This window comes from Apium graveolens, unplaced genomic scaffold (genome assembly GCF_009905375.1).
Source record: "Apium graveolens cultivar Ventura unplaced genomic scaffold, ASM990537v1 ctg840, whole genome shotgun sequence".
NCBI classification, from domain to species: Eukaryota; Viridiplantae; Streptophyta; class Magnoliopsida; order Apiales; family Apiaceae; genus Apium; species Apium graveolens.
The window spans coordinates 47,657-119,745 of NW_027421146.1; positions in this window are offsets into that span (position 1 = coordinate 47,657).

The window sequence follows — 72,089 nt, forward strand, 5'->3', positions numbered from 1 at the left end:
CATCGAAAATGCTCGGAATATTGCAATTGGGTTAGAAAGGAGTTCTCGGAAGAGTTTCGGGTTAAAAAATGTAAAAACGGGTGAAGTCGGCTGGTTCCCAGTTAAATTAAATAGTTTATAAATACTCGGAAAAAGAATTTATAAAATCCATAAATTTCCTATATAATCATAAATCAACATAAAAATAAATAGGAAGATATGACAATTATCTATATATTTTTTGGACATATAAAAATTAAAATACTCAATTTATATTATTTTTAAACATCCAAACACATGTACCACTTAACAAACAATTCACAGAATAAATACTGAACATGCATAATATTTATTTATTTGTAAAATAATTACACGATATATCCCAGATATTACATCCTTCCCCCTTAAAAGGATTATGTCCTCAGAATCTCTTAAGAAAACAAATGAGGGTACTTTTCTATCATATCACTTTCTACCTCCCAGGTTGACTCTTCAACCTTTGGGTTTCTCCACAGTACTCTTACTAACTTAACCACTTTATTTCTTAACACGTTCTCTCTTTCTTCTAGAATCTCTATCGGACTCTCTACATATGATAAATCTGTTTAAATTTCTACTGGCTCATATTCGATTACATGCCTAGAGTCTGGATTATACTTCTTAAGCATTGATATGTGAAAAATATTATGAATGTGCTCCACGTGCGGAGGTAACACCAACTCATAAGCTACTTTGCCAATACGTTTTAGAATTTCAAAAGGTCCAACATATCTAGGGCTCAGTTTTCCTTTCTTTCCAAATCTTTTCAATCCTTTCCATGGCGATACTTTTAGTAATACCAGATTTCCTTCTTTGAATTCCATATATTTCCTTGATTGATCTGCATACTTCTTTTGACGGTCTTGTGCTGCTATCAATCTCTTCTGGATAACATCAACAACTTCCTTCGTCTGTTGCACTAATTCAGGTCCAAGTATTTTGCGTTCTCCTACTTCGTCCCAATATACAGGAGATCGACATTTGCGTCCATAAAGAGCTTCCTAGGGTGGCATCCCAATACTGGCATGATATCTGTTGTTGTAAGCAAATTCTACTAAGGGTAAATGCTCGTCCCAACTTCCTTTGAAATCAATAGCATAAACACATAACATGTCTTCGATTGTCTGGATTGTTCTTTCACTCTGGCCATCCGTCTTTGGATGGTAAGTCGTACTCATATTCAGTCTCATTCCCAAACATTCTTGAAAACTTTTCCAAAACCTCGAATTAAATCTCGGATCTCGATCGGATATGATAGACACAAAAACTCCATGACGAACTACGATTTCTTTCAGGTACATATGGACTAACTTTTCTAGTGAAAATCTTTCATTTATAGGCAGAAAATGAGCTGACTTGGTAAGTCTATCCACTATAACCCAAATAGCATCATGATTAGCTTTCATCCTTGGTAATCCAATTATGAAATCCATGGCAATATGCTCCCACTTCCACTCTGGAATCTCTAATGGCTGCAACAATCCACTTGGTCTCTGATGCTCTACTTTAACTCTCTGACATGTATAACATCTGTTAACCCATTCCGCAATCTCCCTTTTCATAGCTGGCCACCAATAATTTTCTTTTAAATCTCTGTACATCTTGGTACTCCCTGGATGGATTGAATATCTTGAATTATGAGCTTTCTGTAAAATTTCATTCTTCAACTCCGTCACTGGTGGAATCCAAATTCTAGAAGAAAACCTAAGAATACCTTGATCGTCCTTTTGCGTGCACAATTCCTCACCTACCAAACGGTTAATGTCCTGATTTATTACCTCCTCTTGACACTTCCTTATCTTCTCTAATAACTCCGGCTGGAAAGTAATACTATACACTTTTGCTTCATCAGGCTTGCAAACTCTAATCTCCAATTCCAGTTTCTGAAATTCCTTATATATCTCCTCGGGTACTGATAACACATTCAACTTTTCTTTCCGACTTAACGCGTCCGCCACAACGTTTGCTTTACCGGGATGATACTTAATCGTGCAGTCGTAATCCTTAATCAACTCTAACCATCTTCTTTATCTCATATTAAGCTCCTTTTGTGTGAATATGTACTTCAATCTTTTGTGATCCGTATAAATCTCGCATTTTTCTCCATATAGATAATGTCTCCAAATCTTCAAAGTGAATACTATAGCTGCTAGCTCCAAATCATGAGTAGGATACTTCTGTTTGTGTGGTTTCAATTGCCTCGACGCATACGCAATAAACTTATCGTGTTGCATTAGAACACATTTGAGTCCTTTATGGGAAGCATCGCTATAGATTACAAAATTTCCTTAATCGTCTGGAAGTGACAAAACAGGTGCTGTGATTAATCTTCGCTTCAATTCCTGAAAACTTTCTTCACATTTATCGTTCCATATAAACTTTTCATTCTTCCGTGTAAGCTTTGTTAATGGTGTTACAATCCTTGAGAAATTTTGAACAAATCGGCGATAATATCCCGCTAATCCTAAGAAACTTCTTACCTCTGTCGGTGTTCTCGGCCTTTCCCAATTTGTAATCGCTTCAATCTTCGCTGGGTCCACTTTGATCCCTTCATTACTGACTATGTGTCCTAAGAACTGAACTTCCTGTAACCAAAATTCACACTTTGAAAATTTAGCGTATAACTTTTTCTTTCTCAAAATCTCCAAAGTTGTCCTCAAATGTTCCGCATGATCCTCTTCTGTCTTTGAATAAATCAAAATATCATCTATAAACACAATAACAAACTTGTCCAAGTATTCCTTCAAAAATTCTGTTCATCAGGTTCATGAATGATGCCGGGGCATGGTTAATCCAAAAGACATCACTAAAAATTCATAATGTCCATACCTTGTCCTGAAAGCTGTCTTTGGTATATCCTCTTGCTTGATCTTTAGTTGGTGATATCTCGATCTCAAATCGATCTTGGAGAAGTACTTGGCTCCTTTTAATTGGTCGAATAAATCATTAATCCTTGGCAACAGATACTTATTCTTGATTGTAAGCTTGTTAAGCTCTCGATAGTCGATACACAGTCTCATGCTCCCATCCTTCTTTTTGACAAATAGTACCGGTGCACCCCACGGAGATATACTGGGTCTGATTACTCCTTTCTCTAACAACTCTTGCAATTGCTTTTCTAGTTCCTTCATCTCAACGGGCGCCATTCTCTACGGGGCCTTGGATATTGGTTCCGTTCCAGGTGCTAAGTCGATCGCAAACTCAATTTCTCTGTCTGGAGGAAGTCCTGGTAATTCATCAGGAAATACGTCTGGAAATTCATTGACTACTAGAATATCTTCAAGTTTTGCTGGTTCCTGACTTCTATCAATCACATACGCAACGAAATGCTCGCATTCATGTCGTAGTAACCTTTTGGCTTGAATCATTGTTAAAAACTTCTTTACTTGCTTATGGCCCTTAAACGTTACTATCCTTTCGTCTGGCGTCTTCACCATGACTTTCTTATTTCGACAATCTATCTAGGCATCGTGCTTAGATAACCAATCCATTTCTAAGATAACGTCAAACTCTCCTAGCTTAAATGGTCTCAAGTCCACACAAAACTTATTACCAGAAATCTCAATCTCACAATTCCCACAAACTTGATTAACATATATACGTTCTTGATTGGCTAATTCCACAGTCATTATTTCATTTAAATACTCAATTGGAAAATTTAACTTATTAACAAAATCTTGTGAAATAAACGATCGAGACGCCCCCGAATCTATTAACACTTTGGTACATAAAGAATTCACATTAAGCGTACCTGCCATGACATCAGTATCCTGGATAGCATCCTTCACAGACATATCAAAAACTCTAGCCCTTGGAGTCTCATTTACTGCTGGAGTAGATCCCATAATCCTCAATGCATTACTGACTGGGGCTGGTGTCTTGCAATTTCTGGCTATATGTTCTGGCTTCCCACATTTAAAGCATGTAAATCCAATAGCTGGAACCTTAACTGCTGGATTCTAGGTAGAATGATCCTTTTTCACTGGCTCTCTTGCTGGCTGATTGCGGCACTCCCTCGAATAGTGCCCTTTCTGATTACACTTGAAACAAACTACGTTCAACTTATTACAAACTCCTCCGTGCTTCTTCCCACATACCTGACAATCGGGAAAAGTTAACCTCAACTGATTCGGCTGATTCACATTGACTGGACGGTTGCCCTGGCCTCCGTCGCCTGCATTTTTCTTTTTGAAATTAAAATTTCTCCCTGGCTGAAACTTGCCCTTCTTAATATTTGGAAACTTCCCTGGTTGTGACTGTCCTTCATTTCCTTCAAACTTCCTCTTCTTACTTTCCTTTTCTTTCTGTGATATCTCAATCTCAGTTTCTGCAATCATGGCCTTCTGTACAACTCCTGTATAGGTATCCAATTCAAATATGGCTACCTTCCCTCTAATTCATGGCTTCAGACCTTGCTGGAATCTCTTGGCCTTCTTCCTATCAGTATCTACATATGATGGCACATACCTTGACAATTCTTCAAACTTACTCTCATAATCAGCTACCGACATATTTCCTTGCTTTAATTCTAAAAACTTCAGCTCCATCTGATCCTGAACAAACTGGGGAAAATACTTTTCTAAAAACAATTCTTTGAACCTCTCCCAAGTAATAACATCTGTACCGTCTTCACAGTCTCTTACCAATAGGTGGCCTCATTCTTCAAATAATAACTTACAAACTCCACCTTTTGTTCTTCCTTCACTTTAACTAAAGCAAATGACTTCTCTATTTCCTTTAATAAAACATTCACTTCAATTGGATCTAAGGAACCCTTGAATACTGGTGTGTTTACCGCCTGAAAAGTTTTGAAAGTTACATGGGGATTGGTTTGCCTTTGTTGTTGTTGAGTCAGGTGAACTGTTTGTTGAGCCAAGATTTGAAGAATCTGGGCTATTGCTGGGTCTATGGGTCCTGGGTTTGCATTCTGGTTGGTATCATCTTGGTTGTTATTGTTGTTATTGGTTTCTTCATTCTGGGTGTTGGTGCGAGTATTTCTTCTGGGAGGCATTTTATGTAAAGAATCAAACAACTTATTTAGCCTTTAAATCAAATCCTTTGCATAAAAGAAAAGTTTTGTAAAACAAAAATATCTCTTTTTGAAAACAGTTGTAACAGTTGAACTAAGTAAATTGCATGCTTCTTTACAGAATATAAACAATTAAGAGAATAGGGTATATGGTATCACAGAGGTATAACTGGTGCAATAAATAAGGTAAAGTAAAACAGGTGCAGTAATGTAAATGACAATGCTGGAAAGGAAAAGGTATTGATATATATAGATTAAAAGTTTTAGGTAGTACAAGTGTTAAAATGCTTCGGAAGTAAAAGCAAAAGGGTACAACAAACCTACTCACTAGTCAGCAGATCTAGTCTATAAATACAACCCAAAAGTCTACTGATACATACTACACACTATTGTACATACTAAACAACCACAACAGCACTGCTCAACATCTCCATCTCTGTGTCTCTGGCTCTAAGTCCAAGGAAACTTTGGTCCGCCCAGCCTCTCAAGGTCCTCCATCACCTCACTAGCCCATCCCATAAATGCATCAGGGCCTCGGCCAGGTAATGCAGCTCCATGCAACCTACCCTCAAGAACCCTCCGTGTAACATAAATCTCCTCTTGAAGCTCCCTCACACCACGATCAACATCTGTAGTCCGGATGATATGCTGCAGTTCTTGGATGTGGGCCAATAAGGAATCACGCTCCAGTAGAAGAGCCTCATACCGGTAATAAGGAACAGGACGCAATGTAGACTGGAATGGGGCACCCGTAACTGAATGCCCAGTGGAATCGGAATAAGCTGGTGGGGGTCCTCTGATAGGTGGTCTCATGCCTGGGGGTGGAATAGCCTGTAGTGCTACGGGCTACAACACAGGTGGAGGTAAAATAGCCAACACTGGTTGAACAACAGGACGTGGATTTGAAGATGGTCCTCCAATTTGAGGGCTCTGAGTGATCAGCTGGTACGGGGATGAGAGAGTCGGTCATCGCTGCTATCTGAAATCATATCGCAATATAAGAATCTCGAACCACAACGCGAATTATACTAATACCTGTTATACGGTCGCACTCAACCTCTCAATGTTCTATTTTTTCTACTTCTTACTTCTAATCCTAACCTCTACCCATTCTCGTCAACCTAGGCTTATATCAGTGACTTTTAACCTGTAGCTCTTATACCAAACCTGTGGCGCCCTCCAAACTCGGGTCAGAAGTTTGGGGTCCACACACACACCTTATTTATAACCTGCCTTTAACATTAATAAAGATAATAATAATATGCAGTGACCCTACTTACCAACTACTACGGACCTCAACAGGTTAAAGTATGCACACAAGCCACACACACACACTTATATTACAAACGCCCAAATCCCAACTATTCAAACTTACAACTGAATATTAAACATTATTACAAACTTCATAAACTTAAACTATTCCAAAATCTGTCAGCTAGCTTAACTTGATCAACCTGGACCCCTAGCTCTCGCACTGGATTGGGGATCCTTGCTACCAACAGGTTCCTTCTTAGCTGGAAAAGAACATAAACAACATCGCTCAAATGAGCTAACTAGCTCAGCAAGTCACATTGACAAGACTGAGAATACTGATCAATAAGTGAAAAGAGTTATGGTATCAACTGAACAATGAATAATGATTTAGAATTGAATATTATATTTTTATTTTAAAAAACCAAGGTTAGGCTGCTGATCAGTCACGCACTAATCCCGAGCAAGGCACACAACTCTGCTCTAATTACTGGATCCAAGGCACACATTGGCCTAACTTGACCACCAATCTGGTCTGACCACGAATCTGGTCCATAATTTTATAAAATAATCCAATTCTAACATAATAATAGAATAAATAATGTAAAGTAGTAAACAAAATCACAAGCAACATTGGATTTCCAATAATGAGATGGTTCCAATCTTCACAAATGAAATATTGCTATCAAATGGTGAAAGAAATGGATAACAAAAGAATTAAAATTTCAAGGTTATAAGGATTTGATCTTTCAGAGCGTAAGGTACAATGGTTGGAATATGTAAGCAATCTGATTCAGTGTTTGGTATTTAGTTTGCATGTATTTGTGGAGTAGTATCGTATATCTGTGGTTCGTATTCGGGGATTTAACGATCAATGGTTCAGAAAGAATAAGGTTTACGACTCCAAGATCAATAGCTGGAATCAAGATTTAGGGTTCATTGCTTCAAAGAACTTGCAATATAAAACAGGACTATCAATAATCTACAATATATCTCGAGAAAGTTCAGAATACTTGCCTGGTACTAGCTTGCTATACTTCACCAATTTTAAATCACAATCTCCTACTCTTCGACTATCTGTTTCCCTTTCCTACGTCTTGCCTCTTCTGCTCACATAACATAAGTATCTATCAATACTCAACTCATACGATTTTATTCAGTATACACTTCTATCTACCTTTCGTTTTACCCAAATCCGACTAACGGATTGAAAGTTATGCTAAAAACAAGTAAACACTGAACATATAGACCGATAGTCAAACAAACAAGTCACATATAGCACATAGCATGTCAGAAAACCAATGAAATTTCATTTATAAAGAAGTCTCGGGTCATAAACAGTCTTTCGGGTATCTATTATGATTTTTAAAACATTTTTCGGAGTCAAAACGGGTCGTTGGATCAATTTTAAAGCAATAGCCAGGGTTCGGTTCGCCACATCTGGCTTCAAAATAATTTTCTAATAATTATCGAGCCTTGAAAATAATTTAAAATAATATTTTTAAGCTCGAAACTATTTTTCGGAATTTTTAAATCATTAATAAATAATTAAATCTAATAAAATAATTAATTAAAATCAATTAATAATTAATTAAATCAATAAATAATTAATTAAATCAATTAATCAATTAATTTTTGAATTGATTGACCAATTAACTAATTTATTATTAACTAAAATTAATTAACTAATTAATTCAGATTTATTTTTGAAATATAAATAATTTTTGGAATTAAAATAATAATTTAGAAACAGAAATCCTATTTTTGCAAAATTTACAAACTACAGGAACCAAACTGTATCGTTCTTAAAAGTATGGGTACTAAATTGTAATTTTACAGGGTTCGCCGGAAAACACCCCTGTCTCGCCGGAAAAGACGGTCCCGGGATGCTCAGGCCACCATCACCTCCATATCACATCTACACAACACTAGGAACATAAGCATTCCATCAATTCATTCTAATAATCCTTGAGTTGGCCGGAAATTGGCCGAGAAGTTCGTCGGTTTCCGACGAACTCGACGTAAACTTCAAATGACAACTCCCTCCTCTATAGACCTCGTCGATTTGCAAGACTTATACGAATCGATTGCAAATTTCTTAAGGAACACAACCCACCCCTCTAGAACATCTATCTATCCCGAAATAAGAAACCCCCAAATTCAATCAAGAACATTCAAACGAATTATAAACCCTATTTTCAAAATTCGAAAATCAAACTAAATTTTGAACATGTTATTGAACTCCAAATCAGTCATATGACATATCAAAATCATCAGGAAAACAAGCTCTATAACATGCAAGCATCAAATCATTCAAACAATCATCCGAACAAAAATTCATATTTTTAATCAAAATAATTCAAAAATAAATAAAAATATACAAAATCAAGCTTTGATTCTACAGTAAAACGAGTTCTGGAATCTGGTAGAACACTTCAAAACCTCTGTTTTGGTTACTAGAGCTTCCCGAGCAGATTTCAATAACACCTTGAATTTGCGGTTTGATTCTCAGAAAGGTTTATGAATATATCTATTTTCTCTGTAAAATTATATAATTACTGTTTGCAAATGATTTTCGGTACGGAATAAAATACGGTAAAGGCTATTTATAATTACGGAAAATTAGTATCCCGTTGGATCATTCTGGATATAAAATAGTACGTTTATTTATAAAAACGGATCCAAACGGTATCGGTTTTCGGGATAATTATCCAAATCTGTACAATTTGTATTGCGGTCTTGGTCTCAGCGCCTGGTTACACGTATTACGAGGTGATAATTATAATAGTTTAAGAAAAAGATCTCGTTTATCGAAAATACGAGTTTTATTGATTTACCGAAACGAATATTGTATCCAAAATATTGCACCGGGACCCGCACAGGACAAACCGTATACCGGATCGAAAAAGTCGAAACATGGAAAATACTCGGAATATTGCAATTAGGTTAGGAAAGAGTTCTCGGAAGAGTTTCGGGTTATAAAAATGTAAAAATGGGTGAAGTCGGCTGGTTCCCGATTAAATTAAATAGTTTATAAATACTCGGAAAAAGAATTTATAAAATCCATGAATTTCCTATAAAATCATAAATTAACATAAAAATAAATAGGAAGATATGACAATTATCTATAATTTTTTTGGATATATAAAAATTAAATTACTCAATTTATATTATTTTTAAACATCCAAACACATGTACCACTTAACAAATAATTCACAGAATAAATACTGAACATGCATAATATTTATTTATTTGCTAAATAATTACACGATATATCCCAGATATTACACAAATCCCCTCCAATTCAATTGGAGGTTCCCACACCTAGTGAGGAACAACAACTAGCCATAACCACAGAGCAATCTGTGAGTAAAACTGTGACTCCATTCACAGGTGTTTCTGAACCATCTACTTCACAACCTCACATTCTCTCTCAGTGGCTGCAAGAATCTGGCTCTCAACCAACTTCTGTAGATGATCTACTAGTAGATCAGATTTTTAGACTAGCCAACATATCTCAATATCTACTCAATTCTAATATGAGCAATCAAGACTATCAGGCCATCCTGCTCACCTACAATGAAGATGTTGAAAAACAGAAGGAGAAGATTGTGAATGATGAAGAATGGGATGGTAATGTGGATGCATGGCTATCCAAAGATTTTGTATTGGAGATGGATCAAGTCTTGGCCAGATTCAGGGAAGAGTATGTTATAATCCTTAGAAGCAATGCAAAGGCCTTGACTCCACAAGAAGTGTATGATGCAGTCACAGAAGTGCACAAAGCTCAGCTCAAGGCTTTCACCTTTTTGGTAAAGCTCTTGAAGTCAAAATGATTGGTCATGAGGATAAAATCAGGAAGCTGGTAAAGGATAAGATGGATGAAATTATACCATCTCAAGTACAGATCACCTCAAAGTTCAAGCATTTTGCTGATCAGATGTCAAGGATGGATCTTACTACACTAGAGAAGGAAGTCAAAAATCTCAAACAATCTTTCATCAATCTCCATACAATGGTCTAGTAGCAAATCACTCATTTTAATGACACTAAGGTCAAGCTGGATCAACTTCACCAGAGTAGATATGAGCCTTCATCTTTGCTAATGGAAGGAATCAAACAGGCCGTAGAAGAAAACTTTTGCACATCTAACAGCTCTTATTAGCCTGGATCCACTTTAACAAATCTGCAAATTCAGTCTATACAGACTCAAGTCTCAGCACTACAAGACTCCAACTCTTCTCTCACTACACAAGTTCAAGCCCTGACATCTCTTGTCAAGAGCCAACAAACAGACATCCAAATCCTGGTGGACTCTCATAAGCATCTTCAAATGCAGAATTCTATAGTTTTGGGAGCCATCATGGGCAAACTCAACATACCACTGCCTTCTCTACCTGAACAGGTTAGGCCTGAAATCCCTACTCCCATCCTCATGTCTGCCAACAAGACTAAGGGGGAGATAGAGGCTAGGCAGGCACAATCAAGATCATCTCAACAGGTCCAGGGTTTTGAAAAGAAATTAAATAAAGAAGTAGATCTTGACATGGAGAGACTTATTAGGGCAGCTGAAGGACCTAGTCTGAGCAGAGAATTTGATGAACTACTCAAGGCCCTAAAAGCTTCTCTCAATAATAATCACTTCAGATACACAAAGGCCCTGGACAAGACAATTAATTTCATAACAGTGATCATGGTCAATCAGGATAACTTTTTGCAAAAAAAGACAGTGATCAATGCAAATGACTCAGGGATAGACAGATGTATGCAGGTGCCCCTCAATTATCTTGTCTCAAGGAGGGCATCTGAGTTGGATATCTTCATCAACAAAGTCAAAGTTATAACTCATGAAGATACCTTACTATTAACTGAATTGAGAAATGCTCAAGTGGCTGCTTTTTCTGAAGCATATCTACAGCCAAGCAAGGGTATAGCATACATTTGTCCAAACACCAAAAACTTCAAACATTTTCAGATCCCTAAGCAGTGTGTCATGAGCAACAAGAAGCTTATCATGATCCTAGAAACTGGCTTAAAAACCAAGAAGAACAAGAACTTTGATGACATGGAGATGATAAAGCTATTGGGGAGATACTTGAATAATGTAGAAGCCAACTTTCCCAAAATTCAAATCAACAAGGATGATTTGGATGATGATGAGCAGAAGAAAGATTATCAAAATCCTTCTGGTTAAAATCCAAGTCAATCCACTAAAACATCTGACAGCAAGGCCGGTGAGAAGAAGAAGGAGGATGATAAGAACAATGAGGAAAAGAAAAGAGGAAGTGAAAGGAGAACCAAAAAGGCTCATGATGGCTCAGAACCTCACCAATCCCTAAAAAGCCAAACACAATTATCTCAAACCTCAGCTCAACCTATAACATCAATTATCTCAAACATCAAACCAGCTTCAATCTCAAAGCCAAAATTTCTGTACAAACAAACAGCCAACACTTTCCTAAAAATTCCCATCACCTCAAGCCAAACTAATCTCAAGAAAATCTCAACCCTACCTTTAACCAAGCCTTCACTAAAAGTCAATCTTAAATCTTTTGGGAGGAAAACTAAGAAAGTCAAGTCTTCTGAAAAAGTTGAAGTCACTGAAAGGGCCATATAGAACTGTTTCAAGCAATCTGACTTCCTACCTTTAAATTGGTTCATCTCAAATGAAGATCACTTTCAACAACTTGATGAGGAAATAGTCAGTGTCTGGGTTGTATCTCTTAGGGAAGTTAGAATTTTCTATAAAGATGGTTCCTCCACCTTTCTTGGCAGTGATCTAATGGACTCTCTCTCCCACGAAAATTAAGAGAATAATAAATTTGTTCAAGGACAGGGATATTGTCATAAGGGCATGGAGATCAGTTATAGTTGAGTGGTTGATTGAAAGGGAAGAAACAAGAAAAAGAAATGAAGTTGAAGCTGAAGAGAGAAGGACGAAGTATGATGAAGAAATTGAGATGTTTATAAAAAGGTCAGAAGAGTTCAAGGAAAAAGGAATGAGCAGAATCTCTAAAGATGGGAAATTTCTAAACATTAAAGCTGGTGGATTCTCAAGATTTAGAATAGATTTTCTAGAAACTGGTTATCCCAAGGTAGTAAGACAAAAACTTGTAGAAGCTCTAAGTGGAACACCTATTATAGAAGAACTGGAAATTCTTGATCACTTGAAGGATGTTCTTAGGGAAGAAGCAGATACAAAAATTGTCTTTACCTGATACTTTTTACCATTGAACTTTGTAAATCTTATGTTGTACAGAAGTTGTAATTATATCAAGCTTTGTGTATTAATTTTATTTTCCATCATTTTAAACTTGGGGTTAGTCTTATTAACAGGCATGAATTTATTTTAAGTAATCTTCTCATAAATTGGGGGAGATTGTTGTGCAAGACATGCTTGTACTTTGACAAGACTAAGACAATTTGTCAACCCTAAGTAAGTTGTATTGTTTTCTTAATTTGTATTTTGTACTTGTAACACTTAAATTCTCTAAAAATGTCAAAGGAGCAGACTGGAGTCTTTTTCTATAAACAGTGTCAAGCCTAAGAATTCTATCTGGAAGAAGATCAAGAAGATCATGCCTCAGATGAATTATGAAGAAGCTTGGAGTTGAATAAATCTATTTTAGGAAAAATATTCTAAGTCAAGATCTCTACAAGTCACAGATTTAGTGTTATAGAGAAGTCATTCGAGAACTCCAGAATGACTTATAGAGAACTCAGGAAAGCTTATAGAGAACTCAGAGTATTAACAAGCCAATTTGAAGACATGAAGATTGGAGACATCGACAAGTCATTTCTTCACTAGAGAACTCAGAGTTATCGACAAGTCAAAATTCATTAGAGAACTCTGAGTTATCGATAAGTCAAATTCTACTAGAGAACTCAGATATATCAATAAGTCAAATTCCACTAGAGAACTTAGAGATATCGATAAGTCAAAATTCATTAGAGAACTCTGAGTTATCAATAAGTCAAAATTCATTAGAGAACTCTGAGATATCGAAAAGTCAAACTTGACTAGAGAACTCTGAGATATCGACAAGTCAAAAATTCACTAGAAAACTCATAGATATCGATAAGTCAAAGTGAAGATATGAAGACTAGAGATCTCGACAAGCCAAAATTCTCTTATAGAGAACTAGATACCTCTACAAGCCAAATTAACTATAAAGTAATAGAGATCTCGATAAACCATATACTTATCGAGATGTCAAGTTCTCTATAGATCAAACTGAAGATCTCGAGGTAAAATATCAAAGTACAAAATTGCAGATCAGTTCAATATCCAAGATTAACAATCAACATACAATCAAACAGCTGGATTGACAAGTCTACAAAAAGCAGCTTGAAGGATGTGCAAGATCAATGGTAAAGATTAACTGACAAAGGAAGATCAAAATAATCACAGAATGTTGAAGATATGTTAAGCCAGAAATAGAAGATTCATTTTTCCTAAAATGAAAATGACAAGTGACAGTTTAATAAAGGTTACTAGCATGTCTTATTGTACACTGTGTAAACCAGCAGTTAACTGAGTTATAAAGTTAACACTGGTCTTTAGTCAAATGTAACAATTTTGATAGAAAATCTTGTAACACTCTCAAGAAGAAGCTAAGCTCTTTATCAACAAAGAGCCTAGAAATTCTGTAGCAAAACATTCTTAATTTTAATATAAAATTAAGTGAGTTTTGAAAACCTGTGTTCTTTATTCTTGCAAGTTTAATTTCTGCATGAACACACTTTTACTATAAGATTTAATTTACTTTGTTCGACCATAAAAGATTCAAGAAAAGCTTAAAAATAGAAAAACACATTCACCCCCCCTATGTGTAATTCATTACCTAACAGTATCATTCGCAGGGAAGGACTAATATCTATACCAATCTCAAGTCTCTTATTTCTCATAATTCAGAAGTTTAGAGAATAATTTATGGATGTGTGTAGTTAACAACTAAATTAATCTAATAAACTATTTATATATTAAAAACGCAAACCATAAGTTTAAGAATCCATGCACAAAGAATACAACCTAAATGTTCCTTTGGAATCTGGATGAATCCCTTCACTCCTTCCAATCTCCCTCTAAAGTTGCTTCTCTCCCTTCTCCCAAGTACGGATATTTATCGTCCTCTCTTATTTAAACTCTAATACATATGTTTATATATACTTGGATGGGCTTTTAAAAGTCATATAAGGTAACTAAAAGAGAATTGAAAACAAGTTGGGAAAGCTATCCAAGAGTCAGGGTTCATCAATGGCTATCATGAATGTCTAATTTGTGCTCTTGTCAGCTAAAAAAATCCTTCTTATGTTCATAAAATCCTCTCCCATGGTAGATTATAGTGCCTACAAGTTAACATTGAATGTCACTCCCATGGTCATATAAAGTATAATTATAGATTATTCAAAGCCAAGGATTATAAGTATCACAATTCTCAAATCAATCTCCCAATCTAATACTCAAATTGTATCCACAAATTATTCTCTAAACTTTCAAGAATCAGGGTTCTTCAATGGCTATTTTGAATGTCTAATTTGTGTCTCTTGTCAGCTAAAAACAATCCTTCTTAAGTTTATAAAATCCTCTCCCAAGGTAGATTATAGTGCCTACAAGTATCCATTGAATGTCACTCCCATGGTCATATAAAGTATAATTATAGACTATTAAAAGCCAAGGATTATAAGTTTCACAATTCTCATATCAATCTCCCGATCTAATACTTAAATTGTGTATATCATATCATGTACTAGAATTACAACTCCTCTCCCGATTCGTTATAACTCCTAAAGATTCAGTTAGAAGTTAGCTACTCCTCTAACTGTATAAAGTGCTCAATCACAGATTAACAATAATAAGAAAATCATAATATAATCAAACAAACATATTAAGCAAATTGAATAGTACCCACTCTTGGATAAAGGAATTAGATACTCATAATAAGATAAACAAAATACATATTAAGAACACAAACCATAAGTTTAAGAATTGATGCACAGAGAATAAAACTTTAAAGTTCCTTTGGAATCTGGATGAATCCCTTCACTTCTTCTTCCAATCTCCCTCTCAAGCTGCTTCTCTCTCTTCTCCCAAGTACGGTTATCTATCATCCTCTCTTATTAAAACCCTAATACATATGTTTATATATACTTGGATGGGTTTTTAAAAGTCATATAAGGTAACTAAAAGAAAATTCAAAATAAGTTGGGAAAGCTATTTGATTACAATTTTTGTCAGGTTCAAGCCTTGAACCTCAACTTCAGGTCCTGAGCTTTATCAAATTTTCGCCATTGCTCTGCTCAAGCCCTAAGCCTCCAAGCTCAGGTCCTGAGGTATATGCTTTTTTGCCACTAATTTCTTCAGGCCCTGAGCCTTTCAGCTCAGGTGCTGAACTCCTTTAAATTCTTCGTTTATCATATACTCTTCTCTTTTGCACCTTGTTCTTCCATAATTTCCCATAAATGTAGAAAACTAAGACTTAGCATCAATCTAAGTTAAATAACAAATTATTCTAAATATTTAGGACTAAAGCATCACAAAACAAGGTTAAAAGAAGCATAACATGATATAAAATATCTATAAATTGGTCATGTATCAAAAATCCCCAAACTTAACCTTTGCTCATCCTCGAGTAAAATTATAATTATATACTACTACTAGTACCACTTCCGTAAGGTGATCACGGTTTCATTTGGCATATGCAACAAGCCCTTTAAACCCCAAGGTAGCCCTAGTGGACGAGTAAGGTCTCGTGAGGGCCTATAGTGAATGTACCCACAAAATCCATCTAACTCATAGAATATGCAACTACATGAATGCAATTAAATGGCCTAAAATGCAAAGATCTCAAATATAATAGTGTATGCCAAGTCAGCAATAACCTTCAGCTCATGCACCAAATTTAGATATATCAAGCTCACACACAATATCACCATATAGTACACACAAGTACAAAATGTGCGTCTGTGCTTAGCTTAACAAAATGCTTTCTAATGAACCAAGAACAAAGGCACACAAGTTTTAACATGAAAAACCATGCGAGATAATAGCTCCCAAGTTGAGTACTAGAATAGATCTTAAACACTTCGTTACTTAGTATTTGCCATCATCCAGGGTTAAGAAGGGATTTCTATGTCTTCTTTATTGATACAATACTACTATAATATATACATATATTTTTTTATTAGCTCGGTCTAAGGTTGGGTTGCTCCTCGGTGTAAATGAGTTATGACCGCCATAAGACTTTACAAGCTCGATCTGAGGTTGGGTGGCTCCTCAGTGTAAGTGAGTTACAACCTCCATCATAATTTGCCAACCATATTGTACATGCATATATATTAAATGGTTTATATAACTGTGCAATGGTCGAGATTCCTAAATATTTATGCACTAATACCCGTGTAGCGAGTATTGGGTCAGCAATCGCATGCCATAAAAGGCTTTAGGTTATTAGGCACAAAGTCCCCTCGGACTTAATTACTCGAGTATTAATGAGCTCAACCTAGCCAAGTATACCATTTTTTTTGCGTGTTATTATTACTACTATCATACATATTTTTTTCTTTCTTTTTTATAATTTTTTTAAAGACATTTACACCCCCATAGCTCATCCAAACTTAAGTGTTGACGTACAAAGCTCAAAAGAGAATAGTCAAAATTCTAATCATCAACAAGTGGCTACCCCTCAAGAAACAAGCATATCTAAGTTTTAATTCAAGAGCATAATAAGAGTTTGTTTAGAAATAATCTCTGCACAAGTGACACTACACATGTAACATCTTTAGCATGTGATCATAGCAAGACTTAGTCAACAACAAGGTACATATAGTATCATCATAGGTCACCAACTTGGAATGCTATTAACTTGATATCATGATATGATATGCAATATAATGCAACTAACATATATGTAACTATATGATACAATGCAATCTATATGACCTTTTTAACATGTTTAACACATTTACCAAAAATACATTCTTGCACATAAATGAGTCAATGTCTTTATGACACAATAAACTAATAATTCTATAATATAAAAGAATGAAAGAAGTACTCCCCTATGTATATGCTTGAAATGTCGTGATCCATAACAAGCTTCATTCAGTCTATATCATAGTAGCGCTTATTTTATTGATGTAGTTATGTTGCATGAGCATGCGAATCAACTGCACGAGCATGTCAATCCAGTGTGTGATCATGCTAATCCCTTCATTCTTATTTAAAATCATTCTTAACACATGAATCACTTCAAAAAAAACACATCAAGGCAACATGTGGGAGTAAAAAACAATCCTTCTTATATTTATAAAATCCTCTCCCAAGGTCGATTATAGTGCCTACAAGTATCCATTGAACGCCACTCCCATGGTCATATAAATTTTAATTATAGACTATTAAAAGCCAAGGATTATAAGTTTCACAATTCTCATATCAATCTCCCGATCTAATACTTAAATTGTGTATATCATATCATGTACTAGAATTATAACTCATCTCCCGATTTGTTATAACTCCTAAAGATTCAGTTAGAAGTTAGCTACTCTTCTAACTGTATAAAGTGCTCAATGACAGATTAACAATAATAAGAAAATCACAATATAATCAAACAAACATATTAATCCAATTGAATACTACCCAACTCTTGGATAAAGGAATTAGCTACTCATGATAAGATAAATAAAATATATATTAAGAACACAAACCATGAGTTTAAGAATTGATGCACAAAGAATACAACTTTAAAGTTCGTTTAGAATCTGGATGAATCCATTCACTTCTTCTTCCAACCTCCCTCTTAAGCTGCTTTTCTCCCTTCTCCCAAGTACGGCTATCTATCGTCCTCTCTTATTAAAACCCTAATACATATGTTTATATATACTTGGAAGGGATTTTAAAAGTCATATAAGGTAACTAAAAGAGATTCAAAACAAGTTGGGAAAGCTATTTGATTATAATTTTCGTCAGGTTCAGGCTATGAACCTCAACCTCAGGTCCTGAGATTTATCAAATTTTTGCCATTGCTCTGCTCAGGCCCTGAGCCTCCAAGCTCAGGTCCTAAGATATATGTTTTTTTCCCACTGATTTCTTCAGGCCCTGAGCCTTTCAACTCAGGCCCTGAACTCCTCTAAATTCTTCATTTATCATCTACTCTTCTCTTTTGTACCTTGTTCTTCCATAATTTCCTATAAACCTAGAAAATTAAGACTTAGCATCAATCTAAGTTAAATAACAAATGATACTAATTATTTAGGACTAAAGCATCACAAAACAAGGTTAAAATAAGTATAAAATGACATAAAATATCTATAAATTGGTCATGTATCATGTTCTAAGAACAAAGCACTTGCATCCAAAGATATGGAGATGCTTTAAGCTTGGCTTCTTTTTTTATCATTTGATAAGGAGTTAATTCATGTCTGTTAATTAGAGTCAGGTTCTGAGTATTACAAGAAGTGTTGATAGCTTCAGCCTAAAAGTAAGTTGGTAGATTAGCTTCCACAAGCATGGTCCTTCCAGCTTCAATCAGTGTCCTTTTTTTCCTTTCCACAACTCCATTTTGTTGAGGTGTGCCAGGAGCTGAAAATTGTTGTGAAATTATCTTGTATATGCATAGCTCATCCATCTTCTGTTTTTGAACTCAGTCCCATTATCACTTCCCAGAATTTGCACTTCGTACTTTGTGTAACGCCCTCCAGACCCGGGGTATAAGTCTGGGGGTTACTAGCTAATCACCAAACCTATATAATTTGATTAACAATTAATAAAGAAATGAAATTAAACCCCTTTAACACTAACCAGGATCTTTTTAGGTTGAAGTATGAAAACAAGAACCACTAACTACTTTTATTACAAACCAACATTCAAAGTCTCACAAACTCTCTTTATTACAAACCATTGTCTACTTCATTTTAAGCTAAGTTCCACTTTTATTCAAACACACACACCTACTATCTATCAACACTCCACCTGCTCGGGCAACTCAAAGCTTTCTTCCTGGATTGGGATCAACACCTTGGGTATAAGAGGATCCCGAGGCTTGACTCGCTTCTTTACCACTCGAGTCTTGATTGGTTTCATATTCCTTCTTAACTGAAAACAATAAGGTGAATAACAACAAAAGGGGTAAGCCAAAAGTTGCTCAACAAGTCCACAAACATATAAACAGTGTTAAAGCATTTTAAATAAATCCGCCATTCCAGGTATATCTGCCAAGATATAACCTCACGAGAATAGAAAGAAGGCCATTACTGGCGAGTACAAATAAACTAAACTGGACACAAGTTCGCATCTATATTCTGCTGATCAGTCAGAATATAATGCAGATCCATATCTCAGTATATAGATCCAGTCGGGTAACCAGGCACTACGGCCCATGTCGAGGCACCAGTCATCCCGGTCCTCAGGATTAAGACACACTCAATCCCAAAATATCCGTATCAAGTCCATCGCTTAGCAACCGGGACAATCGGTATGCTTTGATATATTCCAAACACTAGAATATATCAATCTCCATGTGTTACCAACAGAATATGAATCAAGAATCCAAAGAAACGGAGAAATCAAGAATTGAAATGAAATATGAACAAAGGAATAGGGATTGTATATTAGTGATCAAGAACAATAATCAAGAGAATGTAAATGTGATAAATATTTGAATCAATATCACTATTCCAAAAGTAGAATAGAGGAAAAACTTGTCTTCTGCGCGACTTACTGCAATTGAATCACTTATGTCCATCACCTTGGACTATTACTGACTCAACTGGCCTGGCTGGCTTAGCTTCTATTAGCAAAACAGACTGGTTAAGTCACGTCGTACTTCATTTGCATCTTGAATCGACTTCAAACTGATCCTAACATCTACCCATGCGCTTATGACTGACTCATGTATTACATATAAGCAAGTAAGACTCGATTAACCACGTAATACACATAAGCACATAAGCACATAATCATTTTTATGGTTAAAATAACTTTTAAAACCAAAATCGACTCGCTGATCGCTCAACTGATCGTTATCTGACTCGTTTCCCATTTTTCCAGAATTTTTCGGACTCGTCTTGGCACGTAACTTGACTGATAATCAAACAAGTCACAAAATCAACTAACTTCTAAAAAAAATTAAGCTTTGATATTATTTTTAATGAAAAGGATTCATTTTTCTGAGTTAATAGGCTTTCGTTTCATGCAAAACGGACTAACAGTTGAATTATTATTAATTAAATACTGATAATTCCATTTATTAATCATTATAAATAATTATTACTAATTTTTAAAACCCAAAAATAATTTTTAAATCATTATTTAAGAAAATCAGAATTAAAAATAATTTTTCTATAATTTTTGAAATTAAAATGAATTTATTATGATTTATTGAAAATTATTTGATTAATTATCAAAATAATTAATCACTTTTAAATAATTAATAAGTAATAAATAAATAATAAAAAATTAAGAAAATAATTCAATCTGATTTTTAGAAAATAATTCAGAATTATTTATAATATAAATTAATTAATTAAATAATTAATTAATCAATTTACAAAATAAATAAAACTGATTTTTAAAATTAATAAAAATAAAAAGTAAAAATAATTTCCAGAAACATATGTCAGAAAACAGACATCTGACAAGGTGGATCAAAACCGGGTTCTGGAAACGGGTCAACCGGGTTGGATTCCGGGTCTGTGAAGAACACTACCGGAATCTGGGTTTAAACCCAGAATCCGGCGACTTCACCGGACTCCGGCGAGTCCAATTCCTGGCCAAACGGACGCCGTTTGGTTCTGTTTTTGATCCCAAAACATCCCAAACTACTTCCCCAATCTGTTTCAGGCCAAAATCGACCAGAAACATCCCTGGATATCATTCTCCGATCAAAATCATCAAGAACTCCGGCCAAAAATCCAAATCACTCATTTGTACATAACATCAAACGTTATATAGTGCAAAATGAAGCTAAGAACATATACAATCAAAGCCCTAACATTACAAGAACCAAATATTCACAGAAATCATCGAGTTGTGTTTTGAAAATTCGACCTAAACCCTAAAAATCATGAATCATTATCCAAGCATCGTTTGTTCAATTAAACACCATGAATCGACTGTAAATCATCAAACAAAGCTATATCAATTATCAAAACATCACAATAACCCCAGAATCAAAAAGCCCTAATTCGAACATAAACCCTAGAAATCAAAAATCAAAAACGATGCAATAAAACGTGAAATTGATGCAAGAAACAAAAAGAACGGATCAAAACCTTCGATTTGAGTACTTGAATCACACGATTTGATGCTGTAATCAGTGAGAAATCACGACTTGATTCTTCGACCCGAACCTGTTCTTCCCGACCCGATTTCAGAGAATTTTTGGTAATTTTACAGATTTTAATGATTAATTATAATTAATTAAATAAAAATTAGGCTATTTATAGTAGTAAAAATAATACTCCTAATTAAAATTAAGGGGCTAATTATACATTAAATAAAAATATTGGGCCCTAATTTTTATAATTTTTGAGTATTAAAATTTAATTTATAAATATTTTATATATGCTATATATATGCCAAAAATTCCCAAAAATTGTGAATAATGCAAAAATGCAAAGAAATAATATAAATGAAAGTCCTATAATTTTATAAAAACAAAAATGTGATTTTTGTGGGGTTTTTGACACCCAATGGGGCCCGGAAAAATCATTTTTCGTAAAACGAGAAAATTTATAAATTATCTAGATGTTCAGAACAAGGCGATTGTAAAAGCCATTTGATGAAAAATAAGGCCCATTATTTTATTTGAAATACTGACTTTAAAATCATCGTTTGGGTCATAAAACGTTTGAAATAAAACCTATAAATGCATAATAAAAAATCTGAAAAATACCTTAAAAATACAGAAATGACATGGAATACACGTATCATGTAACAGTTAGGGTTTATCAGATAATCACACATAAATGACACATTAATTCACATATTTTATTATAATCATGATATAATATAAACGTAAAGTTCCCAGTCGTTACATCCTTCCCCCCTTAAAAGGATTCTGTCCTCAGAATCTTCTATGAAAACAAATGAGGGTATTTCTCTAATATTTCACTTTCGAGTTCCCAGGTTGATTTTTCAACCATAGGATTTCTCCACAACACTCGCACTAAATATACAGACTTATTTCTCAACACTTTCTCTCACCGATCTAAAATTCTTACCGGCTGTTCTATAAAAGACAAATCAGGTTGGATTTCTATCGGCTCATACTCGATTACATGCCTAGAATCAGGATTATATCGCTTAAGCATGGACACGTGAAACACATTTTGAATATGCTGCATATGAGGCGGTAAAGCTAATTCGTATGCAACTTTTCCCACTTTCTTCAAAATTTCAAACGGTCCAACGTAACGTGGTTTCAATTTACCCTTATTGCTAAATCTGGTTAATCCTTTCCATGGCGATATTTTGAGTAGTACGTTTTCTCCTTCCTGATAGTCTATATATTTCCTGGCTTGATCTGCATATTTGCGTTGCCTGTTTTGCGCTGCATCGAGTCGTTTTCGAATGAGTTCAATCTTTTCTTTCATCTGTTGAATTAGTTTTGGACCCAAAATTTTGCGTTCTCCAACTTCATCCCAATATACTGGTGATCTGCATTTTCTCCCGTACAATGCTTCATACGGTGGCATTCCAATGCTGGCGTGATAACTGTTATTATAAGAAAATTCCACTAGGGGTAGATGTTCATCCCAACTGCCTTCAAAATCGATCGCACAAACTCGTAGCATGTCTTCAATCGTTTGGATAGTTCTTTCACTTTGCCCATCGGTTTGCGGATGATAAGCGGTACTCATGTTCAATTTAGTTCCAAGACATTCTTGAAATTGTCTCCAAAATCTTGAGTTGAAACAGGATCTCGATCAGACACGATAGATACTAGAACTCCATGTCGCATCACAATTTCTTTGAGATATATGTGCACTAGCTTGTCGAGTGAAAATCTTTCATTAATTGGTAGAAAATGTGCCGACTTCGTGAGTCTGTCAATGATTACCCATATCGCATCATGATTTGCCTTTGTCCTTGGTAGTCCTACCACAAAATCCATCGCTAGATGTTCCCATTTCCATTCTGGAATGTCTAATGGTTGCAATAATCCACTCGGACGTTGATGTTCCGCTTTAACTCGCTGGCATGTGTAGCACTTACTTATCCATTCAGCTATTTCCTTCTTCATGTTCGGCCACCAGAAGTTTTCTTTGAGATCACGATACATTTTTGTACTTCCTGGATGAATGGAATACTTCGAATTGTGCGCATCTTGCATTATTTCTTCTTTTAATTCTACTACGTTACGGATCCAGATTCTCGACGTAAAGCGTAAAATTCCTTCATTATCTTTCTGAGTTGTGATTTCTTCTCCCGTCAGGTCGTCATCTTGACTCATCACTTCATTTTGACAGTAGCGAATCTTTTCTAACAATTCCGGTTGGAAAGTCATAGTGTAGATAGCTTCTGCAGATTCATTGGGAATACGAATCTCAATTTCCAATTTGTCGAATTCCTTGATTAAGTCTTTACACGAAGTTAACCGATTCAATCTTTCTTTCCTACTCAGCGCATCTGCTACAACATTTGCTTTCCCTGGATGATAACTAATCGTGACTTCGTAATCCTTTATCAATTCCAGCCATCGACGTTGTCGCATGTTCAGCTCCTTTTGCGTAAAGATATACTTTAGACTTTTATGATCTGTGTAAATTTCACATTTTTCACCGTAGAGATAATGTCTCCAAAGTTTCAACGCAAATACGATCGCTGCCAATTCCAGATCATGAGTGGGATATTTTTGTTCATGAGGTTTAAGTTATCTCGAAGCATATGCGATGACGTTACCGTGCTGCATCAGTACACATCCTAACCCGCGATACGAAGCGTCGCTGAAAATGACGAAATTTCCTAGCTCGTCTGGCAATACAAGTACTGGTGCGGTTACTAACAGATTTTTCAGCTCTTAAAAACTTTCTTCACACTTATCACTCCATTCAAACTTTTCACTTTTTCGAGTTAACTTGGTCAGCGGCGTTGCTATTTTCGCAAAATCTTTGACAAACCTTCGATAATATCCTGCCAATCCCAAGAAACTTCGAACTTTTGTCGGCGTCCTTGGTCTTTCCCAATTTAATACAGCTTCAATCTTCGCTGGATCGACTTGGATGCCTTCTCTACTGATAATATGCCCTAGAAATTGTACTTCTCTTAACCAGAATTCACATTTCGAAAATTTTGCGTATAGTTGCTCTTTCCTCAGAATTTCCAAATCTATTCTCAAGTATTCTGCATGCTCTTCTTCTGACTTGGAGTAAATCAAGATGTAATCAATGAATACAATCACGAATTTATCCAAATATTTCTTGAATACTCTGTTCATCAAATCCATGAATGCTGCTGGCGCGTTTGTCAGACCGAATGCCATTACCAAAAACTCGTAATGCCCATATCTTGTACGAAACGCAGTCTTTGGAATATCTTCAGCTTTAATCTTCAATTGATGATAGCCTGATCGCAAATCTATCTTTGAAAACCATGCTGCTCCTTTTAGCTGATCGAACAAATCGTCGATTCTCAGTAAGGGATACTTATTCTTGATAGTGAGTTTATTCAATTCCCAATAGTCAATGCATAATCGCATGCTGCCATCCTTCTTCTTCACAAATAACACCGGTGCACCCCATGGGGATACACTAGGTCGTATGATGCCTCGGTCTAGAAGATCTTGCAGTTGCGTTGACAATTCCTTCATTTCGACTGGAGCCATCCGATATGGAGCTTTCGAAACTGGTTCTGTACCTGGTGCTAGATCAATTGTGAACTCAATTTCTCGATCTGGTGGTAACCCTAGAAGCTCGTCTGGAAAGACGTCTGGAAATTCGCACACAATTGGAATGTCTTCTATTCTAGGAGTTCCTCTTTCGGTATCTAACACATAAGCTATGTACGCCTCACATCCTTGTCGAAGCAATCGTTTAGTCTGCATCACAGTAAGAAATTTCTTCTGCTGTTTTTGCCTTTGAATATTACTGTTGCATTCTCCGCAGTTCACAATTTGACTCTCTTATTCGCGCAATCTATCTGAGCGTTATGACATGCTAACCAATCCATTCCCAAGATAATATCGAATTCTCCTAGCTTAAAAGGAATTAAATCTACCAAAAAATGATGTTCGGCTATTTCTATATCACACGCAGGACATACTCGATCTACCGGAACTTGGTCGTCATTCGCTAATTTTATAATTAACGTTTCGCCCAACCATTCGATTTCACAATGTAACTTATCAAGAAATTCTTCAGAAACAAATGAACGAGTAGCTCCAGAATCAATTAATACTTTTGAAATTACAGAATTCACCAAAAGTGTACCTGCAATAACACTCGGACTCTGCACCGCTTCTTTCATGGTCATGTTAAAAGTTCTTGCTTTGGGTTGATTAGGCGGCGGTGGAGGTAATGCTAACATTCTCGGAACACTGGCTGCCATAGCTGATCCTTTGCAATTTCTGGCGATATGCCCTTTCTTTCCACACTGGAAACAAGTCATTTTTGTTGTTCTACCTAATGGACATTCGTTAGAATAATGCCCTTTCTGCTTACACCGATAACACGTTACATCCTTTTTGATACATACACCAGTATGCTTTCGATTACATGTCTTGCAGTACGGCACTGGAACTCTGACCATTCCCTGCTGACTGGAGGTTTGGAAACGATTACCTGCCTTCTGTGAACCTTGTCCTATCCTTTTAAAATTCAAATTTGCCCGGGCTTGGAATTCCGGCTTTCTGCTGGAGCGATCTTGGAAACTTCCCTGTCCCTTGTCTTGCTGAGATCTTTCACTTTCCCCTTCTATAATCAAAGCTTTCTGAACTACGGCGGTATACGTCGTTAATTCGAAAACTGCAACTTGGCCACGAATCCATGGTCGTAACCCTTATTGAAACCTTTGAACTAGTTTTTCTTTAGTGTCAACCTGTTCTGGAACAAAGCTAGCCAACTCAGTAAATTTGGCTTCATATTCTACCACAGACATATTTCCCTACTTCAGTTCTAGAAACTTAATCTGCATTTGATTCTTCACATAGCGAGGGAAATGCTTTTCTAAAAACAACTCTTTAAACCTATCCCATGCAATAACTTCTTCACCCTCTAAGGCCTTTTTAGATTCCCACCAATAATTCGCCTCTCCTTTCAACAAGTAACTAGCAAAATCAGTCTTCTGGTCCTCACCTACCTTCACTAGTGCGAACGCTTTCTCTACTTCTTTTAACCAGGTGGTAGATTTAATAGGATCAGTAGTCCCTTCAAACTCTGGAGGTTTAACTGACTGAAACTGCTTAAAAGTAACAACAGGTAATACTGGTGGTAATTGAAGCTCAGGACGAGGTGGCTGTTATAACATTTATTGTTGTATCTGCTGTTGCTGATGCTGCATCTGCTGCTGCATCATTACCATCTATTGTTGCATCAGATGGAACATTTGGTTCATGGTCTCATTAGTCTGATTTTCAGAATTGCTGTTAGAGGTCTCAGCCCTAGTCTTTCTTTTTGGTGCCATCTTCTTCTGATAATAAAACAGGTGATATTTATTTAACAGTTTAATAAACAATCGACAATATGTATGGAAAACAATTTATCCTGTATTCATAACATGGTTTATTTAAAGAAAACAGTTGTTGAGTGTACAGACTGGAAATGTAAACAGTTAAATAAAATAATTGTTTTTTTTTGCAACAGGAATTATAATATGAAAAACTGTAAAGTGAAAGTAAATGCTATAAAACTGTAAAGACTGAAATTTAAATAAAAGAATTTGAAAAAGTTCATCTTATATATATGTGACACCAACTTCAGGTGTAAATGCTTGATACAAAAAGTCTCGGGCTACTGGTCATCACTACGGCTACAAGTCACACTATCGCTACAAGTTAAACTACTACTACAAGTTAAACTACTGATACACACATACACACTACTCACTAGGTTATACTATGATGCCTCTATATACACATGCACTCTGGAGTCACCGTCTCAAACCCTCTCAGAACCCAGGCGGAATACGCCTAAGCTCCTCTCTAAGTGCCTGGACCAAAGTCTGTGCCAAGCGAAAAACCCTGTAGAACTCTGCAAAAGAAGGAGGTCCATCATGAGTCAAATCATCCAGCTCCCAAGTAGCACTCATCAACACTGACTGTAATCGCTGTCTCATATAATAATCCGGCTGTAGGGCCGCTAACGGTCCTCTGTCCCTCTGATCAAACAGATGCATAATCTCCCGACACTGTGCCCGCCAATACTTCACATCATCCCTCATAACTCTATACTCATGGTATGGTACCATATGCGGCTGAGCAACCTGACCTACTGACTCCTGAGAAGGAACCCTCGGAATACCTGCACCCTGCTGGGGTAAACCTAACTGTAGATCCACATCATGCTCTCCCATCCCCTCTACTGGAATCATCTAAACTATGTCTGACTCTGGGGCATGCACTGGTATAGGAGGTAACAATGGTGGTGGTGGTAACTCCTGCTTAATACCTAGTATAAACTGGTGCTCAATAGGTAAAGGAACCATCGGCTCAAAGAACTCAAATGGATCAAACATCTCTATGGGGTCATGCACTATCCCATGTACTGGTGGTACCGGCTCCTGTGGCAATGGTGGTGGAGGTGGTAGAGGAGGAAACATATGCTCAGATACTGGAGGTATGGCTGGTGCTACTGGCCCAGTGACTGTCCTCTCGGAAGATGCAGAATAACCAGAAGATGCCATCTGATAATATACCAAAGAAAAGAAAAGATCATTAACAATCCTAAGATTATTTCCCTATTCTAATCTGACCTAAATCCTAACACTATTCATCCTAATTTGACTATCCCTATCTTATGTGATCTCCTTATCCTATCTTAATCCTAATGTTCTTGTTTTCAGGGACCAAACCTACAGCTCTGATGCCAAACCTGTAACGCCCTCCAGACCCGGGGTATAAGTCTGGGGGTTACTAGCTAATCACCAAACCTGTACAATTTGATTAACAATTAATAAAGAAATGAAATTAAACCCCTTTAACACTAACCGGGATCTTTTTAGGTTGAAGTATGAAAACAAGAACCACTAACTACTTTTATTACAAACCAACATTTAAAGTCTCACAAACTCTCTTTATTACAAACCATTGTCTAATTCATTTTAAGCTAAGTTCAACTTTGATTCAAACATACACACCTACTATCTATCAACACTCCACCTGCTCGGGCAACTCAAAGCTTTCTTCCTAGATTGGGATCAACACCTTGGGTATAAGAGGATCCCGAGGCTTGACTCGCTTCTTTACCACTCGAGTCCTGATTGGTTTCATATTCCTTCTTAACTGAAAACAATAAGGTGAATAACAACAAAAGGGGTGAGCCAAAAGTTGCTCAACAAGTCCACAAACATATAAACAGTGTTAAAGCATTTTAAATGAATCCGCCATCCCAGGTATATCTGCCAAGATATAACCTCACGAGAATAGAAAGAAGGCCATTACTGGCGAGTACAAATAAACTAAACTGGACACAAGTTCGCATCTATATTCTGCTGATCAGTCAGAATATAATGCAGATCCATATCTCAGTATATAGATCCAGTCGGGTACCCAGGCACTACGGCCCACGTCGAGGCACCAGTCATCCCGGTCCTCAGGATTAAGACACACTCAATCCCAAAATATCCTTATCAAGTCCATCGCTTAGCAACCGGGACAATCGGTATGCTTTGATATATTCCAAACACTAGAATATATCAATCTCCATGTGTTACCAACAGAATATGAATCAAGAATCCAAAGAAACGGAGAAATCAAGAATTGAAATGAAATATGAACAAAGGAATAGGGACTGTATATTAGTGATCAAGAACAATCATCAAGAGAATGTAAATGTGATAAATATTTGAATTAATATCACTATTCCGAAAGTAGAATAGAGGAAAAACTTGTCTTCTGCGTGACATACTGCAATTGAATCACTTATGTCTATCACCTTGGACTATTACCGACTCAACTGGCCTGGATGGCTTAGCTTCTGTTGGCAAAACAGACTGGTTAAGTCACGTCGTACTTCATTTGTATCTTGAATCGACTTCAAACTGATCCTAACATCTACCCATGCGCTTATGACTGACTCATGTATTACATATAAGCAAGTAAGACTCGATTAACCACGTAATACACATAAGCACATAAGCACATAATCATTTTTATGGTTAAAATAATTTTTAAAACCAAAATCGACTCGCTGATCGCTCAACTGATCGTTATCTGACTCATTTCCCATTTTTCCGGAATTTTTCGGACTCGTCTCGGCACGTAACTTGACTGATAATCAAACAAGTCACAAAATCAACTAACTTCTAAAAAAAATTAAGCTTTGATATTATTTTTAATGAAAAGGATTCATTTTTCTGAGTTAATAGGCTTTCGTTTCATGCAAAACGGACTAACGGTTGAATTATTATTAATTAAATACTGATAATTCCATTTATTAATCATTATAAATAATTATTACTAATTTTTAAAACCCAAAAATAATTTTTAAATCATTATTTAAGAAAATCAGAATTAAAAATAGTTTTTCTATAATTTTTAAAATTAAAATGAATTTATTATGATTTATTGAAAATTATTTGATTAATTATCAAAATAATTAATCACTATTAAATAATTAATAAGTAATAAATAAATAATAAATAATTAAGAAAATAATTCAATCTGATTTTTAGAAAATAATTCAGAATTATTTATAATATAAATTAATTAATTAATTAATTAATTAATCAATTTACAAAATAAATAAAACTGATTTTTAAAATTAATAAAAATAAAAAGTAAAAATAATTTCCAGAAAATATGTCAGAAAACAGACATCTGACAAGGTGGATCAAAACCGGGTTCTGGAAACGGGTCAACCGGGTTGGATTCCGGGTCTGTGAAGAACACTACCGGAATCTGGGTTTAAACCCAGAATCCGGCGACTTTACCGGACTCCGGCGAGTCCAATTCCTGGCCAAACGGATACCGTTTGGTTCCGTTTTTGATCCCAAAACATCCCAAACTACTTCCCCAATCTGTTTCAGGCCAAAATCGACCAGAAACATCCCTGGATATCATTCTCCGATCAAAATCATCAAGAACTCCGGCCAAAAATCCAAATCACTCATTTGTACATAACATCAAACGTTATATAGTGCAAAATGAAGCTAAGAACATATACAATCAAAGCCCTAACATTACAAGAACCAAATATTCACAGAAATCATCGAGTTGTGTTTTGAAAATTCGACCTAAACCCTAAAAATCGTGAATCATTATCCAAGCATCGTTTGTTCAATTAAACACCATGAATCAACTGTAAATCATCTAACAAAGCTATATCAATCATCAAAATATCACAATAACCCCAGAATCAAAAAGCCCTAATTCGAACATAAACCCTAGAAATCAAAAATCAAAAACGATGCAACAAAACGTGAAATTGATGCAAGAAATAGAAAGAACGGATCAAAACCTTCGATTTGAGTACTTGAATCACACGATTTGATGCTGTAATCAGTGAGAAATCACGACTTGATTCTTCGACCCGAACCTATTCTTCCCGACCCGATTTCAGAGAATTTTTGGTAATTTTGCAGATTTTAATGATTAATTATAATTAATTAAATAAAAATTAGGCTATTTATAGTAGTAAAAATAATACTCCTAATTAAAATTAAGGGGCTAATTATACATTAAATAAAAATATTGGGCCCTAATTTTTATAATTTTTGAGTATTAAAATTTAATTTATAAATATTTTATATATGCAATATATATGCCAAAAATTCCCAAAAATTGTGAATAATGCAAAAATGCAAAGAAATAATATAAATGAAAGTCCTATAATTTTATAAAAATAAAAATATGATTTTTGTGGGGTTTTTGACACCCAATGGGGCCCGGAAAAATTATTTTTGATAAAACGAGAAAATTTATAAATTATCTAGATGTTCAGAACAAGGCGATTGTAAAAGCCATTTGATGAAAAATAAGGCCCATTATTTTATTTGAAATACTGGCTTTAAAATTATCGTTTGGGTCATAAAACGTTTGAAATAAAACCTATAAATGCATAATAAAATATCTGAAAAATACCTTAAAATACAGAAATGACATGGAATACACGTATCACGTAACAGTTAGGGTTTATCAGATAATCACACATAAATGACACATTAATTCACATATTTTATTATAATCATGATATAATATAAACGTAAAGTTCCCAGTCGTTACACTTTGGGCCATTTTCAATCATTCTCCGATGATCCAAAAAATAATTATTTTGTTTGATCCTTACTAAATAAGAAAAACACCCAAGTAAATCTAGTATATTCATCAACAACGACTATAGTGTGCCTTTTTTTGTTAATTGACCTGATATTCACAGGGCCAAAGAGATCCAAGTACATCATTGGATATGACTTCTTGATGGATGATTCTGATTTAGTTTTGAAAGAGGTCCTTCTTTATTTAGCTTGTTGACGTGCATGACATAAACCATCAAGGGGGTAGTACATGTTTGGTAGACCTCTTAACAAATATTTCTTCACCAGTTGATTGAGATCATAAAAGTTGAGGTGAGAAAGCTTCTTGTGCCAATTCCCACTTTCATCAACTGATTCCTTGGTTACGAAACAAGTTTCAGGACCATCGGTATTTGCAAAAAGTTTGGCTTCATAGATGTTATAATGACCCGGACTTTTCAAAAAAATTGGTTATTATTATAAATGTAATTTCCATAAAAAGAAAGGAATAAAATCTAATAATTTATTCCAGTTTAAATAGTTTTAAAATTTTATATTTAAATTACGGGTTATTGTGTTTTCAATGTGTAAATTTCTTTCTAAACAAATTTTCATATATTGTCTCTAAAATCCAGATTTGTTAATTATGCGAGTATAATTGTTATATGCTTTTACAAATGATTTGCGGAATTATTTGATAATTTTTCTTATTAATAATTAATTATTTATGATTATTCGTAAACCCGCAACTTCAACGGTGTGGGGAATCTACAAACCGAAATATTTCCGAAAAATGATTTTTAGCCTAATTTGATTATTTCAAACACTTTTCATATTTTGATGATTCGATCTGGAGTATGGTTTTATCGGTAAAGATTCTGGGTCAGTTATACGGGTATTAAAATATTATTTTATTGTCTCGATATACTGCAATCTGGATAGTATCGTTATCCAAGATATTTTGATTAAAATATTATATTATCTTTTCGTAGTACGTGCAACAAAATGTGCTGAGCCCCAAAACTGTATTTAAAAGCCCTGTTTTAATGTTTATCCTAAAACGGGGACCATTTGAATTGGTTTTTATTTATTCTTAGCTATTAAGTATTAGATTTTTATATCCAACATGATCCAACGGGGTCTCAATTTCTCGTAAATATAAATAGCCTTCAGAGTACTTATTTTGGTTCAGATAAACATAATAATACATTAAATTTCATAAATATCTAGAAAAGCAGTTAAGGGTTCTTCATGTTCTTGAGAATCAAACTCAAGTTTGAAGGTGATTCTGGTGTCCAAATCACAAGTATGAGTAACCAAAATAAATGCATTGATCTGTTCTATCTTTATCCACCATCAAATCATCCTGAGGATGGGTAAATTTCTTTTTAAAATTTTAGGGTTCTTCATCAAATTTGGGCATTTCTTTTGTGTTGATTTGTGACTGTGTTTGATGCTTGAATAAGCTTTGTTATGCACCGGGAATCGATTCATGTATAAATTTTATGTGTTTGTATACGGGATGGTGTTAGTCGAGTTCGTCATTTTTGATAATTTTAATGTTCGATTTTCCGGCTTATCCAAGTTACGGCTGCTAGTTTAGATTATATGAATGGATTATATGTTTCCTAAGCTTCATTTTAGTATATAATTCGTTGTGTTTGGTTTAGAATCGAGGAAATTGATTAGTTGGTCATAAAAAGCTCAACTTTGCCGGCTTTATTGACGTCTACGGCCGGGAAACACGAGCTGGGATCGTTGTTTGTGTTAGGGATTCGAACATTAAAATGCAACAGAAAAATATACATCCTAATGTATATATAGGGAGAGAGGATATTCGGGCCTAACCCTAATCATAACGGGATTCTAAAAGGATTCATTCTGAGTTTGGGTTTATATATTATTAAATTTGAATTCAATATATATACAATTAATCAAGTCTCACTTAATTAATTTAATAATTAAATTCGAATTAACAACAATAAAATATTTAAATTCATTATTTAAATAACACTTCGTTTTAAACGTTCTTTGTGTATGACCCTTTAGGTTATTATTATGTTGGCAATAATTTTATTTTCTAATAATAAAATTATAAACAATTAGTGGCATCTAGTAATACATCATTGCTCCCCAAGTAATAATAATAATTGGTGATTCAATTAAAACTTTCGTGAATAACGTACAATGTAATATAATCCCTTTAGGCTTATATTATAGATCAAACTCGAGGCATGCATTGTGTCATCCTCTGTTAACGTTTAATCCTTCTTTCCTTGATCAATGAGTAAACTATTAAACAAATCAGTATTTGAGCACAGCCATGCATTCTATAATCTTACTCAATGAAGAGGCCAATAATATCACTCCTTTAATATAGGAAGGCTAAATCATATCTAGATCAATTCATATTTCTCATACGATTCATAATATACCCAATGTCTACTTTTATGATTACCCAGTCAAGGATAACTTTCAATAGTATCAAAGTATATTAATTCTCGTATAGAAATATAATGATTTTAGGTCTAACGACCAATACATCATTATCACTGTGAGATTAACTTATGACACTTTAAACATGTAGTATCTCACAACGGGTCAATCCAGCACCATGTATTTAAAACATGTGCCTGTGTTTTGATTTTAGTATCACCATACCTATGATCAATCAGATGTGATCATCAGTCAACAAACACACTAGTCTCAAAGTATTTATTATCGTCCCTTAATAATAATACTTGACTAGGGACCTTTAGGAATATTAATACTATTCTCATAATCTCATTTCTAAGTCACGTACTTCGTGATATAGATTTATATATCATATTTCAAGGACATTTATTAATCTAACATTTTATCGCAGAAAATAAAGATATAATAAATTACTAAAGAATAATCCATAGAATCAAAATTAATAATCCAAATGTTTCATAACATAAACATAATAGTGTTGTCTCTAGGGCACACACACACTAACAATCTCCCACTTGCACTAGAGCCAATCACCCATGTATCTAATACCCATGGAACTAGTATGACATTCGTGCTTTTGCTGCAACAAAGCCTTAGTCAGTGGGTCTGCAACATTTTCATCAATATGTACTTTACATATATGTATATCTCATCTTTCATTAATTTCTCAAAGAAGGTGATATCTCCTAAGTATATGCTTTGCCCGGGAATGAGACATTAGTTCTTTAGCCTGCGCAATTGCTCTATTATTGTCACAGTAAAGATCAACTAGATTTGTGATTGATGGAACCACACCAAGTCGCCTTATGAATTTCTGTATCCAAGCAGCCCCATTGGCTACTTCACTAACAACAATATACTCTGCTTCCATTGTAGAATCAGCTACTGTCTCTTGCTTTAAATCTTCCAGCTTACAGCACCTCCATTAAGGCATAACATGAAACCTGACTGAGATACTGAATCGTTTCTTTCTGTCTAGAAGCCGGCGTCAGTGTAACCCTTTACAACTAGCTTCTCATCTCCTCCATACACCAAGAATGAATCTTTAGTGCTCTTCAAGTACTTAACAATATTCTTGACAACTGTCCAGTGACCCTCACCTGGATTAGACTGGTATCTGTTCGTCATGCTCAAGGCATATGAAACATCAGGATGAGTACATATCATCGCATACATTATAGATTCAATTGCCGAAGCATATAAAACTTTGTTCATACGGCCCTTATCATCTAATGATTTAGGGCAGTTATCTTTTGAGATCAATATCCCATGAAATATTGGGACATATCCTCTTTTTACTTCTTGCATCCCGAAATGATGCAATACTTTGTCAATATATGTACTCTGGCTTAGGCCGATTAATTTTCTTGATCTATCTCTATAGATCTTGATCCCTAATATATAGGTAGCATCGCCTAAGTCCTTCATGCAGAAACTATTTCCCAACCAAGTCTTAACAGTCTGTAGAGAAGGTATGTCATTCCCTATTAGTAATATGTCATATATATATATATAGTACTAGGAATGCCACATGGCTCTCACTAACCTTCTTGTAAAAACATGGTTCATCTTCATTTTGAATAAAGCCAAAATCTTTGACTGTTTCATCAAAACGACGATTCCATCTCCTTGAGGCTTGCTTCAATCCATAAATAGATCGAAGCAACTTACAAAACATTTTAGCAAATTTGGGATCGATAAAACCCTCAGATTGTATCATGTATACATCATCTTGAAGGCTCCCATTTAAGAAAGCGGTTTTGACATCCATTTGCCAAATCTCATAGTCGTAGTAAGCAACTATTGCTAGCAAAATCCTGATGGACTTAACCATAGCAACTGGTGAAAAAGTCTCATCATAGTCTATACCATGAATTTGTTTGAAACCTTTTGCCACTAGTCGCGCTTTATAGGTCTATACTTTACCATTCATGTCAGTTTTCTTCTTGAAAACCCACTTGCACCCTATAGGTTTTACCTCTTCAGGTGGATCAACTAAAGTTCATACTTTATTTTGATACATGGATTCCATTTCGGATTTCATGGCCTCTAGCCATCTCTCGAAGTCTGGAATATTCAAAGCTTCTTGGAAGGTAAGAGGCTCATCATTATCTATAAGCATTACATCATCATCATCATCTTGAGTCAGGAGAAATACATAATATCTCTCGGGCTCGTGACGAGTCCTACTAGATGTACGAAAAAACTGTGTTTTCGGAGAACGAATATCTTAATGTACTTCCTGTCCACTTTCCAACTCTTGTTCAATGTTATTTTGTACAACTCGATCTTTATCGAGATCTATAGTCCTCCCACTAATTTTCTTGGAAAGTAACTCGCTTTCAAGAAATACAGCGGTTCAAGCAACAAACACTTTGTTATTGGTAGGATTATAGAAATTATACCCTTTAGTTTCTTCAGGATATCCCACAAAATAACATTTATCTGATTTTGTTCCCAGCTTGTCAGACACCAAGTGTTTCACAAACGCTCTACATCCCCATATTTTCATAAACGACATGCTGTGACGTTTCTCAGTCCATATCTCATATGGCATCTTTTGAACCGATTTAATTGGAACTCAGTTTAGTGTATATGTAGTCGTTTCTAGAGCATAACCCCAGAAACTTATTGGAAGATCTGCTAGACTCATCATCGATCGTACCATGTCTAACAAGGTACAATTTTTCCTCTCAGAAACTCCATCCCATTGAGGCATTCCAGAAGGAGTAAGCTGTGATACGATACCACACTCCTTCAAGAAACCTTTAAACTCGAGGCTTAAGTATTCTCCTCCACGATCTAATCGTAGAACTTTTATACTTTTCCCTGTTTGCTTTTCCACTTCGGCCTTGTATTCTATGAACTTTTCAAAAGAATCGGATTTGTTCTTCAAAAGATACACATATCCATATCTATTGAAATCGTCAGTAAATGTAATGAAGTTGTAAAAGCCACCTCTTGCCATCATACGTATTGGACCACACACATCACTATGTATAAGTCATAATCGTTCGGTGGCCCTTTCACCTTGTCTGGTGAAAGGAGCTTTAGCCATTTTTCCAATGAGACAAGATTTGCATTCTTCGTATGATTCAAAATCAAACTTATCCAAGTAACCATCTTGATGTAATTTGGAAATGTGTTTCTCATTTATGTGACCTAAACGACAATGCCAAAGGTATGTTTGATTTGAGTCTTTTATCTTAATACGTTTATTATCATTATTTATCTTATAGACAGGAGTATCTAAATAAAGAACATATAAACCATTAAACAAATGTGCAACCCCATAGGTAACATTATTGAATGAAAAGGAACAACTGTTGTTCTGAATCAAAAATGAAAAAACCTTTCTTGTCCAAACAAGAAACCGAAATAATGTTTCTGCAAATCGCAGGAACGTATCTAGTTCTAAAACAAGCCCAGTGGGCAACGATAAACGATAAGTCCCTACAGCTAAAGCAGCAACCTTTGCTACATTTCCAACTCGTAGGTCGACTTATCCCTTCGCCAGTGTCCTACTTCCCTGCAGTTCTTGAACATTTATACATATATGAGAACCACATCTAGTATCTAATACCCAAGATGTAGAAGTAGACAAATTGACTTCTATAACAGTAGTACCTAAATCAGAAGCAACAAAAGCAGCCTTCCCTTTCTTCTTAAGATCCTCCAAATAAGCATGACAATTCCTCTTCCAATGACCTGGTTTCTTGCAATAGTGGCAATCACCAACCTTTGGAACACCATCTTTAGGCTTCAAAGCCTTGATCAGATCAGTTTTCGGGTTGGCATTAGATTTAGATCCCATCTTCCTCTTTCCTTTCCATTTACCCTTTCGTTTGGCCTTCCCCTTATTCACCATCAACATGGAAGCAGGGGACACCTTCTGAACATTGGTCTCAGCTGTTTTCAACATAGCCAACAATTCGGTAGGGTTCTTATCTATCTCATTCATATTGTAATTTATCACAAATTGAGAATGGCTGTTATTTAAGGATTGCAAAATTATATCAATTTGGTGCTCCATAGCAATCGGGGCACCTAATTTGGCAAGGTACTCCATATACCCTATCATTCTTAGAACGTGCGGTCCAACCGGATCACGTTCTCCCTGCTTACATGCATGCAATAATTTGAAAGTATCAAACCTCTCCTGATGAGCCTGACCTTTAAACATACGTTTAAGCTGCTCAATCATATCATAAGAATCCATATTCTTATGTTGTTTCTGAAGTTCAGCACTCTTAGTCGCTAACATGAGACATTGAACATCTGTGTCATCATCGATATGTTTCTGATAAACATTATGTTGAGCACGGGATGCTCCTTCAGGGAGAGGTGCAGGGCGAGGGATATCTATTACATATAGCTTGCGCTCTTATTTGAGGACAATCCTCAAGTTCCGCTGCCAGTCAAGGAAGTTTGTTCCTGTCAGCTTGTCCTTCTCAAGGACTGATCGCATAGAGAAGTTGTTTGAATTGTTTGCCATTTAATATCTACAATGTTCAAGTGCATAAGATAAATTAGTCTACATATGATTATTAAATTATGTTCAAGTGATTATTCATATATATTCAAAATATATATCTCCCACTATTTTTTATCAAATTAATAGCCCTAACTATTAATTCGGAAAGAATATCTTCTATATACTTTCTAGTGAGCCAAGATCTAAATTTCACAACGTTTTAGTTCAGCTTTGGCTTTACTCCTAAAACATGATTCAATAAGGTAGACAGCATTTGTCAATTATATCAACTATATAACTTTTGGATAGTTTAGTGGAACAACATTTATTCATATTTATTAAATAAATCTCACCAAACTCTATACCTCTAAGTTCACAATCCTATTGTGGTAACTTAGTTAAGTCTAACCCAAAGGTCTAAGAAGTATCATATACTTCAACATGCCATCCCACGATAGATGGGAGTACTTCACTCTGGTGAACCCACTCCTTATCGATCTAGGGGCTAACGCGTTGGACATATTGGAAGGCATCTAAACAACTTAATATAAACATTAGGGTTTTGTTAGTATTATAACGATCATGATCCCATCATAAGGAGATTCCCAATTTTACCTTGAATAAAATACTTCAAATCAATACTCGTCAATGGTTTGATTTCCAGTTAGTGGAGGAATCTTATCGGTCTCGCTTAAAACCCACATCCTTACAAGTTCAATGAACCCATTGTTGACAAAATTGCCCCATGTCAGAAATATAGAAGATTCATATTTTATTCCGTGTTTCATAAACACGAGAATCTTATAATCATTTGTAAATTTTAAAATCTTGAGTCGTTGCAGATTTTATCTTGTTTAGCAGGCATGGCATGGGTGACGTATCTAATACATACATTCATGCATGATTAATCTAATTAAAGCATGCATCATTAACTATTCTATACATACATTCGTACATCAATATGTAAAGTACGGTATGTAAACGTGCTTGGTTATGGCCTTTATCCTATGTGATCCTTTCAAGCTAATGAAAGGATCAAGGTCATTCTATGGTGAATAATATAAATACAATTACAATTATAAGTCTTCATTCTTCTTGTCTCGATAGTTGCTTCTCCTCTTGGATCATGCCTTCTTGAAGTACATAACATAAAAACAACCTATACTAATGTACTTACATAAGAAAACTCGAGTTATATTCGAGGTAAAATAGTTACAAGAATAATGAAAATGACATGCAAGTCGTATTTATAAAACCAAAACCATAAACTTTAATCTAAAGGTCTTAAGGCCATAACCAGCACCATGCTCAAGTAAACAAATAAAGAACTTGAGAAAAACAAAATATAGCAGGGTTCCGGGGGCTGGTCCGGGGGCGGTAGACCCTGACTGGGGTCAGGTCAGCTCGAAAAAGAAATTTTATTTCGGAAGACCAGTCTTGTACAGAAATCTCAATTTCAGAACTAAAGATTATATCTTAACCAGCCTCTCCCACTACTGCATCAAATGCAGTTTCAACTGATAATGCACAAATCCATCAACAGATAAATCCTTCAATGGATAAATCCATCAACGGATAACTCCATCAACTGATAAATACATCAACGGATAAATCCATCAACGGATAAATCCATCAACTGATAAATCCATCAATAGATAATCAGTTCTGTGCATCAACGGAAGACCATTCTGGTACAGAAATCTCAATTTCAGAACTACAGATCATATCTGAACCAGTCTCTACCCCTACTGCATCATATGCAGTTTCAGAAGTATGTATCATATACACACTAATCGTTCCACGTAGAACAAATCATGTCAATACACCATTTGTCCAACAGTTTAGGTCACTATCTTTAAACTAGACATCAAGCATAACATACAAATCACATACTGATCACTCATGGCAAAATATTACGTGCTAGTATCATCATATACATAAACATCATGTGAATATACAGAAAACTATATATAACTGTTTGAACAGTAATCAACATAACAGCATGCATAAAAAAGCTCACACAAAAACGGTATCAACATACATACATGGCAGATATGATTCATGCTTAATATATTAAAAAACTGTCAAACACGTAACCAAATCATCCCATTAGACACATAGCTCTGATGCCATTGTTAGGGATTCGAACATTAAAATGTAATGAAAAAATAAAATTTTGAATCCATGCCGCAGGATCCATGTATAATGACTGGATAATTATGGAGAATAGATGTTTACCTTAATAAAGCTTTCCTTCTAACTGTAATGGGCCTTCTGATCTTGATGAACCAACACAAAATCCCTCCTTTCGAAGATCTGCTCTCCAAAGGTATCCACACGAATGTCCGACTGTCCACCGATCACCGGAGCCGGTACCAGTCAATTTGGTTGCCTCCTTCTCTTTCTCTCTCTCTCTCTCTCTAGCCTCTCTAAGATGTAGAGCTGCTAGAGTTTTTTCTCAAAAACGTGATTAACTTCTTCACCCAAAAAATATACATCTTAATGTATATATAGGGAGAGAGGAGATTCGGGCCTAACCCTAATCATAACGGGCTTCTAAAATGACCCATTCTGATTTTGGGTTTATATTATTATTAAATTCAAATTCTATTATATATATAATTAATCAAGTCTCATTTAATTAATTTAATAATTAAATTTGAATTAACAACAATAAAATATTTAAATTCATAATTTAAATAACACTCCGTTTTAAACATTCTTTGTGTAACGTTGGCAATAATTTTATTTTGTAATAATAAAATTATAAACAATGAGTGGCATCTAGTAATACATCATTGCTCCCCAAGTAAAAATAATAATTGGTGATTCAATTAAACCTTTCGTGAATAATGTATAATGTAATATAATCCCTTTTGCCTTATATTATAGATCAAACTCGTGGCATGCACTGTGTCATCATCTGTTAACGTTTAATCCTTCTTTCATTGATCAATGAGTAAACTATTAAACGAATCAGTATTTGAGCACGACCATGCATTCTATAGTCTTACTCAATCAAGAGGCCAATAATATCACTCCTTTAATATAGGATGGCTAAATCCCATCTAGATCATTCATATTTCTCATAAGATTAATAATATACCCAATGTCTACTTTTATGATTACCCGGTCAAGGATAACTTTCAATAGTATCAAAGTATATTAATTCTCATATAGAATTATAATGATTTCAGGTCTAAGGACAAATACATCATTATCACTGTGAGATTAACTTATGACACTTTAAACATGTTGTATCTCACAACGGGTTAATCCAACACCATGTATTTAATACATGTGCATGTGTTACTTTAGTATCACCATAGCTATGATCAATCAGATGTGATCATCAGTCAACAAACACACTAGTCTTAACGTATTTATTATTGTCCCTTAAAAATAATACTTGACTAAGGACCTTTAGGAATATTAATACTATTATCATAATCTCATTTCTAAGTCATGTACTTAGAGATATAGATTTACATATCATATTCCAAGGACATTTATTAATCTAACATTTTATCGCAGAAAATAAAGATTTAATAAATTACTAAAGAATAATCCATAGAATCATAATTAATAATCCAAATGTTTCATAACATAAACATAATAGTGTTGTCTCTAGGGCACATACACACACTAACACTTTAATACGTTTTTGCGTTCTTGTGCTGGTGTTGTGATGTTGTTGTTGTGTCCGAGTTGATGATTGGTTTTTGAACGCAATCATGCTAAGAAACTGAAAAAACAACGACGGATTGGATAAAACGAAATGTGGTCGGATATTTTTCTGTCACCGGAATCTGCCGATATTCCGGCCATGTTCTTGACTTTTCAAATTATCCCTTTCCCTTGACCCCTATTTGGTATGCTTTTCCCCAAAACCAAACCTGGAATGCTGTTTGTGGAATTTTTATTTTAAAATAATTCAAAAAAAATCTATTTTTAAATTCAAAAATCCATTTTTTTAATTCATAATTAATTTGGTTAATTATATTTTAAATAATTAACTGAATTATTTTAATTCCAGAAAAATTATTTGCGTTATTATTTTCAAGAATTAAAAATTTGATTTAATTATTTATAATTTATTTTAATTAATTATTTATAGATTGAATTAATTGATTAATTCATTTAATCAATTAATTTTATCTATAAATGGTTAAATAAAATGTAATTATTTATAATTAAGCCAAATAATGATTTAAAAATTATTTTGAGCTTTAAAAATGATATAAAGGTATTTAAATTCAATTAATATTATTATTAATTGAATTATTCCTATTTTATTCATAATAAATAGGTCGTTCATTCGTTTAATACAGAACGAACACGTCTAGACTCAGAAAAATATTCTGCTTCTATTAAAAATACTTTCGACACATAAAATCTTTCATTTCGAAAGGTCGCTTGATTTTGTAAACATTTCTGAGTCGCATAAATATCAAAATGTTGTATTTTAACTCGGTTCCACTTTTAAATGTTCCGAGTCAAATATTGTGATAAACTGAGTCATATGTTATGTGAATTATGTGATACGTGGAATAGGTGTTTACATGTTATATGAATTATGTACTGATAAGAGTGTCAGAAACTGGTTTAATCGTATCTTCCGATTTGTAATTCAGATTTAGACGAAATGAAAAGTGATTAAAAGCTTATATTATCTATCTTAATATTTTGTATAAAATGATTGAGTGAGAAATGTGAGTACATGTCATTAGATATGCATAATGTGATTGTATGTGAACTGATTATGTATTAACTGATAATTATGTGAAGTATATGTTTATTTCTTATGTTAAGAACGTGATAAGTGAATTAAGTAACATAATGTAGTGTTCAAATTGATATTGGAATTCAGTTTCATTGATTGATTGTTGATTGAAATAGAATAACAGGGGGATAGTCTAATAAATAGACAAGATAATGTCGAATTTTGGATAGGATTTATTCAAGCATTGATTTATAGAATATTGTGTTTAAAATGGTTTGACTATAAGATAAAGTCAAAGCATGATTATGTGTTAACTGATAATTGGTAAGTCAGAAAGTTTATATAGGTTGACTTGTGATTATGTTAGGTCCAAAAGGTACATACAGAGGGGGGTGAATATATGTTTTTCTTTTTCTTAAGTTAATTGCAGCGAAATATCAAACTCGAAAATGAAATAAACAGATACAAAGAGATTCACGAAATAATCCTTGTTATTAAGAAATTAAACCGTAAAGGGTTGCTTACAACTCCGAATATAAATGATTTGAAGCAACAAATATAGAGAGAACAAAAAACAATAACTATCAATCTAGGGTTCTATCTATCACTCTAAAAATTTAAAGCTATTATCAAATGATATTAAATACAATCAAAGAAGCTTTAAATAATGATTGTTACAAGTTTTTAAGGCTTTAAATGGCGTGGAACAAATTGGATATGACATCTCCTTGTCAAATCAAGCTTTCAAGAAGTGCTGAGATAAATTTGCAAGAGCTCCGCACTGTTGTAAAAATGGAGATATGCAGATCTAATTTGCTGCTATTGATTATATAAAATTTTAGGCTGCAGAGAGAATGAGATACGTGGCTGATTTATCTTCATGCATTTTGACTTGACAGCTTGTAAGAATTATAACTTGCGACATGTAATATGTCAACCTGCGACCAACTTATTCAACCTGCGACCAGGAGAAGCTAGGAAGGAATTTTGTACTCAACAAAATTTTGGAGTTAACAATTTAACTGGCGACCATGCAATTTTCTTTAACCTGCGACTTAGAAATTCTGTAACCTGTGACTTAGACACTGAGTTGTAGCACATGGTTTATTTCTTTTGTTTACTAAACAAATAACCTATGACCCCCTGCCGCTTTTCTAACCTACGACATGTTTTTATCATAACCTGCTACTTGCATTCTTTGTTTTATTTTGTTGAGCTAAAGCAAGGTGGGTCCTGCGTGGATAAATAAAACAGGCTGCCATTTGTTGAATAACAAATCTAAATTGGCATTTCCCTCTTCTTTTCATTTGTATAATCTAAATCCATACTAGCGGGGCCCTCAGGATGCAACCATACGCGAGTGAGAAGCACACTAACCAAACCCGCCATTTCTTGACAATTCATTTCGGCACTTGTATTTGTTGTTTCTTCCTGTAGGTCCCGCAGTGCATCAATAAAAACTAAGCTTCCACTCTTTCTATTTAGCAAATTTTTGTACTGCTTTGTTTACTAACTAATTCAAGTGTATGCATGCAGGTAATAATCCGGTTGGCAAGATTAAACAAATAAATAAACATTAGATTTTTAACAAATAATTAAACAAATGAATAAATTAGTTTTCATTTATATATTTAAATTAAAAATCAAATATTAATTTATTTATTTAAAATCAATTGTTAATGTAATAATTAAATAAATAAATGAGTTGATTTTCATTTATTCATTTAATGCACAATCACTCCTTGATTAAAAATAAATCATGTAAATCCTCGAGTTGTACTCCTCTGTATCTTCAAACCTTCTAATCTCCGGGATTTTGTACCTTAAAATATTTCCAGTCTTCTCGAGTATAAAAACCACTTAACAGTATTTCTAAAAATAAAAGTCCGTTTCCTTTCACGGATCACTGACGTCTAGTGCAAGGGTCTAGTTCACAGACGACTAGTTCCGCTCTCAGGCCTTCGTTATACCCGTACAAACCACTGTTAAGTCTTCTACCAAATATAACGAACTTCACTAGGAATCCTTGAGGCCTTCACACTGATCCTGATAACTGCTTCGAATGACTCCAACCTTATTCCTTCGATGTCTGAACATACTAATGAACTTCATACGGATCACTGTTGATGTCTTCTTCACTGCAACTACCAAAACCTTTGTGTATATGCCCAATAAACAATCTGTACTGATTCTAGTGGAATATAGATTTTTTCAAAGTCCTTGTTCTATGTTGAGTTATCCAAACCAGTTTTGTTGATTTATACATACAGCTTCAATCTTGCTCAACAATCTCCCCATATTTGACTGTTACACCTGACGGTCAAATAATAATGGAAAAGCCTCGGTTTGGAGGATAACTCAACTAACCATAACTAAAAATCTTCAATCAGCTTTTAATTTTCAATTCTGGACTTGAAATTAATGTTATCTTATATATACCTCATCTTTTATACACATTCAGCTTCAACAGAGAACAGAGTCTTCTTTCCCTTATGTAAAGTTATAGATAGATACGTCTTCCAAATACTGTCTTCAACAATCTTCATATCTTCCCATAAAGCACATAGAAAACATTTTGGAACTTGGAAACAAAACCCAATAATCTTTCCCACAAGATGAAGAATCCCCTCCTTAGTTTCAAAAAGACTATCAGACCATAATCTCTTTATAATCTCTCCCCCTTAGTTGAGTAATCCTTCAAAATGTATTCAGAGTAGAACCTTATGATCAACCAACCAAGTGAAATGATCATTTGGTAACCAATTCTCACAGTGCAAGTGTGTGATTCCTGTTTAGTGATCTCACATTGTGTTTCACTCCACTCTACACTCAATTGTTTGTCACTCAGTCTCACAGTATTTCACTCACCCAAAGCTCCAAACATCCAAATGTACCTGCGAGAAAATCCTTTTCATAGAAAAGTTGCCTTCCACCTTCAAGGATGGAAACTCTCAGTCAAGATATTTAGAAATGTTCCTTCTGAGAGGGGAAATTAGGATTCTTTTAAGTGGCAGAATTCCTAATATCCCTCAACTTCCATGAAGAAGTATACCTCATAAACTTATCATAAACTTGTCAAATAATATCCGAGTCCTTATTTACGAGCTGCGATTTTGACTAGGTCAAAATCATTTTCAGATTTGAATTCTGGGAAGATAACCAATGATCAATGATATGTCATTAGGGATCAAAGATTTCCTCTAAAGTCTGTGAGGACTTATCAAAGTCTCAAACACCTTAACCCAAAAGATCAAAGTCCAAGATCATTTCACATATCATAGACTAGGATCTGAGAATTAAGATCGAGCAACTTCCAGGATCATATGTTCTCATTCAAGATCAAAGATAAAGAGCAAAAACATGATCCAGAATTTCAACCATTGCCATTGACCTTGATATGGTATAACAATGATTGTTCCGTCAATACCTTCCTTGTGTGTATGAATCTCACATATGCATTGGAAATATTTTAATCAAGGGGTACTGACTCTCATACAGATGCTGTAATAACCCCAAAATTTTGAACATTTTGTAACCCTTATGAATAGTGTTTTTGTTGATATTTCTGAACAAGAAAACTTTTCATGCCACACTATGAAGGGTTTCTTTTATGGATATTCTGAGATTTTATTGGTACTCTATATGATATATAAGTGTATGTAAAGATCGTTAAAATCCAAATTTGAACCTTTTGATTTTTCCCGAAAATCCACCAGATATCGAAAGAATTGAGTATAAGGTAACAGGATAAAAAGGATTTAAATTCAATAATTTTAATAGAGGATCATAAAAAAGAATATAATGTATTGAGAAAGGTTAAGGGAACCTAAGTAATAAGATCCCGGGTATGATCCCTCAAACGATAAACGAAAACGAAAGTTAAGCGAACCGTATAACAGATCAGCAGTCATTAGCCAAGTAATTAGAAGCTAATCAAAGAGATTAGAGGGGATGATGTCATCCAACCAATGAGAAGAGGACAAAGGAGGGAGGGTGACATCACATGATGACATAAGCATGACATAAGGGAAGGAATTGTTGGATGATTGTGAACCACACAATAATTACCATGGTAAAAAGGTAAGAAATCAAAACAAAACAAATCAAAAAATCAACCAACCAAAACAAATCAAAGCAAAACACAAAATCATTTCTTTCTTCAACCAAGGAGCTCTCGTCTTTTTCTTCATTTCAAGAAGAAGAATTTCAAAAATCAAGTTCCAAGCTTCCTTAATTGGCAAGATAATTATCTAGTACTCCTTATGCATAGATATAGCTATCCTATAAGTTTAAGCCTCCAAATCATTCACAATCATCTCCAAGAAATCAATGAAGAAGATAATGAATAGTGATTTCAAGATTTTTAACTTGATTTTTCTTGTTTTTCCTTTAAGATCCAAGCATCCCTAAGACATCTCAAGGCTTCTTAAGGCTTCCTAGCTACTCCAATCACTTCAAGGAAGGTATAACATCTCCAAACCCTAGATTTACTTTGTATATTAGGATGATTTTGATTGTTATGGTAAAATAGTAGCTTGATGCTTGCATGTTTAGAGTTTGGGTTGGAGTTCTAGTAAATTGAATGTTGAATCTTGTTGATTAGTAAAGGACTTAAGTATAGTTTTAAATTCAAGTTTAAGAATAAGTAAAAATTGTTAATGTTGAGTTGTTGGGGCTGTTATGATGTAGTATGAATGGAGTTTTGATTGGGTTGTGAATTGGGGTTGATTGGTGGTTGATTTGGAATGGTATAAATTTGGGAAATCGCGTAAACATAGCCGTCGTAATGTCCAATTTACTTTAGACTGCTTTTGTTCATAACATTAGGACCCGAGAACTCCCTGCTAGGTTTTGACCATTGCCATTTTTAGATAGTTCATGTTACGAGCTTCGTTTTGATATGTGGTTCGTTTGATTCCGATGTACGGTTTAGGAGAAACGGCCATTTTAAGTAACGACGTTTCACGAATGAACCATTACCCCTCGCCTTACTTTGAAACATAGGTTAAAGACCTTAAAGGACTAATTAGAGTATGAAACAATTATGTTAAGTGGATTAGGCAGTTGGTAAGGTACTCGCGAAAGAATCGCCTTAAAACTCGTAATGGTTAATTTATTAAAAATGGTGGAGCCGAGGGTACTCGAGCGACTTAAGAGAATCAGTAAGCGCGAAGCGAGCGTTAGAGTCTAATTTGGTTAAAGTATAGATTTACAAGTGACTTCGGTTTAATTCCAACTTACATGTTGTTTATAGGTTACCAGACTCGTCCCGAGCCATTTGTAACCCCCAGTCGCTCAGGCAAGTTTTCTACCCGTATAACTGTTGTTGTGATGTATATGTGTATATGCATGATCTTGTGATAAATGTATATTTGTTATTAGCAAATTCTTACGATATATTGTAGCATGTGATATGGTATATATGCATGCCTGTTTCGTATTCTTGATTTATATATCTGTTGGTTCAAATGCTTATTAGTCGCATAATACCTATGCTAGAGATAAGCGGTATTTGAGTTTACCCTTAGTATAGGGGATCAAAAGGTGAACTTTTTCTAAAACCGGGAGGCGAGGCTCTCGAGTATTATATATATATATATGAATAGTTTTTAAAACTATTAATCGAATAAGGTTTATTCGATAACTTTATATTATTTAATGAATATTACTTGAATATTTATTCGAGGACTTATGACTCACTTTATATTATTTAATGAATATTACTTGAATATTCATTCGAGGACTTATGACTCACTTTATATTATTTAATGAATATTACTTGAATATTCATTCGAGGACATATGACTCCGCTTATATTATTTAATTGAATATTATTTGAATATTCATATGAGGACCTATGACTCCGATTATTTTCTGAAATGTATTCTTTATTTTACTAAAGAATAAGGTGTCGATAATCAAACTTATTTTGATTATTCAAATAAAGATAGTACTTTCGTATAAGTATATCTTTGGTTATTTAATACTCATTTCAAGTATAAGTTTTACAACTTCTACCTCAATTATTTGTTTAAAGATTATTCTTTATGGGAATATTATTTAAATAATAATATTCAGATATTTTCTAATATATTGGGACTGATTTACTTTATTAAATCAGCATTACTCCAAACACTCTTTAAAGTGTTTTCGAGTCTTTAAAATGATTTTTTTAAAAGTTAGAGCGGATCCCAAAACTCATTTTTATATATTTAAGATCTTCCTTTTTAAAGGGGATTTAAATACTCGCTCAAAATCAGAGGGATCCGGCTCTGTGGTGTATTTATATTGGCAACAAGGTTGCGGTTTTGGTAAACGAATTGATTACTTACCCAACGTTCGGGAAGTAAGTCCATCTATCGAGTCGGCATAAGCAACATGGGCTCAGTGGGCGTCCATGATAGTGTAAGTGGCTCAGTGGGAGTCAATCAAATGCATAAGTGGCTGAGTGGCAGTCCAGCATAAGGTCCTATTGCGACCAGGGTGATTACCAGTGGGGAATTCGTCCATCTACTAGTAGAAAAGGTTACTTATTGGTATCTTTGCCTGATCAGCAAGATATCAGGTTTATGCCACAATTCTTTTTCCTTCCAAAAATTTATTGGATGTTACAAACTCTGTTCAGACCTTACATGACAGAGGTTTCTAGGAACTGTATAAAGAAGGTATATATGTGGATATATATATCGGAACTTAATGAAGTATATCATAGCTTCATTTCCTTCAATAATACTGCAAAGATTTAATCTATTCAAAACTTGTCTCGTAGTCTCATCTATGTGATGAACTATTGAAAGCTCATTATACTTTGAACAGTGGTAGTTCAAGTAGCTTTATAAATGATATAAGTATAGTGAAGTATTTGGTAACTTCATCCCTTGTTTTTGCTTATATCCAGTAAGTAATTATCTTACACTTGATAAAGGATTCTAGTAAGTTATCCATTTAGATACTTGCATTATTGTTTACACTATATATTATCTTGCGAGCTGTAATGCTCACTCTTGCTTTATTTCTTCATCACACAACAACAGTTAGGAAAGATGGCCAGACTCAAGCAGACCCAGCGCAAGAGCGTGGGAAGCGCCCCGCGCCTTCCCGTTGAGATCATAGCTGCTATAGCTGCAGAGGTAGATCTATCTGTAGATCAGACCTTCTACTTTTGGGAATCAATTATGTATAATTACAACTTGTGGCAGATAATGGCAATTAATTGTAAACTTATCAAATAATCATTTTAGGTTGTAATAACTTTTAAATTGTGGATTCAAAGACTTGTACTTATTTCAATTTCATCTCTGAGACTATAACGGGTTATGGTGTGTTAGTGGGGGTCACAGCATAAGGTTAATTATTATTAATTAAGTGAAGTGATATTGTGGAAAGAAAGACCGTGATGACCCGGATCCCTGACCCCGGATCTGGGGGTGTTACAGAAATGGTATCAGAGCTAAGCGTTATATACCTCAGAGATGATGCGACGATATAATAATAAACTAACAAAGATAATAAGAACTCTTGCCAAGTTCATGGTCGGACTACCTAAAGTAGCGCCGACAGTTAAAACCCTTACGGGAACCCTTATAAGTATCATTATAGTAACTTAGCTCGTTTAATGTGTAGGCGCATGAGATAGAGGACCCTGAGATGTTCGAGCGTGAGCATGATGAGGCACTACTAGATGCCGAGGATCAGGAGGAGCCTGAGATAGAGGAGGATGAGGAGGACCCCTCAGAGGAGTCAGAGATAGAGGTTGTTGCTATTTCAGATGAGGAGGACCCGGATGACGTCCTAGTGCCTGAGGAGCGTGTCGGAGCTATGGTAGTGTACACTGGTACCCCTTTACCCACACTCTCGGTGGTCAGAGCTCCTACCCCTCCACCACTATCTTGGAGCCCCTATGATGATAGCTCAGAGACCCATACTCCCGAGCCTAGGCAGACCGAGGAGGCACCCCCAGCGGCTCCGGATTCACCACCTCTCGACCCTGCCCATAGGCAGTCTTTGTTAGCCCACGGTTATGTTCAGGATGTACTGAGGACCCGAGTGGCTATTGCTGAGGCCCGGCTGGATGAGGCCAGGAGGGAGTTGGATGCGGAGAGGGCGGGTAGGCGTACCCGAGCTTGTGAGACTAGGGCTGCTATACCCCGATCCTTGAGGAGGGAGCTGACGGGGATAGAGCTCACGTCCCGAGCGAGACTCAGATCGCTCCAAGGGGACAGGCATGGTAGGATCTCCAAGCGGTAGGCCGACTATATCTTCCGTTGTGCGATAGAAAGGGTATGGGAGCTGACCCGCTCCGGTGTGTGATTCAGGACTGACGATGGGATAGTCTAGTTGTCTAGTTAGTCGAGGCCTTAGTAAGAGCCAATTTTCCGGGATAGTTGACTTGTATATAGCATCCCTTTTTCTGACTAGACAGATAGACTCTTGTGTATCACTTTTGGGACAGATGGCTGTAGCACTGTTGTACTTTTGACCAGATCAAACTATGTATTTCTCGCATTATGTATATATTTGTTTCCTTTCGGTTCAGTTCCTTAGTGACGAGATCACTGTTTTTATCATTATTATTACTGCACTTCTTATTAGAACTGTCATAATATAATAGAATTGCGAGATACATTCTCCCCATTATAGAGCTATGCAAGGCACAATGTTGTGTATGATTGTGACCTAACGTTGAATTTCCCAATAATTTTTTTTTATCAGTATCATGCCGCCAAGAAAGATTGGAACTAGGGCGAACCCTGGATCTGAGGACCAGGGAAGCCATAACCAGGATGATAGGAACCAGGAACACAGTAAAGAGGAAGATGAGGATTATGTGGAACAGGATGACTCCCTGTATAAAGAGGAAGAGGAAACATATGATGTTGAGGGATTTGAGATAAAGGCTGAGGAAGGAGAAACTGAGGTTGAGCAACCAATACCAAACCCCGACATGGATCCCATGGGCCAGTTCATGCAACTACTAAGGCAGAACTTGGAATGTCAACCCAACCCACTCCCTCAAGGAAATAACAATGTTGTGGCAAACTCTTTCAGGGCTTTTAAGTCCCTTAAGCCCCCTGAGTTCCATGGATCAGCCGACCCAGTTGAGGCAAGGGCATGGTTAAAGGAAATGGAGAAATCCTTTGATATTTTGAGTACCGATGAGGCACAAAAGACTGTATTTGCTACCTACCTTCTGAAAGGAGAGGCTAACTACTGGTGGGAGGCCAAGAAAAATATGGAGACAGATGCTATTATAACCTGGGATAGATTCAGTCAGTTATTTCTGGGAAAATATTTCCCAAGTTTTATGGAAAACCAGATGGAGCTCAAGTTCTTGGAGCTAAAGCAGAATAACTTATCTGTAGCAGAGTACGAAGCGAAATTTACTGAGTTATCAAGGTTTATGCCAGAATTTGTGAGCACCGAGGAAAAGAAAGCTAGGAGGTTTCAGCAAGGACTAAAACCGTGGATTCAGAATAGAGTGGCAATCCTTGAGCTTATGGATTATGCCGCTCTGGTGCAAAAAGAAACAATTGTAGAAGCCGGAAGTGAAAGAAGAAGGGAATAAAGAGGAAAAGCATGAGCATAGGTGGAGGTTCCGCAGGAAGGAGCTTCCCAACTAGATTTAATCGAGGAGCAGTTTCCCTACCGGGAAAGAACATTGGGTTTAAGCGGCCAATGAGCGTGAATGTGAGCCAGAGCGGCCAGAAGTCAAGAATGTCCTATTCCAACCAATCTCGACCCCCATTGTCAGCCTGTAACACTTGTGGAAGGATGCATACTGGGGAGTGTAAAGGAAAGCCAGTAACCTGCTTTAAGTGCGGTCGAGAGGGTCACTATTCAACTAAGTGTCCTTCATCAACCCCTGCTGTCATTCCAACCACCACTTGTCATCAGTGTGGATGCCCGGGTCATTGGAAGAGGGAATGCCCAATGAACAAACCAGCAGCTTCAAGAGCCAGCAGGGCTGCCTCCAATAAGCCACCTACTACGAGGACTTTCAACATGACAGTCCAGGATGTTATGAAAGACTCAGATGTGATAGCAGGTACCCTTTCTCTAAATTCAGTCAGTGCAAACATTTTATTTGATTCGGGAGCAACTAAATCTTTTATATCAAAGGACCTTGCGCGTAAATTAAGACTTAAGGCTGAACCCTTGATAGAACCCTTACAAGTAGAAATAGCCAATCATGAAATTATTCCTGTTAACCAGATTCACCCCGCCTGTGAGTTAGGCATAGGGGAGCAATCTTTTAGTGTTGATCTGATTTCTTTTAAATTAGGGGAGTTTGATGTAATTTTGGGAATGGACTGACTATCTAGCAATGATGCTCAGATAGACTGTAAGGGGAAGAAGGTTAAGTTAAATATCCCAGGAAAGAAAGAAGTTATATTTAGAGGAAAGAGGCAGACACAAAAATTTTTGACTATGGCCCAGGCCAGAAGGATGCTACGAAAAGGAAATGAGGCTTACCTAGCCTATGTGGTGGACACGCAGAAGGAGGTGCCCAACTTACAAGATATTCTGGTAGTCAACGAATTTGAAGACGTATTCCCACAAGACCTTCCGGGATTACCACCCGATAGAGTGATTGAATTTGCTATTGAGTTGGCTGCAGGGACGGCGCCAGTTTCAAAGGCACCTTACCGGTTAGCCCCATTAGAAATGAAGGAATTAGCTACCCAATTGCAGGAACTCTTGGATAAGGGTATGATCAGACCCAGTGTGTCTCCGTGGGGAGCACCAGTGTTATTTGTTAAGAAAAAGGATGGGAGCATTAGGCTGTGCATCGACTATCGAGAGTTGAACAAGCTAACCATAAAGAACAGGTACCCGCTACCTAGAATAGACGATCTGTTCGACCAGCTAAAGGATGTTGTTTATTTTTCCAAGATTGACCTGAGAACTGGATATCACCCGCTAAAGATTAAACCCGAAGATATTTCCAAGACCGCGTTCCGTACCAGGTATGGGCACTATGAGTTCTTGGTAATGTCCTTTGGATTAACCAACGCCCCAGCGGCTTTCATGGATTTAATGAACAGAGTATTTAAGAAGTACTTGGACAAGTGTGTGATAGTTTTTATCGATGATATTTTAATCTGCGCAAGGACTGAGGCAGAACATGCAGAGCATTTGAGGATAGCTCTAGGAATACTCAGAGAGGAGCAGTTATATGCCAAATTCTCGAAGTGTGAATTCTGGCGGAATGAAGTACAATTTTTAGGACATGTGATCAATAAAGAAGGAGTATTGGTCGACCCCTCCAAGATAGAGGCGGTATCAAATTGGGAAAGGCCAACCACACCCATAGAGGTAAGGAGTTTCATAGGATTGGTCGGCTACTATCGTAGATTTGTACAGGACTTTGCGAAGATCGCAGCCCCTTTGACACGACTTACTCGTAAGACAGAGAAGTTTGAATGGACGGAGAAATGCGAGAACAGTTTTCAGGAATTAAAAAAAAGGTTGGTAACGGCCCCGGTGTTGGCATTGCCAGACGGAAAAGAAGATTTTGTGATATATAGTGACGCGTCGCACAAAGGATTAGGGTGTGTGCTTATGCAGCACGGTAAAGTGATTGCGTATGCGTCGAGATAACTAAAGGAATACGAGATTAGATATCCTACTCATGACCTTGAGCTCGCGGAAATTTTTGCCCTAAAAATTTGGAGGCACTACTTGTATGGAGAGAAGTGCGAGATTTTCACAGACCATAACAGCCTCAAGTACATATTTACGCAAAAAGAGCTCAACATGCGCCAGAGGAGATGGTTAGAGCTAATAAAGGACTATGATTGTGAGATTCTCTATCACCCGGGGAAAGCCAATGTGGTGGCTGATGCCCTTAGTAGAAAAGAAAGACTCAGAATGATAACGACTTCGGAAGAATTGATAAAGGATTTTGAGAGAATGGAAATAGAAGTAAGGGTAATCGGAACCGGAACTGAAAAGCTTTTTGAGATCTCAATGCAGCCAGAGTTATTGGAAAAGATCAGATTGTGCCAAGAGAAAATAATGAATGAAGGCAGAGAGTCAATGACTGGAGAAGAGATCCATACTGAGAAAGATGATAAAGGGATAATGAGGTACTCCTACCGGATTTGGGTTCCGAACGTTCAAGAGCTTAAAGATGAGATTTTGGATGAAAGCCATAGTTCAAGGTATTCCATTCACCCGGGAAGCACCAAGATGTATAGGGATTTGAAGGAATATTACTGGTGGCCCAACATGAAGAGGGACGTAGCAGAATGGGTAAGCAAATGCTTGATTTGCCAAAGAGTAAAGGCAGAGCACCAGAGACCCAGTGGACTTTTACGACCCCTGGAGATTCCCGAATGGAAATGGGAACAGATAGCCATGAATTTTGTTGTCAGTTTACCAAGGATAAAAGCCAACCATGATGCCATATGGGTGATCATAGACCGACTGACAAAGTCAGCTCATTTCATTCCTATCAATGAGAGATACACAGTCGATAGACTGTTGGACATTTACCTTAAGGAAATAGTGACGCGACATGGAGTCCCAGCGTCCATTGTCTCAGACCGAGACCCCAGGTTCAACTCCAAATTTTGGAGGAGCTTTCAAGAATGTGCGGTAACCAAGTTAAATATGAGTACCGCGTACCATCCCCAGACGGATGGGCAGAGTGAAAGGACCATCCACACACTAGAGGATATGTTGAGAGTCTGTGCAATAGACTTTAAAGGAAGTTGGGATGATCACTTGCCGTTGATCGAGTTTTCTTATAACAATAGCTTTCATGCTAGCATCGGAATGCCGCCTTATGAGGCCCTGTACGGAAGAAGGTGTCGATCTCCCTTATACTGGGATAAAGTAGGAGAGCGGAAGATGCTCGGACCCGAGGTGGTCCAAAGGACCAAAGACATAGTGGATCTCTTCAGAGGACGGCTGGTAGCAGCCCAAGACAGACAGAAGAAATATGCAGACCTAGCCCGAAGGGACAAGAAGTATGGAGTAGGGTACTTAGTACTACTAAAAGTATCCCCTTGGAAGGGGTTAATGAGATTTGGAAAGAAAGGAAAACTAAGCCCAAGATACATTGGACCTTTTGAGATACTAAGACGATTGGGAAGTTGGCTTACGAGCTAGCCTTACCCCCGAACCTACAACAAGTTCATAATGTGTTCCATGTGTCAATGCTAAGGAAGTATCATCGGGATGCCAGACACATAGTGGAGTACGAGCGTGTGGATATGCAACCAGATCTGACTTACGTGGAGAAACCAGTAAGGATTATAGATAAGAAGGAGCAGGTGCTTCGGAACAAAGTGATTAAGCTAGTCAGAGTGCTATGGCAGAATCATAATGTGGAAGAATCAACTTGGGAACTAGAGAGCGCAATGCTAGAAAAGTACCCCCATTTGTTTTCTATTTGATTCCGGGACGGAATCCTTTTAAGGAGGGGAGACTGTAATAACCCCAAAATTTTGAACTTTTTGTAACCCTTATGAATAGTGTTTTTGCTGATATTTCTGAACAAGAAAACTTTTCATGCCACACTATGTAGGGTTTCTTTTATGGATATTCTGAGATTTTATTGGTACTCTATATGATATATAAGTGTATGTAAAGATCGTAAGAATCCAAATTTGAACCTTTTGATTTTTCCCGAAAATCCACCAGATATCGAAAGAATTGAGTATAAGGTAACAGGATAAAAAGGATTTAAATTCAATGATTTTAATAGAGGATCATAAAAAGGAATATAATGTATTGAGAAAGGTTAAGGGAACCTAAAGGTTAAGGGAACCTAAGTAATAAGATCCCGTGTATGATCCCTCAAACGATAAACGAAAACGAAAGTTAAGCGAACCGTATAACAGATCAGCAGTCATTAGCCAAGTAATTAGAAGCTAATCAAAGAGATTAGAGGGGATGATGTCATCCAACCAATGAGAAGAGGACAAAGGAGGGAGGGTGACATCACATGATGGCATAAGCATGACATAAGGGAAGGAATTGTTGGATGATTGTGAACCACACAATAATTACCATGGTAAAAAGGTAAGAAATCAAAACAAAACAAATCAAAAAATCAACCAACCAAAACAAATCAAAGCAAAACACAAAATCATTTCTTTCTTCAACCAAGGAGCTCTCGTCTTTTTCTTCATTTCAAGAAGAAGAATTTCAAAAATCAAGTTCCAAGCTTCCTTAATTGGTAAGATACTTATCTAGTACTCCTTATGCATAGATATAGCTATCCTATAAGTTTAAGCCTCCAAATCATTCACAATCTTCTCCAAGAAATCAATGAAGAAGATAATGAATAGTGATTTCCAGATTTTTAACTTGATTTTTCTTGTTTTTCCTTTAAGATCCAAGCATCCCTAAGACATCTCAAGGCTTCTTAAGGCTTCCTAGCTACTCCAATCACTTCAAGGAAGGCATAACATCTCCAAACCCTAGATTTACATTGTATATTAGGATGATTTTGATTGTTATGGTAAAAGATTAGCTTTATGCTTGCATGTTTAGAGTTTGGGTTGGAGTTGTAGTAAATTTTGAATGTTGAATCTTGTTGATTAGTAAAGGACTTAAGTATAGTTTTAAATTCAAGTTTAAGAATAAGTAAAAATTGTTAATTTTGAGTTGTTGGGGCTGTTATGATGTAGTATGGATGGAGTTTTGATTGGGTTGTGAATTGGGGTTGATTGGTGGTTGATTTGGAATGGTATAAATTTGGGAAATCGCGTAAACATAGTCGTCGTAATGTCCGATTTACTTTAGACTGCTTTTGTTCATAACATTAGGACCCGAGAACTCCCTGCTAGGTTTTGACCATTGCCATGTTTAGATATTTCATGTTACGAGCTTCGTTTTGATATGTGGTTCGTTTGATTCCGATGTACGGTTTAGGAGAGACGGCCGTTTTAAGTAACGACATTTCGCGAACGAACCATTACCCCTAGCCTTACTTTGAAACATAGGTTAAAGACCTTAAAGGACTAATTGGAGTATGAAACAATTATGTTAAGTGGATTAGGCAGTTGGTAAGGTACTCGCGAAAGAATCGCCTTAAAACTCGTAATGGTTAATTTATTAAAAATAGTGGAGCCGAGGGTACTCGAGCGACTTAAGAGAATCAGTAAGCGTGAAGCGAGCGTTAGAGTCTAATTTGTTAAAGTATAGATTTACAAGTGACTTTGGTTTAATTCCAACTTAGATGTTGTTTATAGGTTACCAGACTCGTCCCGAGCCATTTGTAACCCCCAGTCGCTCAGGCAAGTTTTCTACCCGTATAACTGTTGTTGTGATGTATATGTGTATATGCATGATCTTGTGATAAATGCATATTTGTTATTAGCAAATTCTTGCGATATATTGTAGCATGTGATATGGTATATATGCATGCTTGTTTCGTATTCTTGATTTATATATCTGTTGGTTCAAATGCTTATTAGTCGCATAATACCTATGCTAGAGATAAGCGGTATTTGAGTTTACCCTTAGTATAGGGGATCAAAAGGTGAACTTTTTCTAAAACCGGGAGGCGAGGCTCTCGAGTATTATATATGTAACGCTCTCCAGACCCGAGGTATAAGTCTGGGGGTTACTAGCTAATCACCAAACCTGTACAATTTGATTAACAATTAATAAAGAAATGAAATTAAACCCCTTTAACACTAACCAGGATCTTTTTAGGTTGAAGTACGAAAACAAGAACCACTAACTACTTTCATTACAAACCAACATTCAAAGTCTCACAAACTCTCTTTATTACAAACCATTGTCTAATTCATTTTAAGCTAAGTTCAACTTTTATTCAAACACACACACCTACTATCTATCAACACTCCACCTGCTCGGGCAACCCAAAGCTTTCTTCCTGGATTGGGATCAACACCTTGGGTATAAGAGGATCCCGAGGCTTGACTCGCTTCTTTACCACTCGAGTCCTGATTGGTTTTATATTCCTTCTTAACTGAAAACAATAAGGTGAATAACAACAAAAGGGGTGAGCCAAAAGTTGCTCAACAAGTCCACAAACATATAAACAGTATTAAAGCATTTTAAATGAATCCGCCATCCCAGGTATATCTGCCAAGATATAACCTCACGAGAATAGAAAGAAGGCCATTACTGGCGAGTACAAATAAACTAAATTGGACACAAGTTCGCATCTATATTATGCTGATCAGTCAGAATATAATGCAGATCCATATCTCAGTATATAGATCCAGTCGGGTACCCAGGCACTACGGCCCACGTCGAGGCACCAGTCATCCCGGTCCTCAGGATTAAGACACACTCAATCCCAAAATATCCTTATCCAGTCCATCGCTTAGCAACCGGGATAATCGGTATGCTTTGATATATTCCAAACACTAGAATATATCAATCTCCATGTGTTACCAACAGAATATGAATCAAGAATCCAAAGAAATGGAGAAATCAAGAATTGAAATGAAATATGAACAAAGGAATAGGGATTGTATATTAGTGATCAAGAACAATCATCAAGAGAATGTAAATGTGATAAATATTTGAATCAATATCACTATTCCGAAAGTAGAATAGAGGAAAAACTTGCCTTCTGCGCGACTTACTGCAATTGAATCACTTATGTCTATCACCTTGGACAATTACCAACTCAACTGGCCTGGCTGGCTTAGCTTCTGCTGGCAAAACAGACTGGTTAAGTCACGTCGTACTTCATTTGCATCTTGAATCGACTTCAAACTGATCCTAACATCTACCCATGCGCTTATGACTGACTCATGTATTACATATAAGCAAGTAAGACTCGATTAACCACGTAATACACATAAGCACATAATCACATAATCATTTTTATGGTTAAAATAATTTTTAAAACCAAAATCGACTCGCTGATCGCTCAACTGATCGTTATCTGACTCGTTTTCCATTTTTCCGGAATTTTTCGGACTCGTCTCGGCGCGTAACTTGACTGATAATCAAACAAGTCACAAAATCAACTAACTTCTAAAAAAAATTAAGCTTTGATATTATTTTTAATGAAAAGGATTCATTTTTTGAGTTAACAGGCTTTCGTTTCACGAAAAACGGACTAACGGTTGAATTATTATTAATTAAATACTGATAATTCCATTTATTAATCATTATAAATAATTATTACTAATTTTTAAAACCCAAAAATAATTTTTAAATCATTATTTAAGAAAATCAGAATTAAAAATAATTTTTCTATAATTTTTGAAATTAAAATGAATTTATTATGATTTATTGAAAATTATTTGATTAATTATCAAAATAATTAATCACTTTTAAATAATTAATAAGTAATAAATAAATAATAAAAAATTAAGAAAATAATTCAATCTGATTTTTAGAAAATAATTCAGAATTATTTATAATATAAATTAATTAATTAAATAATTAATTAATCAATTTACAAAATAAATAAAACTGATTTTTAAAATTAATAAAAATAAAAAGTAAAAATAATTTCCAGAAACATATGTCAGAAAACAGACATCTGACAAGGTGGATCAAAACCGGGTTCTGGAAACGGGTCAACCGGGTTGGATTCCGGGTCTGTGAAGAACACTACCGGAATCTGGGTTTAAACCCAGAATCCGGCGACTTCACCGGACTCCGGCGAGTCCAATTCCTGGCCAAACGGACGCCGTTTGGTTCTGTTTTTGATCCCAAAACATCCCAAACTACTTCCCCAATCTGTTTCAGGCCAAAATCGACCAGAAACATCCCTGGATATCATTCTCCGATCAAAATCATCAAGAACTCCGGCCAAAAATCCAAATCACTCATTTGTACATAACATCAAACGTTATATAGTGCAAAATGAAGCTAAGAACATATACAATCAAAGCCCTAACATTACAAGAACCAAATATTCACAGAAATCATCGAGTTGTGTTTTGAAAATTCGACCTAAACCCTAAAAATCGTGAATCATTATCCAAGCATCGTTTGTTCAATTAAACACCATGAATCGACTGTAAATCATCTAACAAAGCTATATCAATCATCAAAACATCACAATAACCCCAGAATCAAAAAACCCTAATTCGAACATAAACCCTAGAAATCAAAAATCAAAAACGATGAAATAAAACGTGAAATTGATGCAAGAAACAGAAAGAACGGATCAAAACCTTCAATTTGAGTACTTGAATCACACGATTTGATGCTGTAATCAGTGAGAAATCACGACTTGATTCTTCGACCCGAACCTGTTCTTCCCGACCCGATTTCAGAGAATTTTTGATAATTTTGCAGATTTTAATGATTAATTATAATTAATTAAATAAAAATTAGGCAATTTATAGTAGTAAAAATAATACTCCTAATTAAAATTAAGGGGCTAATTATACATTAAATAAAAATATTGGGCCCTAATTTTTATAATTTTTGAGTATTAAAATTTAATTTATAAATATTTTATATATGGAATATATATGCCAAAAATTCCCAAAAATTGTGAATAATGCAAAAATGCAAAGAATTAATATAAATGAAAGTCCTATAATTTTATAAAAATAAAAATGTGATTTTTGTGGGGTTTTTGACACCCAATGGGGCCCGAAAAAATCATTTTTCGCAAAACGAGAAAATTTATAAATTATCTAGATGTTCAGAACAAGGTGATTGTAAAAGCCATTTGATGAAAAATAAGGCCCATTATTTTATTTGAATTACTGGCTTTAAAATCATCGTTTGGGTCATAAAACGTTTGAAATAAAACCTATAAATGCATAATAAAATATCTAAAAACTACCTTAAAAATACATAAATGACATGGAATACACGTATCACGTAACAGTTAGGGTTTATCAGATAATCACACATAAATGACACATTAATTCACATATTTTATTATAATCATGATATAATATAAACGTAAAGTTCCCAGTCGTTACATCCTTCCCCCCTTAAAAGGATTCTGTCCTCAGAATCTTTTATGAAAACAAATGAGGGTATTTCTCTAATATTTCACTTTCGAGTTCCCAGGTTGATTCTTCAACCATAGGATTTCTCCACAACACTCGCACTAAATATACAGACTTATTTCTCAACACTTTCTCTCGCCGATCTAAAATTCTTACCGGCTGTTCTATAAAAGATAAATCAGGTTGGATTTCTATCGGCTCATACTCGATTACATGCCTAGAATCAGGATTATATCGCTTAAGCATGGACACGTGAAACACATTGTGAATATGCTGCATATGAGGCGGTAAAGCTAATTCGTATGCAACTTTTCCCACTTTCTTCAAAATTTCAAACGGTCCAACGTAACGTGGTTTCAATTTACCCTTATTGCTAAATCTGGTTAATCCTTTCCATGGCGATATTTTGAGTAGTACGTTTTCTCCTTCCTGATAGTCTATATCTTTCCTGGCTTGATCTGCATATTTGCGTTGCCTGTTTTGCGCTGCATCGAGTCGTTTTCGAATGAGTTCAATCTTTTCTTTCATCTGTTGAATTAGTTCTGGACCCAAAATTTTGCGTTCTCCAACTTCATCCCAATATACTGGTGATCAGCATTTTCTCCGGTACAATGCTTCATACGGTGGCATTCCAATGCTGGCGTGATAACTGTTATTATAAGAAAATTCCACTAGGGGTAGATGTTCATCCCAACTGCCTTCAAAATCGATCGCACAAACTCGTAGCATGTCTTCAATCGTTTGGATAGTTCTTTCACTTTGCCCGTCGATTTGCGGATGATAAGCGGTACTCATATTCAATTTAGTTCCAAGACATTCTTGAAATTGTCTCCAAAATCTTGAGTTGAAACGAGGATCTCGATCAGACACGATAGATACTGGAACTCCATGTCGCATCACAATTTCTTTGAGATATATGTGCACTAGCTTGTCGAGTGAAAATCTTTCATTGATTGGTAGAAAATGTGCCGACTTCGTGAGTCTGTCAATGATTACCCATATCACATCATGATTTGCCTTTGTCCTTGGTAGTCCTACCACAAAATCCATCGCTAGATGTTCCCATTTCCATTCTGGAATATCTAATGGTTGCAATAATCCACTCGGACGTTGATGTTCCGCTTTAACTCGCTGGCATATGTAGCACTTACTTATCCATTCAGCTATTTCCTTCTTCATGTTCGGCCACCAGAAGTTTTCTTTCAGATCACGATACATTTTTGTACTTCCTGGATGAATGGAATACTTCGAATTATGCGCATCTTGCATTATTTCTTCTTTTAATTCTACTACGTTAGGGATCCAGATTCTCGACACAAAGCATAAAATTCCTTCATTATCTTTCTGAGTTGTGATTTCTTCTCCCGTCAGGTCGTCATCTTAACTCATCACTTCATTTTGACAACAGCGAATCTTTTCTAACAATTCCGGTTGGAAAGTCATAGTGTAGATAGCTTCTGCAGATTCATTGGGAATACGAATCTCAATTTCCAATTTGTCGAATTCCTTGATTAAGTCTTCACATGAAGTTAACCGATTCAATCTTTCTTTCCTGCTCAGCGCATCTGCTACAACATTTGCTTTCCCTGGATGATAACTAATCATGACTTCGTAATCCTTTATCAATTCCAGCCATCGACGTTGTCGCATGTTCAGCTCCTTTTGCGTAAAGATATACTTTAGACTTTTATGATCTGTGTAAATTTCACATTTTTCACCGTAGAGATAATGTCTCCAAAGCTTCAACGCAAATATGATCGCTGCCAATTCCAGATCATGAGTGGGATATTTTTGTTCATGAGGTTTAAGTTATCTCGAAGCATATGCGATGACGTTACCGTGCTGCATCAGTACACATCCTAACCCGCGATACGAAGCGTCGCTGAAAATGACGAAATTTCCTAGCTCATCTGGCAATACAAGTACTGGTGCGGTACTAACCGATTTTTCAGCTCTTGAAAACTTTCTTCACACTTATCACTCCATTTACACTTTTCACTTTTTCGAGTTAACTTGGTCAGCGGCGTTGCTATTTTCGCAAAATCTTTGACAAACCTTCGATAATATCCTGCCAATCCCAAGAAACTTCGAACTTCTGTCGGTGTCATTGGTCTTTCCCAATTTAACACAGTTTCAATCTTCGCTGGATCGACTTGGATGCCCTCTCTACTGATAATATGCCCTAGAAATTGTACTTCTCTTAACCAGAATTCACATTTCGAAAATTTTACGTATAGTTGCTCTTTCCTCAGAATTTCCAAAGCTATTCTCAAGTGTTCTGCATGCTCTTCTTCTGACTTAGAGTAAATCAAGATGTCATCAATGAATACAATCACGAATTTATCCAAATATTTCTTGAATACTCTGTTCATCAAATCCATAAATGCTGCTGGCGCGTTTGTCAGACCGAACGCCATTACCAAAAACTCATAATGCCCATATCTTGTACGAAACGCAGTCTTTGGAATATCTTCAGCTTTAATCTTCAATTGATGATAGCCTGATCGGAAATCTATCTTTGAAAACCATGCTGCTCCTTTTAGCTGATCGAACAAATCGTCGATTCTCGGTAAGGGATACTTGTTCTTGATAGTGAGTTTATTCAATTCCCTATAGTCAATGCATAATCGCATGCTGTCGTCCTTCTTCTTCACAAATAACAATGGTGCACCCCATGGGGATACACTAGGTCGTATGATGCCTCAGTCTAGAAGATCTTGCAGTTGCGTTGGCAATTCCTTCATTTTGACTGGAGCCATCCGATATGGAGCTTTCGAAACTGGTTCTGTACCTGGTGCTAGATCAATTGTGAACTCAATTTCTCGATCTGGTGGTAACCCTGGAAGCTCGTCTAGAAAGATGTCTGGAAATTCGCACACAATTGGAATGTCTTCTATTCTAGGACATCCTCTTTCGGTATCTAACACGTAAGCTATGTACGCTTCACATCCTTGTCGAAGCAATCGTTTAGTCTGCATCACAGTAAGAAATTTCTTCTGCTATTTCTCGCCTTTGAATATACTGTTGCATTCTCCGCAGTTCGCAATTTGACTCTCTTATTCGCGCAATCTATCTGAGCATTATGACATGCTAACCAATCCATTCCCAAGATAATATCGAATTCTCCTAGCTTAAAAGTAATTAAATCTACCAAAAAATGATGTCCGGCTATTTCTATATCACACGCAGGACATACTCGATCTACCGGAACTTGGTCGTCATTCGCTAATTTTATAATTAACATTTCGCCCAACCATTCGATTTCACAATGTAACTTATCAAGAATTTCTTCAGAAACAAATGAACAAGTAGCTCCAGAATCAATTAATACTTTTGAAATTACAGAATTCACCAAAAGTGTACCTACAATAACACTCGGACTCTGCACCGCTTCTTTCATGGTCATGTTAAAAGTTCTTGCTTTGGGTTGATTAGGCGGCGGCGGAGGTAATGCTAACATTCTCGGAACACTGGCTGCCATAGCTGATCCTTTGCAATTTCGGGCGATATGCCCTTTCTTTCCACACTGGAAACAAGTCATTTCTGTTGTTCTACCTGTTGGACATTCGTTAGAATAATGCCCTTTCTGCTTACACCGATAACACGTTACATCCCTTTTGATACATACACCAGTATGCTTTCAATTACATGTCTTGCAGTACGACACTGGAACTCTGACCATTCCCTGCTGACTGGAGGTTTGGAAACGATTACCTGCCTTCTGTGAACCTTGTCCTATCCTTTTAAAATTCAAATTTGCCCGGGCTTGGAATCCCGGCTTTCTGCTGGAGCGATCTTGGAAACTTTCCTGTCCCTTGTCTTGCTGAGATCTTTCACTTTCCCCTTCTATAATCAAAGCTTTCTGAAATACGGCGGTATACATCGTTAATTCGAAAACTGCAACTTGGCCATGAATCCATGGTCGTAACCCTTCTTGAAACCTTTGAACTAGTTTTTCTTCAGTGTCAACCTGTTCTGGAACAAACCTAGCCAACTCAGTAAATTTGGCTTCATATTCTGCCACAGACATATTTCCCTGCTTCAGTTCTAGAAACTTAATCTGTATTTGATTCTTCACATAGCGAGGAAAATGCTTTTCTAAAAACAACTCTTTAAACCTATCCCATGCAATAACTTCTTCACCCTCTAAGGCCGTTTTAGATTCCCACCAATAATTCGCCTCTCCTTTCAACAAGTAACTAGCAAAATCAGTCTTCTGGTCCTCACCTACCTTCACTAGTGCGAACGCTTTCTCTACTTCTTTTAACCAGGTGGTAGCTTTAATAGGATCAGTAGTCCCTTCAAACTCTGGAGGTTTAACTGACTAAAACTGCTTAAAAGTAATAACAGGTAATACTGGTGGTAATTGAAGCTCAGGACGAGGTGGCTGTTGTAATATTTGTTGTTGTATCTGCTGTTGCTGATGCTGCATCTGCTGCTGCATCATTACCATTTGTTGTTGCATCAGATGGAACATTTGGTTCATGGTCTCATTAGTCTGATTTTCAGAATTGCTGTTAGAGGTCTCAGCCCTAGTCTTTCTTTTTGGTGCCATCTTCTTCTGATAATAAAACAGGTGATATTTATTTAATAGTTTAATAAACAATCGACAATATGTATGGAAAACAATTTATCATGTATTCATAACATGGTTTATTTAAAGAAAAGAGTTGCTGAGTGTACAGACTGGAAATGTAAATAGTTAAATAAAATAATTATTTTTTTTTGCAACAGGAATTATAATATGAAAAACTGTAAAGTGAAAGTAAATGATATAAAACTGTAAAGAATGAAATTTAAATAAAAGAATTTGAAAAAGTTCATCTTATATATATGTGACACCAGCTTCAGGTGTAAATGCTTGATACAAAAAGTCTCGGGCTACTGGTCATCACTACGGCTACAAGTCACACTATCGCTACAAGTTAAACTACTACTACAAGTTAAACTACTGATACACACATACACACTACTCACTAGGTTATACTATGCTGCCTCTATATACACATGCACTCTGGAGTCACCGTCTCAAACCCTCTCAGAACCCAGGCGGAATACGCCTAAGCTCCTCTCTAAGTGCCTGGACCAAAGTCTGTGCCAAGCGAAAAACCCTGTAGAACTCTGCAAAAGAAGGAGGTCCATCATGAGTCAAATCATCCAGCTCCCAAGTAGCACTCATCAACACTGACTGTAATCGTTGTCTCATATAATAATCCGGTTGTAAGGCTGCTAACGGTCCTCTGTCCCTCTGATCAAACAGATGCATAATCTCCCGACACTGTGCCCGCCAATACTCCACATCATCCCTCATAACTCTATACTCATGGTATGGTACCATATGCGGCTGAGCAACCTGACCTACTGACTCCTGAGAAGGAACCCTCGGAATACCTGCACCCTGCTGGGGTAAACCTAACTGTAGATCCACATCATGTTCTCCCATCCCCTCTACTGGAATCATCTGAACTATGTCCGGCTCTGGGGCATGCACTGGTATAGGAGGTAACAATGGTGGTGGTGGTAACTCCTGCTCAATACCTAGTATAAACTGGTGCTCAATAGGTAAAGGAACCATTGGCTCGAAGAACTCAAATGGATCAAACATCTCTATGGGGTCATGCACTATCCCCTGTACTGGTGGTACCGGCTCCTGTGGCAATGGTGGTGGAGGTGGTAGAGGAGGAAACATATGCTCAGATACTGGAGGTATGGCTGGTGCTACTGGCCCAGTGAGTGTCCTCTCGGAAGATGCAGAATAACCAGAAGATGCCATCTGATAATATACTAAAGAAAAGAAAAGGTCATTAACAATCCTAAGATTATTTCCCTATTCTAATCTGACCTAAATCCTAACACTATTCATCCTAATTTGACTATCCCTATCTTATGTGATCTCCTTATCCTATCTTAATCCTAATGTTCTTGTTTTCAGGGACCAAACCTACAGCTCTGATGCCAAACCTGTAACGCCCTCCAGACCCGGGGTATAAGTTTGGGGCTACTAGCTAATCACCAAACCTGTACAATTTGATTAACAATTAATAAAGAAATGAAATTAAACCCCTTTAACACTAACCAAGATCTTTTTAGGTTGAAGTATGAAAACAAGAACCACTAACTACTTTTATTACAAACCAACATTCAAAGTCTCACAAACTCTCTTTATTACAAACCATTGTCTAATTCATTCTAAGCTAAGTTCAACTTTTATTCAAACACACACACCTACTATCTATCAACACTCCACCTGCTCGGGCAACTCAAAGCTTTCTTCCTGGATTGGGATCAATACCTTGGGTATAAGAGGATCCCGAGGCTTGACTCGCTTCTTTACCACTAGAGTCCTGATTGGTTTCATATTCCTTCTTAACTGAAAACAATAAGGTGAATAACAACAAAAGGGGTGAGCCAAAAGTTGCTCAACAAGTCCATAAACATATAAACAGTGTTAAAGCATTTTAAATGAATCCGCCATCCCAGGTATATCTGCCAAGATATAACCTCACGAGAATAGAAAGAAGGCCATTACTGGCGAGTACAAATAAACTAAACTGGACACAAGTTTGCATCTATATTCTGCTGATCAGTCAGAATATAATGCAGATCCATATCTCAGTATATAGATCCAGTCGGGTAACCAGGCACTACGGCCCACGTCGAGGCACCAGTCATCCCGGTCCTCAGGATTAAGACACAATCAATCCCAAAATATCCTTATCCAGTCCATCGCTTAGCAACCGGGACAATCGGTATGCTTTGATATATTCCAAACACTAGAATATATCAATCTCCATGTGTTACCAACAGAATATGAATCAAGAATCCAAAGAAACGGAGAAATCAAGAATTGAAATGAAATATGAACAAAGGAATAGGGATTGTATAATAGTAATCAAGAACAATAATCAAGAGAATGTAAATGTGATAAATATTTGAATCAATATCACTATTCCGAAAGTAGAATAGAGGAAAAACTTGCCTTCTGCGCGACTTACTGTAATTGAATCACTTATGTCTATCACCTTGGACTATTACCGACTCAACTGGCATGGCTGGCTTAGCTTCTGTTGGTAAAACAGACTGGTTAAGTCACGTCGTACTGCATTTGCATCTTGAATCGACTTCAAACTGATCCTAACATCTACCCATGCGCTTATGACTGACTCATGTATTACATATAAGCAAGTAAGACTCGATTAACCACGTAATACACATAAGCACATAAGCACATAATCATTTTTATGGTTAAAATAATTTTTAAAACCAAAATCGACTCGCTGATCGCTCAACTGATCGTTATCTGACTCGTTTCCCATTTTTCCGGAATTTTTCGGACTCGTCTCGGCACGTAACTTGACTGATAATCAAACAAGTCACAAAATCAACTAACTTCTAAAAAAAATTAAGCTTTGATATTATTTTTAATAAAAAGGATTCATTTTTTTGAGTTAACAGGCTTTCGTTTCACGCAAAACGGACTAACGGTTGATTTATTATTAATTAAATACTGATAATTCCATTTATTAATCATTATAAATAATTATTACTAATTTTTAAAACCCAAAAATAATTTTTAAATCATTATTTAAGAAAATCAGAATTAAAAATAATTTTTCTATAATTTTTGAAATTAAAATGAATTTATTGTGATTTATTGAAAATTATTTGATTAATTATCAAAATAATTAATCACTTTTAAATAATTAATAAGTAATAAATAAATAATAAATAATTAAGAAAATAATTCAATCTGATTTTTAGAAAATAATTCAGAATTATTTATAATATAAATTAAGTAATTAAATAATTAATTAATCAATTTACAAAATAAATAAAACTAATTTTTAAAATTAATAAAAATAAAAAGTAAAAATAATTTCCAGAAACATATGTCAGAAAACAGACATCTGACAAGGTGGATCAAAACCGGGTTCTGGAAACGGGTCAACCGGGTTGGATTCCGGGTCTGTGAAGAACACTACCGGAATCTGGGTTTAAACCCAGAATCCGGCGACTTCACCGGACTCCGGCGAGTCCAATTCCTGGCCAAACGAACACCGTTTGGTTCCGTTTTTGATCCCAAAACATCCCAAACTACTTCCCCAATCTGTTTCAGGCCAAAATCGACCAGAAACATCCCTGGATATCATTCTCCGATCAAAATCATCAAGAACTCCGGCCAAAAATCCAAATCACTCATTTGTACATAACATCAAACGTTATATAGTGCAAAATGAAGCTAAGAACATATACAATCAAAGCCCTAACATTACAAGAACCAAATATTCACAGAAATCATCGAGTTGTGTTTTGAAAATTCGACCTAAACCCTAAAAATCGTGAATCATTATCCAAGCATCGTTTGTTCAATTAAACACCATGAATCGACTGTAAATCATCTAACAAAGCTATATCAATCATCAAAACATCACAATAACCCCAGAATCAAAAAGCCCTAATTCGAACATAAACCTTAGAAATCAAAAATCAAAAACGATGCAATAAAACGTGAAATTGATGCAAGAAACAGAAAGAACGGATCAAAACCTTCGATTTGAGTACTTGAATCACACGATTTGATGATGTAATCAGTGAGAAATCACGACTTGATTCTTCGACCCGAACCTGTTCTTCCCGACCCGATTTCAGAGAATTTTTGGTAATTTTGCAGATTTTAATGATTAATTATAATTAATTAAATAAAAATTAGACTATTTATAGTAGTAAAAATAATACTCCTAATTAAAATTAAGGGGCTAATTATAAATTAAATAAAAATATTGGGCCCTAATTTTTATAATTTTTGAGTATTAAAATTTAATTTATAAATATTTTATATATGCAATATATATGCCAAAAATTCCCAAAAATTTTAAATAATGCAAAAATGCAAAGAAATAATATAAATGATAGTCCTATAATTTTATAAAAATAAAGATGTGATTTTTGTGGGGTTTTTGACACCCAATGGGGCCCGGAAAAATCATTTTTCGCAAAACGAGAAAATTTATAAATTATCTAGATGTTCAGAACAAGGTGATTGTAAAAGCCATTTGTTGAAAAATAAGGCCCATTATTTTATTTGAAATACTGGCTTTAAAATCATCGTTTGGGTCATAAAATGTTTGAAATAAAACCTATACATGCATAATAAAATATCTGAAAAATACCTTAAAAATACAGAAATGACATGGAATACACGTATCACGTAACAGTTAGGGTTTATCAGATAATCACACATAAATGACACATTAATTCACATATTTTATTATAATCATGATATAATATAAAAGTAAAGTTCCCAGTCGTTATAATATATATATATATATATATATATGAATAGTTTTTAAAACTATTAATCGAATAAGGTTTATTCGATAATTTTATATTATTTAATGAATATTACTTGAATATTCATTCGAGGACTTATGACTCACTTTATATTATTTAATGAATATTACTTGAATATTCATTCGAGGACTTATGACTCACTTTATATTATTTAATGAATATTACTTGAATATTCATTCGAGGACAGATGACTCCGCTTATATTATTTAATTGAATATTATTTGAATATTCATATGAGGACCTATGACTCCGATTATTTTCTGAAATGTATTATTTATTTTACTAAAGAATAAGGTGTCGATAATCAAACTTATTTTGATTATTCAAATAAAGATAGTACTTTCGTATAAGTATATCTTTGGTTATTTAATACTCATTTCAAGTATAAGTTTTACAACTTCTACCTCAATTATTTGTATAAAGATTATTTTTTATGGGAATATTATTTAAATAATAAT